At 36.8% G+C, this 72089-nt stretch overlaps 5 protein-coding genes across 9 annotated transcripts; 2 read left to right on the top strand and 3 right to left on the bottom strand.

Moving 5' to 3' along the window:
• The first annotated feature begins 18746 nt into the window (after positions 1–18746).
• On the top strand, positions 18747–23284 carry LOC113321840. Of its 3 annotated transcripts, none has more exons than XR_003346888.1 (5): positions 18747–19911; positions 20002–21297; positions 21721–21835; positions 22192–22508; positions 22798–23013. XR_003346888.1 is itself a non-coding variant. In XM_026569769.1 (5 exons), exons 1-4 carry the CDS (start codon positions 19111–19113, stop codon positions 22215–22217), a joined length of 2238 nt encoding a protein of 745 aa, XP_026425554.1. In that variant the 5' UTR covers positions 18747–19110; the 3' UTR covers positions 22218–22233; positions 22798–22930. The 3 variants fall into 3 exon arrangements, 2 of the variants coding, with proteins under 2 accessions (XP_026425554.1, XP_026425553.1); XM_026569769.1 differs by having other exon boundaries at positions 22192–22233; positions 22798–22930; XM_026569768.1 differs by lacking the exon at positions 22192–22508 and having other exon boundaries at positions 18748–19911; positions 22798–23284.
• A 459-nt stretch (positions 23285–23743) lies between these two features.
• Positions 23744–24632, bottom strand: LOC113323759 (dehydration-responsive element-binding protein 1F-like). The gene has a single exon (XM_026572102.1). The coding sequence runs from the start codon at positions 24624–24626 to the stop codon at positions 23940–23942; it is 687 nt and encodes a 228-aa protein (XP_026427887.1). The 5' UTR covers positions 24627–24632; the 3' UTR covers positions 23744–23939.
• A 5486-nt stretch (positions 24633–30118) lies between these two features.
• Positions 30119–31213, bottom strand: LOC113324810. Its single transcript, XM_026573101.1, has one exon. It carries the CDS (start codon positions 31211–31213, stop codon positions 30119–30121), a length of 1095 nt encoding a protein of 364 aa, XP_026428886.1.
• Positions 31214–34241: 3028 nt separating this feature from the next.
• LOC113324809 lies at positions 34242–44573 on the top strand. The gene is made up of 5 exons (XM_026573100.1): positions 34242–34272; positions 35511–35669; positions 35808–35956; positions 42546–42599; positions 44456–44573. Exons 1-5 carry the CDS (start codon positions 34242–34244, stop codon positions 44525–44527), a joined length of 465 nt encoding a protein of 154 aa, XP_026428885.1. The 3' UTR covers positions 44528–44573.
• On the bottom strand, positions 36518–42228 carry LOC113323251. Of its 3 annotated transcripts, none has more exons than XM_026571535.1 (10): positions 41746–42228; positions 39879–39947; positions 39008–39073; positions 38633–38907; positions 38367–38561; positions 38196–38285; positions 38021–38125; positions 37536–37926; positions 37346–37400; positions 36518–36779 (listed from the first exon to the last, which is right to left on the bottom strand). In XM_026571535.1, the coding sequence occupies exons 3-8, from the start codon at positions 39015–39017 to the stop codon at positions 37624–37626; spliced, it is 978 nt and encodes a 325-aa protein (XP_026427320.1). In that variant the 5' UTR covers positions 39018–39073; positions 39879–39947; positions 41746–42228; the 3' UTR covers positions 36518–36779; positions 37346–37400; positions 37536–37623. The 3 variants fall into 3 exon arrangements, with proteins under 3 accessions (XP_026427320.1, XP_026427321.1, XP_026427322.1); XM_026571536.1 differs by having other exon boundaries at positions 38633–38898; XM_026571537.1 differs by lacking the exons at positions 39008–39073; positions 39879–39947 and having other exon boundaries at positions 38633–38898.
• Positions 44574–72089: the final 27516 nt, after the last annotated feature.

The following is a 72089-nucleotide window of genomic DNA, read 5'->3' as shown; positions in this document are numbered from 1 at the left end:
ATAGAATTTTCTATGTGATACAGATTTGTTTATCAAGTCTTCGACTTTGGGTCGTAGCAACTCTTAGTTGTGGGTGAGATCATCTAAGGGAATCAAGTGCGTTGAGTCCTGCTGCGATTCAGAGACATAAAGAGCGTAATTGTACCTTGATCAGTGTGAGGTTGGTTAGGGCTCAATTGCATTCAAGTCCGAAGTTAACTTGGAGTAGGCTAGTATCTATAACGGCTTAATATAGTGTGGTGTTCAAATCTGGACTAAGTCCCGGGTTTTTATGCATTTGCGGTTTCCTTGTTAACAAAATTTCTGGTGTCTGTGTTATTTATTTTCCGCATTATATTTTTTTATATAATAGAAATATCACAGGTTGTGCATAGTTCAATCAATTAGAGAATCCAACCCTTGGTTGTTGATTGTATTGATTGAAACTTGAACATTGGTCTTTGGTGCTGTTCAAGTTGTTTTACATAATAATCAGGCTCACGGATTTCTATCTATTTGATTTACTGATTACACTGTGAAACATAGATATAACTCTTGGATATATTTTCATTGATTGAGTTTGACTGTCTAGTTGATTATCTTGGAATTATATTGGAGTTTGTCCATACATATTGTTAAGCAAATTATTGGGTGTGGTTATTAGACCTCCAGTTTTTCAATTGGTGTCAGAGAAGGCAAACATATTTAAGACCTCGTAAGTCTGTGTTTGTAGCGATTTGACTATATAGACAATAATGCTATCTCTGATAAACGCATCACCAGAAGCAAAAGTTCTGTTTCTATGGAATCTATTAAAGAGAAAGATTTTTTAATCTCAAATATAGATGAACCTAGTGTTTCAACAAAATAGACTTCCACTGACAAGTGTTACTCCGATTACCTTTCAAACGAGTCTAACTCTATTGATGAAAGTGAAGCAGCCAAAAAGAGTGAACTGATTCTGAATCTTGTTAGAATTCAGGCTGATAGAATTAATCGGTTTAAAAACAATGTCAATGTACTTCTCGGTATAGTAAAATATTGTGACTCTAAAGTAAAGGCTCCTAGCAAGGAAATCGCTAAAGTTCGCTCATCACGAACCTTACTCGAGGCGAACCTCAAAAAGGATGCTTTGGAAATTGAATATCTTTTGAGTAAACTTTCTATTCAAGGATGTTCCAAAGAGTCCACTATACCAACTGATTTTGTCTCAGCTGTAAGAAATCCAGTTCCAGAAGTAAAATCGGAATCCCTTCCTATTGGAAAAGATGTGCTCGTGTCTTCCTATAATCAAGGAATATTTGCATCACATGGAAGGAAGAAATCTCCTAACAACGGTGTTAAGCCTGTTCATTCTAATCACTCAGGTGATCAGAAAGTGTGTCTCTTTTGCGATTCAAAAGGACATGTTGAACAAAAAAAAAGTTTAGGTTGAATAACAATTCTATTGTTCATCTTCAACACACCTTAGATTTAATACTCCAAGGTGTAACTGACATTCAGATGTATAAACCTATTGGTTTTAGTACTCACCCTGTGAATTCTACCAAGAAAGTCAGTTCTACTTGCTCATCAGATGTACGGAAAAATTGTAACTTTAATTCAATTTGGTCAAGGAGATTTCAGAAAGATTCCGCGCAACCTAATGTGAAGAATGATGTTCAAGATATAAAGAAGATTCTTTTTGATAGAAGCAAGAGTGGAGATATGAAGGACAACTTTAATCTGATAATTGAAGGATACAAGGATCTTATAAGCAAGTTGTCAAAATCCTCCACACAAATCTCTTCTGGTAAGGATTCTAACTATGTATCATATTTTGATGACAGTGAGTTTTATGATAATTTTTCACATCCAAAAGGACGTTCTCCTGGATTTGGAAGAAAGAAAAGACTTAACAGTGAACACCATTCATTTAATGAGCTTAGGGCTCATACTTGTGCTAATTAATCAAAAGGTTGAAAACTCACTCACAAAAATCCTGGATGAGTGAGACATGATCAGGTATACTTGACGGAAATATGTTTACTGATTCTCTAGATTTTTTCTTATCGTTCTTAGCCGGATTATCATTCACAAACATTTGCATAAGTATTTGTGTTTGGTCATGTCAAGATTTTGATTTTTAATTTCTTTTTGAAATTTTGTTGTGTCAAAATGCTACTCTTATGCTCTAAATATTTCTCCTGTGAGAATGTAAAATTTATTGAGCTAAGATTGTGAATTTATTCTCATGGCAAGACATTATTGCATAATCAACATCTCGTGTTGTGTTTTTCGCCATCTGGGTATTTTCCGGATATGGGTCAAGGTTGTATCCATACGAGTACCCATGTTGCACGTCACGGACCAACTTTGGAAACCCTAAAATCTGGTTCGAAACTCTTTACATAACCAACCTTTTCTAGGAGAGTACGCATACTCCAGGTTATTTCTCTTGTCAATAATGGGATCCCCTCCTGGCTCTTTTAGTTTTGCAAAAGGTTTTCTTGATAAGGGTCTTGGTTTCGAGCTCAAAGGGGAGGAGAAAAAGTCTCTTGTAGAAGTTGATGACATCTCTTCTCAATTAGCTGAAAATTATTCAGATATTGAGGATGCTGGGGAGATTTCTGTTGAAGTGGTACAAGACTTTATCTGTCAGTTTAACAATGCAAAACTTTTGCTTGTTAATATTTTGAAAGATCTCGATGTGTTAAGAACTGAGTTGAAAAAGGTTAACTCTGACCTTGCTCTCATGAAGACACAGGTTAAGGATCGTCTTAATATGGATTTCTCCTCCAAAGAGGTTGTCGATGCTGTCAGTCACAAGCTTGAAGGTCTTGAAACCCGTGAAAAATATGAAATCTGATTCTAACGTGTGTTCAGTTGTGTTGGTCTTAGAGCTGTTTTGTTTTTAATTTTGTCTAGGAAACTTCTTATGAGAATTTATTCTTGTGTTTTAAGAAGGATAACTAGGGTTTGGAATAGCCATTATTGTGAGTACACGTAGCTATTTCCAACGATTTTCATCTTGCAATGTTTTTAGATTTATTTATTTAAATTCTAAAGTTTATTTGGAAGATGATTTTGCAGTATTAATCGTTATGGTTTTATATATTGCAACTTGTTATGGGATATGTGTGTTTGCGTCTATGAACTATGATTGTCCCATATATGTCAAAAGTTAAGTCTTTCATATGTCATTATGCAAATATTGATAAAATATTGAACGAACTTTTGACAAACAAAAGTTAAGCCTATTATGTCATTATGCAAACATTGATGGAAGATAGGATGAAATTTTGTTTACAAATATTAAGTCTATTATATGTCTCTATGCAAATAGTGATGAAAGATAGAATGAATCTTTGTTTATTCCGCAGTACTGGTCTTCCCTGATCCACATATTTGTGTAAATACTGTGCGGCTCCGTAAGTTCTCTTATGTAGGAATTTCCGTTTAAATTAATCATGGAATCTCTTGTGGTTAATTTAATTGAGTATTTTGGATATAAATTCATGTTTCATGTTATTTTTTAATGTCCAAAGAAATCCTTCTTTTCTTGTGAAAGTAAGGCCGTTCTTGTTGTTCTTTCGGGAATGACATTTTATGGGGGAGAGTTCCTAATTGAACTTGTGCTTAATTGCCAAATCTTTGTGGGGAGTGCCGCTGACATATTGTAGGGGTTATCTTGTATCTTTATAAACTCCTTGATGAATGCATTTAGTTTCGGCTATATGATGGCATCTAAACAAGTTGATATGTTGTTCTCTTTTGGTCATGAAGTATCTCTATGGAAATTTCATTGGATCCCACTTGTTTTCGTACCTTTACCAATTTTTATTGACAAAAAGGGGGATAATTAATGTGTAGTGCACATTACAAATACATATGGTTTACAGATCATTATGTAAGGGGGAGTAGTTTTCATGGGAGATGAAGTATTGACTAAGGGGGAGTGATACATATCACCATAGTATTGCTGTCAAAGTTGTGATACAATTGAACTTTGATGCAGTATAATAATACTATGACACTGTATATTTAAAGCAACTATTTTCTCATTGTTATAGCTACGGATCTTCAACAACTATGATGCCGAGTTGAACCCGTTCAGAATCATTGAAGTTCTTGGAAGTGACGAAGATTTTGAGTAATGTTGAAGAACCAAGGAAATCAAGCATTTGGATTGATAGCTACAAAGTTTATATATTTTGTATTCCATATGTATTGATAGTTTTGTCACTAAAATTGACAAAGGGGGAGATTGTTAGAGCACTGCTCGGTCGAACTCGCAAGTGTTTCTATCTCAAACTTGTTTTCAAGTTTAGTTGCCAAAACTATAAGTATTGATTTCTAGTCCACTTATAGCTAGGTCTCGGATTATGATAGAAAGTGTAGTTGAGCATTATACTTCACGGTGTTCATCGATTGAAGACGAAGAACTACTAAGGGGAGCTTGTGGAACTTCATCAACAAAAGGTATGTGGAGACTTGAACTCGTCTATCACTCAAAAGTCTATCTACTCTGTCTCCTATTTTACATAAAAGTTGTATTGCTATATAGACTTCATTTATACACATTTGGTATTTCGAGCCGAGTTTAACTCGCTTACATATTTCTCGAGATATGTGTTGGTAAGCTTTCGCTTTAACCAAGTTCATCTTATGTTCTTGACGAAATTCAAAAGATGATCATATGAAAATCACCTTGTAACATCTCATTTGATGTAGACTCGGTTTCGTATTGATTATGTCAATCACTTGAAAGTAGCTTTGATGTTAATAGTTTGTGAAAACAACTATTGTCATCCTCTAAGAATGTTTCAATGATTGAAATAAAGTTTAGAAAAATTGGATTTAAACATAGTATGCGTACTGGCATATATGTAATCCATGTTCAGGAACCATGGTATGCATTCCCGTATGCGTACTGATTGGTTTGAGAAGTCCGGGAACCTGGTATGCGTACCGGCACGCGTACTGGCGTAAGGTTCAGGTCCGGATTTTCTGTTGAGTTTGGATGGCACGCGTACCAGTTCGCGTACTGGCGAAACCCAAACTTGGTCTAGCTACTTAGGTACGCGTACCCGTATGCATACCTAAGCGGATGATGTTCCAAAATCGGTTTGTTCATGAACTAATTCATTTATATAATAAGGAATGCAATCTTTTACAAACCATGGCTATAATGTTCATGACTTGATTCGAGTTAATCAAAATCGATTTCGCTTTAATTGTGTCTTGTATATTTCTATGAGAATATAAACAATTGAACAACTCTAAAACTAGTTTCATTTGAGTCATTTGAACTAGTTATGGTTAAGATGAATAAGGTTGATATGAAAGTGTTCATATGGATAACTTCAATTAACTAGTGTTGAGCCAACAAGGTGTACACTTTTAGGTACGATTAATCATATCTAAATGAAGGTACATTTCATTTGTGTTACTCATATTAGCTTTAGTCTAATCAGGTTTTCATCTAATGGTGAATAGTGAATACTTTGTTACCAAGGTAACATCGATTGTAAACCCTGATTTGGAGACTATATAAAGGAGAACTATAGAAACTGGGAAACCTAATATCCACACCTCCTTTGTGATACTAGTTGCGACTAGAGTCGATTCTCCTTTAACCTTAGGTTTTTCACGAAACCCTGTAGGTTAACGATTTAAAGACTTTATTGGGATTGTGAAGCCAGGCCCAACTATTTTCTTTGTAGTTACGTGATATGATCTTGCATCTTCTATCGTGATTGAGTATTATCTTCTCTAATATTGGCTCGAGATTTATTCTCCGATAGGCAAGATAAAAAGTTATCACAAACATCTTCGTCTCATCGTTTGTGATTCCACAATATCTTGTTTCGCTACCATGCGATTAAGATTATTGCGACCTGATTAATATTTATAGGCTGTACTTCGGGAATATAAGTCCGGCATATCAATTGTTTCATGTGCACCTTGATTTATCAAAAGACGGAAAAAAAAATCATAGAGTTATCTGTGGGAGACAAGTTTATCTATACAATAGAATTTTCTGTGTGATACAGATTTGTTTATCAAGTCTTCGACTTTGGGTCGTAACAACTCTTAGTTGTGGGTGAGATCATCTAAGGGAATCAAGTGCGTTGAGTCCTGCTGCGATTCAGAGACATAAAGAGCGCAACTGTACCTTGATCAGTGTGAGATTGGTTAGGGATCAATTGCATTCCAGTACGAAGTTAACTTGGAGTAGGCTAGTATCTGTAGCGGCTTAATATAGTGTGGTGTTCAAATCTGGACTAAGCCCCGGGTTTTTCTGCATTTGCGGTTTCCTTGTTAACAAAATTTCTGGTGTCTGTGTTATTTATTTTACGCATTATATTTTGTTATGTAATATAAATATCATAGGTTGTGCGTAGTTCAATTAATTAGAGAATCCAACCTTTGGTAGTTTATTATATTGATTGACACTTGAACATTGGTCTTTGGTATCGTTCAAAGTTGTTTGAAATAATAATCACGCGCACGGATTTCTATCTGTTTGATTTGATGATTACATTGTGAAACATAGATATAACTCTTGGATATATTTCCATTGATTGAGTCTGACTGTCTAGTTGATTCTCTTGGAATTATATTGGAGTTTGTCCATACAGATTGCTAAGCGAATATTGGGTATGGTTGTTGGACTCCCGCTTTTTCAACCTCGCAATGCGAACTTCTATAAGTTTTAAAATCATTAATGAACGTTACTGATATTAACCCAAAACCATTTATTAATATTTATTCTGGTTGAAACCAAACCTAAAAAGGGTTTGCTACTTATTCCTTAATAACCACACGCATGTAAATCTTAAATGAGTCTGTAGTTTATTTTTTTAATAGGCTTATTTTCAGTTGACTATTTTTTCAACCTTATTGTTAGAGCACTACTCGGTCGAACTCGCAAGCGTTGCTATCTCAAGCTTGTTTGTCGAGTTTAGTTGTCAAAACCATAAATCTTGATTTCTAGTCTACTTATAGCTACATCTCGGATTAGGATCAAATGTGTAGTTGAGCTTTAGACTTCACGACGTTCATCGATTAAATACGAAGAACTACTAAGGGGAGCTTGTGGAATTTCATCAAAAAAGGTATGCGGAGATTTGAACTCATCTATCACTCAGAAGTCTATTTCTATTCTATCTCATATTGAGACAAAAGTCGTATAACTATGTAGACTTTAAATTATACGCATTTGATATTTCGAGATGAGTTAAACTCGCTTACATATTTCTCGAAATATGTGTTGTTAAGATTTCGCTTTAACCAATTTGATCTTTTATTCTTGACGAAAGTCAAAAGATGATCATGTGAAAATCTCCTGGTAACATCTTATATGATTTGTGTGAGACAGTCATTTGATGTAGACTCGGAATGTTTCATATGGATCATTTGATCAATTGAAATTTTCTTTGAAGCTAATAGTTTGTGTGAGACAACTATTCTCGTCTTTCTAAGAATGTTTCAATGATTAAAATGGGAGTTTAGAGCAATTAACCATTGATTGGATATAACACAGTATGCGTACTTGTATGCTAATTGTTGCAAGTGTATTCCAAGTCCGGGAATTTAGTATGCATACCTGTATGCGTACTGATTTGATAGTTGAAGTATGGGAACTATAGTATTCCAAGTCAGGGAACTATAGTATTCAACCATTGATTAGATATAGCACAGTATGCATACTTGTATGCTAACTGTTGCAAGTGTATTCCAAGTCCGGGAATTTAGTATGCATACCCGTATGCATACTGATTTCAACTGAGTTCGGTCGTGAACGACAATATGCGTACCCGTTTGCATATTGGCGGACAGACCAAGTACAGAACTCTAGGTATGGGTAACCGTTTGCATACTTGAGTGGGTTAAGTTCTGAAATCGATTATTCATGAACAAATATATATTTATATAATAAGGAATGCAATCTTTGAAAACCTTGGATAAAATGTTCATGAATTGATTTGAGTGAATCATATCCGATTTTGCTTCAATTTTGTCTTGTATACTTATATGAGAATATAAACAATTGAACATTTCTATAACTAGTTTCATTTGAGTCATTTGAACTAGTTGTGATTAAGATGAACAAGGTTGATATGAAAGTGTTCATATGGCTAACTTCGGTTAACTATTGTTGAGCCAACTAAGTGTACACGTTTAGGTACGGTTACTCATATCTAAATGAAGGTATATTTAAATTGTGTGTAACAAGCCAAAACCATCTAACAGTTGATAGATATTGGCTTGAATCTAATCAGTTTTTCATCTAACGATGAATATTGAATGCTTTGTTACCAAGGTAACATTTATTGCAAACTCTGATTTGAAGACTATATAAGGGAGAACTCTAGCAACTGGGAAACCTAATCCCCACACCTCATCTGTGATACTAGTTGCGACTAGAGTCGATTCTCCGTTAACCTAGGTTTTTCTAAAACCATTGTAGGTTAACGACTTAAATACTTCATTGGGATTCTGAATCTATACCCAACTATTTTCTCTGTGGTTGCATGTTTTGATCTTACTTTGTTTTATCGTACTGAGTATTATATTCGCTTGAGATTTAATCTTCGATAGGTAAGATAAAAATTAATGAAAAAAGCTCATCGTATCATTCATTATGATTCCATAATATCTTGTTCCGCTACCATGCGGTTAAGATTATTGTGAGTTGATTGATATTACTAGGCTATTATTCGGGAATATAAGTCCGGTGTACCAATTGGTTTCTGTTCACCTTGATTTATCAAAAGACGGAACAAAAACTCGTAGGTATTTCAGTGGGAGACAAATTTATCTATTCAATAGACTTTTCTATGTGAGACATATTTGTTTACCAAGTATTCGACTTTGGGTCGTAACAACTCTTAGTTATGGGTGAGATCAGCTAAGGGAATCAAGTGCTTAGAGTCCTGCTAGGATTCAGAAACGTAAGGAATGCGATTGTACCTTGATCAGTGTGAGAATGGTTAGGACTCAACTACATTCCAGTCCGAAGTTAACTTGTAGTAGGCTAGAGTCTGTAGTGTGGTGTTCAAATCTGGACGAGGTCCTGGTGTTTTTTTATATTTGCGGTTTCCTCGTTAACAAAATTTCTAGTGTCTGTGTTATTTCTTTTCCACGTTATATTTTCTACGTAATTGAAAAATCACGTGTTGTGCGTAGTTCAATCAATTAGATAATCCAATATTTGGTTGTTGATATAAATTGATTGACACTTGAACATTGGTATTTGGTATCGTTAAAGTTGTTTCTCATTATAATCAGGCTAGCGGATTTCTATCTGTTCGATTTGCTGATTACATTGAGAAACAAAGATATAACTCTTGGATGTATTTTCCTAATTAAGTCTGATCGTCTAGTTGATTCTTTTGGAAATATATTGGAATTAGTCCATACAGATTGCCTAAACGAAATATTGGGTGTGGTTGTTAGACCCCCGCCTTTTCACTTATTATCAAACTATTTGCAAATTTTAAACCATAAAAATATTGGTTAGCAAAAGGTTTACCCCTGTTTAAACCATAAGAAATTTAGTTAATCAATTTTGTTGATTGGATTATGATCAGTGTTACCCACACACAACCATAAATAAATTTGGTTTTGGTATCCCTCTTGGCCATAATAAATTTGGTTACTGGAAATTGGTACAACAATTTTTCGTGTTTATATACCCAGAAGGATTTGAGCACCATATTAATGTCCTTTACTTTGTCTTATATGGATGGACCCAATCTGACCAGAGTTCGAAATTTGTACTCAGCAGGACTTGAATATCATCCATGGGTATCTGATGTGGAAACCACCTTCATGGAAAAGGACTACACCTCCACCATCAAGCTATATATCGATGTTGTTCTATCAATTGAGAAATACAAAGCTCATGCTCCGATGTTTCTTAAGAGGCGCACTGATCCAAACTTACGTTGGAGATGTCACTACTTGAAGACATCAAAAGATCTATGGGATGCCCTCGAGAGCCGTTTTGGGAACTTTCATGATTTCCTACTGCCATAATTGACCGTCCAGTTGAACGAAATTCCCTTTCCCGATTATATAAAAGTGAATAATTTCCAAAAAAATATGTTATAGCTTCAGGCACGTATTGGCTTTTGTGGGAAAAAACTCACAGATGAGGAAATGATTTAGAAAACCCTATCAACCTTTCCTACCTCGTCCATTACACTAGCGAACCAACACCGTTTGGAGGTTGACAACAAGGGAGTTACAACATTCAGTAAGTTGATGAACTTACTGCAAGTAACTGAAACGCACAATGAGATTCTTGTTATTAACAATACCAAAGCTGTCGGGAAAAACAAAGATCCTAAAACTAACCATGGAAAGTTTAATAGAGGACAAAACCCCAAAGGAAAAAGGGTTTGACATTCTGTTTCATATCCCTGTGATCCTGATAAGTGCATAATTCATATGATTTTAGTGTTCATTCCATACTTGTTTTAGCTATGATTCTTGCATGTATTCTTGTTATTACTTTTGTTTTCTCTCATTTATTCCTATAAGGTGAATCATCCAAAGAGGATCTAAAAGGTGCTAAAAAGAGCTAAGAATATACGTATTCCAAGTATCCAAGTGTCCAAGTCAAAGAAAAGTGAAACAAGTACGACGAAACGGAGCAAAGATGCTCAAAATCAAGAGACGGTCCAATGACCAAGCTTAACTCATTAAAATTAAGTATTTGCACATCTTGAAGAGAATTCAATTACAAAAAGGATGCAAAAATAATGAGGTCATTCCGAGTTCGAACGAATAAGTTATGAGCAAAACAAGTTTATCGAATATCGAAGACAAGAGGGTACGCGTACTGGGTACGTGTACCATGGAAACTCTGAATTTCATGAACTTGAGGGTATGCGTACCTGGTACACATACAAAAAGTTTTTGGACACTTTTCTAAAGGAGGGTATGCATATCTGGTACGTGTACCATAAAGGCTAAAATTCACGAGTCTATGTTTTAGGTCTTTCTTTCATAGCTTAGGGTCGGGTTCCTTAACCGAATAAGATACTTGGAGGCCAAGCATTGTGAACATATATAAATAGGTATTAGGTCTTGCAATAAATATCTACATCTAATATCACAAGTTAGGGTTTATTTGTACATCATAAACCTAGGGTTTACCCCTTTAGGGGGAAACCACCATTATTTATATTCTTTGTAATACGAGTAGCTAAATCCTTTGTTGATTAAGGATGAATTAAATGTTCTAAGCGTGAAGCTTTATTAGTAATACAAATTTATTTGAATTTTTAATCATCATCGTTTATTTTCACCATATAAAGGGTTTATGAATGATTCTTAGATTGATTTGGGTGCGCAACTAGAGTAGTCTATTGATCATTCTATTGCTAGTAGAGAGTTTAGCGATCCGTAATTTTCATGCATCTCATACACAAGTAGAAAATGTGAGACCTTGCAGAGGGATTCTGTAAAGAAATCACGAGTGGAAACATCATCAGTAAGTGAATCGAGCATACCGAGTTTAACTGCTGGGATCAGATCTAAATTCACAAACCCTAAAAAGTTCGATCGAGTTATACCTTGTAAGCGTACCTCAAGGAGGCTCAGTTGGATAAAATCCGGTGACTAAGCGTACATGTTATCCGGTGATATAAGGAGTTTTATGGATAGCTAAGCATACATGTTATCCTATGGTTGGTGATGAACGGTTCTAATAAAAGATAGATACGTATTCTAATCCTGTTAACGCTTAGTGTATATGGGGCAAGACGATTTGCTGGTTTTCAAGGAATTGAGGAGATGACCGTGCGGAAGAGACTCCTTGAACCGAGCAAACTGCTCAACTTCACACAGATGCACTGCACAAAGGGAGTGCTTTGAATTCGAGAGATCAATCTGTAGGACTCCGGCCTAAACCAAGACAATGGCCATTCCAGAGTCAATTCGGTCACAAGAGAGGATGGGTCGATCTGTAGTAGGGAAGCTGAGAAATATGTGAGATCAATGATGATAGAAATTGTAGGTGTGTTTTGTACTCTGCGTGAAGAAATAAGATAAGTTCTGATTGATTGAATTTGCTATGTTGAGAGTAATTGCTCAGACTTTGAGTTCTTAACCTCTTGTTGTCTGTTTGACGAAAGATTTTCTGTTGTTTCAATCATGATTCAGAGACTTATTTATATTGCAAGAATTGTAGACACCTTGATCCCATGAAGTATGACAGTTGTTGGAGTCAAAGAGTGGGGAGGTGGAAATTGTGTTAAAACCAGTTGCTCATCGTGCAGAGACCTGGTTGATTTCATACCCACTACTTTGCTAACTCCTCTAAATGCTTGAATGACTTGCTCAAATTCTCATCGTGTATATGAACATACGTTCCATAGACCACCATATCAAAACCCTAGTTGATATCCCCCAACGTGACATGGTTGATGTCTCGTGATTATGGAGTCTGCAAGGCAGACGTGTATTTAGTTAGTTAGTTGTTGACTTTATGAGACGATGAGTCTTTGTATTGCTGAGTCAAACGTGATTTGTAAATGTTCTAAGACTCATGAATTGAACGTGTCTGTTGAAACAGAGGTATAATTGTCAAATAAATTGTTGATAGTTAAGGTGAGCAAATGTTGCTCATTTGATGAATTGTTGAATATTGATAGTTGAACCAATATTCCTTAGTCTGAGCAAATGTTGGTCGTTTGATGAATTATTGGTAGCGGGACCAAATGAAATATTAATTTAAGATACTGCCGACTGGTACGAGTATAATAATTAAAATGTTGATCACGGGATCAACGTAAAATTGTTAGTGTTTGAACCTGCTCAGAATTATGAGCCTTGGATTCAAAACCCTAATTTTGATCAATTGCTGATTAATCGATGATTTATTGAAAATCAACCAGGGAGTGAAGGATGGACCGGCTACACGGGATGATGGGCCGGCCATGTAGCGTCCAGATGCATGAGTGAGCAAATACTAAAGTCTATTCAAGACCAGTTGGTGAAAGTATGATTAAATGGTGATTTAATCATTTATTAAAATAGTGCTCGTCTAAGCCTTATGTGATAAAACCTAATTATGAAGAGATGAGGGACCGACCAAGGGGTCATGGATCCGGCCCTGGTTGGTCATGGGACCGACTGACGCTCATTCGATAAAATTCCAAGTTGTTTGGAAGGGATTGAACCTAATATGAACAAATTAGGTCAAATTATGAAAATATATGGGACCGGTTTCTTGCAAGCCAAAGGGCCAACCTTGGTCGGTCAAGGTAATATTCCCATGTCACCAAAGTGTTCTTGTCTCAGTCCCAAGAATTATGACATTTTATGATGCGCGTTTGAGCATTATTTGAGAAAATATGAAGAAATCAGGGTTTCGCTCAAACTGAGGAACTTCATAAGATGAATGAAATAATAATAAAATAAGGAATCATAGAGTGTGGGATCGGCTATGGTTAGGGCATGGCAGGTCATCCAATAAGCCCGGTCCCATGGCACTTTTCCTAATTTTATATTATTTTCATGATTTGAAGGAAATATCATGAGATCAAGGAGTTTGTTGAAACGAAGGAGTTTCCTTAAAGTGAAGGAGTTTCCATGAGATGAAGGAAACAATAATAAATATTAACAATAACATAAGGGCATGTGGGACCGGCCATGGCTAGGGCATGGTCGTCCGGCTAAGGGCCCGGTCCCGTGATCCTTCCCTAATTTTATAATTTCCTTGATGTGAAGGAAATATCATGAAACTGACGAATTTCAGGGGATGAAGGAAATAATAGTAATAAAATAATAAGGAATGCAAGGTGTGAGACCGACCACAACTAGGGCATGACCGTCCGGCTAGTGAACCTGGTCCCATGATACTTTTCCTAATTTTATATTATTTCCTTGATACGAAGGAAACACCATGAAACCGAGGAGTTTCCTTAAAACGAAGGAGTTTTTGTTCAAATGAAGGGATTTTCATGAGATCAGGGAAAAATAATAAAATTTGATAAAATAAAGAATTAGGCGTGGGACCGGCCACGACATGACCGATGGGACCAGTCCCCAAGCGCCTTAGCTAATATGTTTTTTTTATTATTATTATTTTTCTTCCTATTTTGCATAGGTTCATCGTTCCTTCGTATTTTTGAATGCCCGTTCTTGCATTCAAGTGCTCGTTAGTGTATTATTGCTAAGTACACTTGCACCATTTTGTCGGGGCTTATTCGATAGCGGCTCGGATGCCCGTAATGAATATTTATTACTAACCCATGAAATTCTGCTGGGAAAAGCCATGAATTGAAACAATGAAATATTATGAAGAACGTAGAATATTTTCTAGGGATTCAATTAATGAATCTAGTGAGCAGAAATAATTAATTGATAGTTCTATACTAGCACGTCGTTTAGGAGCATTAACTATTTGAGAATTGAGCGCTATGAGCTAATTGAAGCGTCATATTTATTATGTATAGTCAGGGAAAACGTTGTTGCATCCTGAAGACGTTATTGCTCTATACTAGCAGGCAAGCTATCTAGGAGTACGCATGTCTTTTATATAGTCAGGGAAAACGTTGTTGCATCCTGAAGACGTTATGCTCTATACTAGCAGGCGAGCTGTCTAGGAGCCGTCCAATCGTTTGATTCTATATAAAAGTGATTTACTGAAGTTGCTTAGTATTCATGAAATATGTCGTTGCCTCAGCTGAGAGACTGCACATTTCATGTATACTCTGAAAGACAGTATACTCAGTCAGAGACTCTTGCGGCATAAGTTTTCATGCTTCAATGAGAGACATGAGCCTCAATAATCATCTGATTGCTGGATCAGGAATATGTACAATTATGGTTTTACGATTTTAGCCTTTGTCGAAAATCAACCACCTACACTTGGTAACCGCGAAGGATCCCTTGATCATCTCTTTTCTTTCTCATTGTCTTGTTATTTATCTTACAACCAATCCCCCCTTTTGTTATTTATCTTATTTTGTTGATACAAATAACTATCAATTACACATCTCTCTGTTGTAACGATACCTACTACCGCTATATTACTAGTTAATTAGTGAGAAATATCTTGATTAATTTGTTGCGCTTGCGACCAACATCAAATTTTGGCGTCGCTACCGGGGTGCAGTTGCTAACTGATTTATTATTTGTTTAGCTTGTTTTTGTTTTTAGATTTTTATTTTGATTTTCTATTTCTTGTGGGTTGTCATGTTTCCTTACGAAAATAACATGTACGGAGCACAAAATTAACACATACAACAGTGGTAATCAATTAGTACTACAATCCAACTTATTCCAAAACATGGTAAATACAAAATACAAAGTGGCAGCGATAAGTAAGTAATTCATTTTTTCAAGTGAAAAGATATATCCCCCAAGTAAAATCAATTGCTTCATACTACTATCACCGTGCAACGAGGGATTTATATGACTTAGAATCTTAAAGGAACGGGACAAGGCGAAGTAAAGCTGAGCCACACCAAATCAAAAATGCATCACAACATTGCGAGGGCGAAGCCGTGCTACATCAAATAAAAAATGCATCTGGACGGGGCGATGTGAAGCCGAGCCACACAAAATCAAAAATGCATTGCGATGAGGCGAGGCAATACCGAGCCACATCAAATAAAAAACGCATCGCAACGTTGCAAGACGAAGCCGCACGACATCAAATTAAAAATGCATCGGGACGGGGGAAGCGAATCCGAGCCACACCAAATTAAAAATGCATTGCGACGAGGCGAGGCGAAGCCGAGCCATACCAAATCAAAAATGCATCACGATGATGCAATACAAAACCACATCAGACCAAATCAAAAAATGGAAATTTCTGAGTAACGCATGTTTGGTTCCTCTCTCTTCTAAAAGCCCATCATTAAATAGTATATATGTATAGCCCAAACCAAAAGATGTACTGTTAAGATTACTAAATTTAAATTGAATTTAGGTTTCCATTTTTTTGTGAGACTAAATTAACCTTTACAAATTACGATTTGTTTAAAAAATTTAATATAACTAATTTCACTTATAATCGGTCAACAGCAGTCATGAGTATTTTATGTGGAGCGTTTTTTTGTGGGCGGTAGTTTCTCGTTTTAACTTTCATTTATCAAACATTTATCACACCTGTCGAATAAGTTGGTTAGTCTCTTATCGTCGTTTTAGCCAGTAGGTCGACTGTTTTTTTTCCATATTCCCCATTTTTTCTTCCTTTTCAGGTTATTTGATTCATTACACGAATTTGATGAGTAATTTTTGAAACTTTTTTTTATCGATATGTATAAACATATTCCGAGTGAATCAGATAATTAAGTTGCAAACATGGTTAGTTGGTTCTCCTTTTTTGCATATGGATTTTAGGGTTTGTCTTTTTGATCGATCTTCTTTTTCTTCTCATTCATTTAACACGGCAAAAAAATAAAATAATTCCGTTATTAGACCCTTCACCGATATACATCATAAATCTCCATCACCATGCCTAACAAGGTTGATGAAGTATTATTCCTTTGAGAAGGTAAGTGGCTCATAATTCCATGGTCGATTTTCTTACTATCCAATACACAGGCACTGTTAGTCGTGAGTTTTCTTAACTAAGAAATATATGAATACGTGGTATTTTATTTTCGAAGTTGTTAGTGAGATCATTTTCATTTTCGAGTATTGCCAGCACCTTAACTTTGTTATTTCATTCATTTTCATTTCAGAAGAAAATGGAGTACTGCACATCACCTACCCCTGTGTATTCATTACGGTGTGACGTTCATTCATTCATTTTTTTTTTATTTTTGGCTTTTCATTCCTGATATATTGAGGTAATTTACTTTTTGAATCATTTAATCTCCCCATTATATTCTGATTTCTAGGTTTTGTGTGAAAGTTGGCTGTTAAAAACAACGATTATCGCCAGTTGCGACTGATTATCAAAGGTGATAACTATAAATTTCAGGAACTACATTACAGGTGAAAATTGGATTTTTTTCCCAATTATTGTGGATGAAAATTGGTATTTTCACTAATCGACTAACCATATCAGGGAAAACAGAAATTTTCAAGTGAAAAATCTTACTTTCATCGTTCATTTCAAAGGTGAAAATTCAAATTTTCCCTTTCATTTCATGTGTAATCCAACTTTCACCTAGTGAAAGTTCAAATTATCATCGGTTACTTGGGTGAAAGATCAAAATCTCATCGTTCCAAAAAAAATCTATTTAACTACGTTTCATGTTTTGAATTCTATCTCTTGGCTTTCTGGCGGTCCAGAGAACAAAGCAAAAAGGTATTGAAGGCATTTCATGATAATCAAGCTCATGTCCATATACTGATATACCATTGAGATCAGCTGAAAAGACAAAAAAGACTCATTCTAGCTGAACTTATGGAGTTTGTCATTCAGGCATTTTTACGAACATATTCCGTGCGTTTTCCGGTTGTTGAAGAGACATATTTTTCCCGGTTGTATTGAGCTCCTTTTATGCATTCTTCACCTGAAAATTCGAGTACCAAAACAAACTCATCAAGTGAATGGGTGATGCTTTAACTTTCCAATTTATGTTTTCACCATTTCTTGTGTATACAATTCATGATTTCAAGTTGCACCACCGAACTTCTAATCCCGAAAAAACTTGCTAAAGTATATACTCCATATATAACTCTAACCTTTCACTTCAATAAATTTTAGAACCCCGAGATTACAACTTTTAAATTGAAGGAATTAATTATGGTAGTACTACTAGTACTCTAGAAAGACCGAAAGAGGTGATAATTTGAATTTATTTTAACCGTGGAAAAACATGCCAAATAAACGGAGTTTTGGGCGAGATAATTGCTGGTTTAGAGCTACTGGCTTCGTCGATATTACAGTCGAAGGTAAAAGGTAGTTTTCTTACGGCGTTTTTTTTTGGGATAACGATAAAGCACACATATTTTACAGCTATTTTTAAGCAGGTGAAAAAAGAATTTTAATTATCTATTTATTTAAGAAAAAGGTTAGTATTGTAAATCATGTCTAACTATAACTAAATATGGTTCCACATATATAACTATTTAATGATGGTTTGTGATAAAAATCAAAAATATGATTAAGCCACATCAAAAATATGATTAAAAGAAAAAGATGCCTGATGCGGGGTAAATTAAAAAACATGCTTTGGGATAGGGCGAGACGAATCCGAGCCACATTAAAGTAAAAATTCATGGATAACATGAATCAAATAAAAATGCACGACTGGACGAGACAAAACCACATCACACCAGATTAAAATATGGATTTTCGGATCGGCCGGTGGGTCGCATGGTCACAAAACCTAGTAGCTATTTACTGCTAGATTGATTTGCCACCTGTTCCGGGATGTTTTCTACTTGTTGCTTGCACCTACACCGACGGAAGCCCCGGCGATTAATATGGCAGCAGATATATCCCCTTCATTCCCTTTATGAGTTTCATCATCGTCATGAATGAAACGTATGTCCCATGGGTTTGGTAGCACCCTGGTTGGAAGCATGACACATGTCAGTTGTCTCCTTATTCCCAAGCTGTTAGAATAAGGGTGATATAGTCTTTATCCATCAAAAAATCAAGTGAGTCCCATCCAAAACGACGCACCTCATCGAAAAAACGACGCACCTCAAGGAGAAAAAACCCCCCATCTCAGGTTTTCAAGTCATCACTCAATATTCGGAATAAGTCAACCGTGACCATTGATATTTAATCTTACGGCTAATAATCCTTGATACCGACGGTTCGTTTCATTTCTTCCATAAAACCCTAGATAGATAAAGTTTCCTCTAGACGCCTCCCTCACTCTCTTCTGCAACAAGAAATACATGAAAAAAAACAAACTCTCATCTACTGTGAGACTCAAAAACTGATCATCTTATTTTAACACAGTCAACAAAATTGAAAACCCCAAAATTTCTCTAAGTTATTCCTTTTCTCGATGAGGGGCGGCAGCGAAATACAAGGATCTGTATGTTTCCGGTTAGATCTTTCTTAATTTCCTTGTTCCTGTACTAGATTTAGTTTAACATGTAATCTAGGATTCATCAAAAATTTCTAATGATTGAAGTCTAATTACGTGGGATTTTACTAAAGGGGAAGATCTAGTGTGTGTGTGGGTTTTCTTGTTTTTTCCCCCTTTTCCCATGCCGTCAGTAGGTATGAGAAGGTCTACTAGGATTTTTGTACCAAAATCTGTAAAAGATTTTGAAGGAGCAACAGTGTTAAGATCAGGTAAGCGATTGTCATCGCCGTTGTTTGTTGATTCTAAGGCAGCCAGGGGAAATGAAATTGAATGGTTTTCTCCGTCTATGGTTGAGAAATCATGTGGTGTGGTTGTTCCTTCTTTTCATCATAAAAGTCTTGTCAAAAGAAATGAATTTGTGGCGAAGCAAATAAAAAAGGAAAGTTCTTCTCCATCCAAGAAATTGAATGCAACTGTAACCGTAATTGATGAGCCGAAGAAGAATAAAATGTATGGGAATGGGTATGGTAGAAAAAGGCTAAGATCAGTGGCTGAAAATGTGGTGGGTACCCTAACAGATAGCAACAGAAAATTGGATTTTGATTTTGAAAAGAGGGGTTTGGATGAGGAGCGGAAGTATGGGATTCATTTTTTTCGAAAACATCGAAGAAAGGCGGTATCTTCAGAATCATCTGCATATCTAGCAATTGAACATTCTGATGGAAATAATGAATTTTCAAAAATTAATAGTAAATCTGAAGAATTGGCGGGAAATTCTGGTTCACTTAGTTCTGAATCAAGAGACAGTCTTGATGTGATTGTTGAACCTTCTCCTTGTTGTTCTAGTCAGTTCTGTATTTTCTTAGTTTCACTTTTAAACTTCATGACAAGGGCAAGGGTTAGTATGTCAAAGCTTGTTGCGTTTATGTGTTCTGGTCCCATTGGTGAAACTTTTTCTCGGCATGGGATACATTTCTTCCCTGTAAGTTAGTATTTTCTACTGATTTTATTCTAGTTCTTGCGCTCTCTTCTTGCTAACTGACTCACTCCTCCATTTGGTTTTGTTTTACAGGATCTATCATGCAGGAGAAGCGGTACTACTTTCTTGTCTAGAATCTGCATAATTTGGGGTGCACAAGATTTTGTACCTATGTTTTCCTTGAACTTCAATTCAGCTCCATTTACATTTATAAGTCTGCATTTTAGAATGTTACTTCAATCTCAAAGTTCGATGGATGTACTTGAGAGGTATCTCGTGGGTGTGGTTATGAAGCCTCATGGAGCTAATGGCAGCAGAAAACGCCTTTCCTCTGAGATGGTGGTGGGTGTCTCTTTAAGCAAAATAGTGGCTTCTGTGAGTTCTTCTGCGAAGAGAAGAAAGGAAGTCAATTCTGTTGCTCAAAGAAGAATTTCAAGTCGGCGTAGGACCAATTCTAGGGGTGTTAAGACTTTTAGGTCCCTGAGATTTAAGAGACCTCCTACCCTGGTTTCGCAAGAGTGTGTTGATGAAGTTTCTGATATGTTTGGTACCGGAGTTGATGGTACTGATACCAGTTCTATAAACAAGGTGAAAAAGCCATTATCTAGTGGCACTTGCAGTGCTGATATTATCGAGGAGACGAATCAGAAGGGAGATACGATCTGCTGCAGCGCAAATGTCTTGGTTACAGAATCTGATAAGTGTTTCAGAGCAGAGGGGGCGAAGATAGTGTTGGAGTATTCGGAATCAGACGACTGGTTACTTGTAGTGAAAGTGCAGGGCGTGACCAGGTTTATTCATAAAGCAGTAGATTTGATGAGGCCCCTGTGCACAACGAATCGTTTCACTCATGACCTGATATGGATAGGAAGAACTGATTGGAGGCTAGAGTTTTCTGATAGACAAGATTGGTCCATCTTCAAAGAACTGCACAGCGAATGTGCAGACAGAAATATGAAGGCAATGGCTGCTAGGGAAGTAGTCCCTGTTCCTGGGGTACATGAAGTGGAAAGCCATGGGGACTATAAAAATGTTTCTTTCGTACGACCCAATGCTTACATTAAGATGCATGGCAACGAGGTGGAAAGGCTTTTCGTAAGGAGGATTGCAAATTATGATATGGATACAGATGACGAAGAGTGGCTTGGAAAACTAAACAATGACCTCTGTGGTGATGGTGGTCCTCTTAGGCTTGTGTCAGCTGAGAATTTTGAGAAGATGGTAGATATATTTGAGAAGGCTGCTTATTGTAAACCAGATGATGTCTCTGATGAGAGTAAAGCCGTTAAGCTTTGTCCTGATATGACGATGAATATACTTACATCTGTCTATCATTACTGGGTGGAGAAACGGAAGAAGAAAAATTGTGCTTTACTGCGAGTGTTGCAGGTAATCAGATGCTTTTGGACCCCTGCTTTAAGTCTTTAACCTTTTATTTATGCGTCGACTGTTTATTTTCTGTGTTACATTATATATTGTCTCTCAGCATATCCACCTTTTGGAGTTTGCATCCTTCCTTGCTTATAGAAATGACTCTTTATCCTGCTATTAGCCAATTACTTAGTTCTTCTTCTTTTGGCTTCGTAGTTCTTTGTGTTTTCGATACTATTAGAAGTTCTGAAATTATGTTTACCATGAAGAGCTTAAAGAAGGAAAGCCATGAGATGTTGACTCGATGTCTTTCTATGTTCAGCAATTAAAAAATGCAATATTTTGAATGCATCTGGATATCCTGTTTAGTGGTAGTTTTTCTACTTGTTTAGAAAGATTCTTTATGATTACATCTGAGCTTGTGCAATTCTTTCTTATCAGTGTGCCCCACCAAGGAAGCATGAGATGCTGCAAAAGCCCTTTCTTCGTAAGAAAAGATCATTTAAGAGACAAGCTAGCAAATGTGGAAATGGCAAACCAAGAACTTTCTTTCAAGGTGTGAATCCTTACTTTTCTTTTCTTTTCATATTATCCATAGATTCTGATTAGTGATGTTTATTTTATCTTTTTGACCTGAACTTAGGATTGCCAACTACATATCGTTTGCAATCAAACATGTTTATCGTTGACATAACTGCGATGACTCTGTGGACTGGATAAACCTCTGAGGGTTTCATACCTCTGTGATATACATATAAAATTACTTAAAACGCTGGATACAACCCTTTCTTTCTCTCCATTGACATTCGTTGTAACGGATAAGTTGAATTTATTGACGGGAGCATAGGGGTTTAGTGTTGACCACCAAAAGATAAATTTAATAATCATAAATATTTTATGTTACCTCTGCAGATTACTTGGGAACATGGAAGCTTTGAAGATGTTTCACAATAGGTGTTTGAATAATTGAATATCATTGTTGAAAAGTATTTAAATTTCTCAGCATCCTAAAAAGGACGCACACACAATTTTAGTGAAACCGTCAAGGATTGTGTGAAAGTAATGCTCTACTGTGTTGTCCACACTGCGATTTATGACTAAAATTCTTTGTGTTCCGAAGATCTTTTTGCAAAAAGAAACTCTTTGTAGCCATATCAATTTTGCTCTATCGTTGCGAAAAGGGTATACCTTGCTTGTTCATGCGTCGAATTTGGGATTTTTGAACAATGGTATGTTCATGCATGTTGTTTTTATCGACCTTTTGAGAGACTGTGTTTTGGAGTTGTAATTAGGGTTACTGTCACTTTTTTATTTTCTTTTATCAAGCATCTGGACTGTTGAGATCCGCAATACAATGTTTATTACTTCAGGTTTGTGTAGAATCTGCCTTAATTATAGTGGGTAGAATACCGGGCACCTTAAAAGGCCAATCAGTGTCAACATTGAAATCCAGTAGAGTTTGAATTTAACACAGATAGTGCTATAGGAAGTACATCTAATCTTTTGTTGATTATGCAGTTTTTGCGGAGGAACAAGAGCAGGATGCAAATCGCAAGCGCTCTGCAAAAATATCTGTAGAGTTAGCAGTTGTCAAGCGCAGAAGAGCCCAGGAACTCATGGAAATTGCTGACCTTGCAACCTACAAGGCTACCTTAGCGTTGAAAATTGCTGAAGCAGTACAACACGAAATTCCTTCAGACGATTTTGTTACTTTCATCCTTAGTTAGATATCACTAAAGAGATGGGGTTAGTTTTTTGTTATGCCAAATAAATCTCTTTTTCTTCTTTTATCTCCAAAGCAGGAAGCGGTTGGTGTTTCTTCTCTTCATATCTCATGCCTCTTGTGGAGCTTTTGTGGATCAAATTAGTAAGGACCTAAAGCCCTGTAATTTTTTGAGAGTGATGCTTCTGTACATATGATATCATCATTATGGACATATTTGTAAAAACAACTTAGTACCAAGTATACAGGAAATTAGAATGCACATACAGGGTTTTTGTTGATTGTTTCCGTGTTCGGCTTCAATTAGAGCATTTGCTGCTTCATTTTTGTTAATTGTATCTGTGTTTGGCTTCAGTGTATAAAATAGTAATAAAACAGTAGTCTGGTTCCAGGAGATTGGATTTTTTTAATTGTCCAATTCGACCCCCCAAGACTGGCTAAGATGGTCGTCTTGGAAGATAACTACACACGAGTTCCATGCGTCATGTTCATCATTCCTGCACATGTATCGTAGGAACATAAAATATGATGAGAAAAGACTCGCGAAGAAACAAGAAAAATTACTGAAACAAATTATAGGTAGAGCCTCATTCCCTCAGAAAATAAACCTCAAAAAGCCGTTGTAGTATGGTCTAATGCAATATGACTAGTAATTTAATCGAACAAGAACCTGATAGTTCAAACGGACAATCTCCTCTATAACCAACCTATAGACATCCATACAAAGCCGGAGGCCGGATGTACAAACTACGGACAATCTTAAAAAGCCGGAAGACAGATGTACTAATGTACTTTCTTGCTTTACAGAAGGAAAAAAAAAAAGAAAAAAGGTACTTTCCGAGTCGAACCTAAAACTGATTCAATAATGGACAAAACGAAATCCTAAAAAGTTTGTGTGCTTGTAACACTAGTGGTGAAAATAGTACGGCGTACATATCTAGTCTCTCCATAGAGGAACATCCATGTCAGAATCCATGTCATTGCAATCATCCAACCATCTAAACCCTTTTTTCATGGCTAGTGGTGTAAGTAACATCCCTTCCGCCATGCTGTCAAGTAAACCTGGCATATTAAACAACGCCTCCTCATCTAAGAATGTTGTTCCAGTTGACGAACTAGGCAATGAGTAATCATCATATTGAATATCCAGGTTACTGATACTTGGCAAAAGAGCTACAGATGATGAAGCAGATGATGCATCATGGATAGGACGAGGTCGAAAGGCTTCAGCAGCTTCAATTGCAGCCAATCGAATATCTTCAGAATTAGTAGAAGTAGGTCTAGGTAGTATCATCGACGAGTCGTTGAAATTAAGAGGTGCAGATTTTCCTCTTAAAGCTAAAGCTGCAACATCATAAGCTCTTGCGGCCATTTCAGGCGTAGGAAATGTACCCAACCAAATTTTCGATTTTGCGTAAGGTTGTCTTATTTCACATACCCATCTTCCTCCATTCCTTTCTCTTACTCCTCTATAAATTGGGTGTCGCGTTTCTTTAAATTTCTTTCTTCCTGCCTTCCTCTTATGCGTGTTTGCCGTTGCTGTTGACGGCACATGCGAGGATTGTTGTTGGTTCGACGAAGAAAAAGCAGCAGAACAGTTTCCTTCATCATCTAAGTCGCCCATTGAAAACAGAGAGATGTACCGGTCGGGTAATTTTAGAGTTGGGGAGAATGTTAGTTAGACAGGAAGCATATAAAAAGGGAGGGAAAAAATAAGAGGAATAGAGTAATACACGCGGAAATCACGTGTTGTAAAATTTTGAAAGAATTTCAACATGTGTTTGAATAAATTAAAACAACGTGCGGAATAAGAGTGGCTTGTGTGTAGTAGTCGCGGTTCGGGGACCAGGGTTATTGTGTTGCGAAAGAAGGGCCATACGAAGGGATGTAACTACTGTAGGTCCCAGGACACCCGATGAACTTGGAACAATAATAATACTTGAATGGTCTTATGATTATCTTATACGATCAAGTACTCAAGCTCATGACGGCTAATGTCCGCTACCGGTTTGTTTAGAAATGTACCATTTTAAAAATATCCGGGTGTTTTGTCTTATACAAAATTTAGTAAGTGACAATCATGATCAAGTTAGGTGATAACTAGGTATCAAGAAGTGTAATTTTTGTTTCTAAAATTTATAGTACAACAATTTAAGCTTGTGGATACCGTTGTTTTACTATTAATTGATCAAACAACGAATTTATAGAGTCTATGTTTAAGTATGTTGGAAATGGGAGACAAATATAATGGAAACAAAGTAGAGGAGAAGGAGAATCAGTGGGATTCATTCATTAACTATGCTCATATAAATACAAGAGGGAGATAACTCTAGCTATTACATGTGTTAGCTTGCATGTGAGGTGATATTACATGCGTCTATAAGAAGGGAGGTGCATGATATGTGTCCAAGGATAAGGGAGGTGCTTGACATGTGGTCATCCACACATATTCCTACAACACTCCCCCTTGGATGACCACCATTACAAACTTATTGCTTTGTCAAAACCTTGCCTGAAAACATCCGTTGATGAAACACTGGTCGAAGGAGAAAGACATTTGAGCTTCTGAAATGGCGTAGCTGTGAAGACTTTTCTCCTTTGTGGAACCGTGCCAGGAAAAATATTTTGCACAAAAACCTGAACACTTGTAAGGAAAAGAACAACCTCAACCAGAGGTGTATTGCTAGTATTTTTGCTGTCTCATTAAAAACCTTTTCGAGTAACAAAACCCAGTGGGAAAAAGTAACCTCGGTGAAGAAAAAGAGTACAACACACTTTGATGTCATCAGTGCATCGTTAGATGCTCCCCCTGATATCGATATCCCCCACCTGATTTGTATTATGGTATTATAGTTGTCTCATTAAAAACCTTTCTGAGTAGTAAAACCCAGTGGGAAAAAGTGACCTTAGTGAAGGAAAAGAGTTCAATATACCATGAGGTGCTCCCTCTGATGCAGGAAAATTTCTTTAGTCTAATACATTCATGGGAGTGGACAGTTCCTTTAGTCTTATGGGGTCATGGGAAGTTCGGACAATCTCTTTAGTCATATACTTCTCACATGTTTTTCAAATGTGACCTTAGGTAATGACTTAGTAAATAGGTCTGCCACATTTTCGTCATATTTTACTTTACTGACCTGAATGTTTATAAGACATTGTTGTTGTTGATTGTAGAAGAACTTCAGTGATATATGTTTCGTATCATCACCCTTGATATACCCTTGCTTCATCTGTTCGATGCAAGCTGCATTATCTTCGTAAATCCAAGTTGGCTCTTCAGTGGTAAAACTAAAACCACATGTCCCTCGAATATGTGTAATGATAAACCTTAACCATATACACTCATGAACCGCCTCATGTAGTGCAATGATCTCAGAGTGGTTCGTGGAGGTAGCCACAAGGGTTTGCTTGGTCGATCTCCAGAATATCGTTGTATTCCCGATAGTGAACACATATCCAGTTTGTGATCGACCTTTGAGTGGGTCTGAGAGGTACCCAGTATCAGCAAAACCAACCAAAACATTATTTGGGGTCTTGGTGTAAGAAGTTGCAATTACATTAGCATCTCTCCTTTCGTCTTCGTAGGGATAAAACAAACCCAAGTCAATGGTTTCCTTTAGGTATCTAAAGATATTATTTATACCACTCCAATGACGCTGCGTTGGCGCCGAGCTATATCTAGCTAACAAATTTACTGAGAACAAAATATCTGATCGAGTACATTGTGCTGAGTATAATAATGTGCCTATTGCACTTAGATAGGGATATTCATCTCTCAATACATCTTCGCCATCTTACTTTGGACGAAACGGATATTTATGTACATCTAAAGTTCGACCAACCATGGGAGTGCTAGCAAGGTGCACTTTGTCCATATTAAATTGCCTGAGTATCTTTTAGACATATGCAGACTGGTGGATTAATATTCCACAAGCTCGATGTTCTAGTTCAAGCCCTAGATACATTCGAGTTTTCCCAAGATCTTGCATCTCAAATTCGGATTTCAAGTAGCTTGCGGTTTCTCTTAGTTCATCAAGAGTACCTACTATGTTCATGTCGTCGACATAGACATCTATAATAGCAAATCCGGAACTTGTTTTCTTTATAAACACGCAGGGGCACAATTCATTATTTGTATATCCTTTCCCAACCAAATAATCACTTAGACGGGTATACTACATCCGTCCGGATTGCTTTAATCCGTAAAGTGAGCGTTTCAACTGAACTGAAAACGCACTCCGTGGTTTAGAGTTACTTGTTTTGGGCAGTGCAATTCCATCTGGAACTTTCATGAATATCTCTCTGTATCAAGATCCCCATAGAGATATGCGGTAACCACATCCATAAGTTGAATTTCAAGTCCTTCTGAAACTACTAAGCTAACTAAGTAACGGAACGTTATGACGTCCATTATAGGAGAGTACGTTTCTTCGTAATCAATCCCAGGGCGTTGTGAGAAACCTTGCTCCACAAGTCGAACCTTATATCTCAAGACTTCGTTCTTCTCATTGTGCTTTCTGAAAAATACCCATTTATGTCCTATAGGCTTTACACCTGGTGGGGTTAGCACTATCGCACCAAATACCTGTCTTTTTGCCAGTGAATCTAGTTCTTCCTGGATTGCGTCTCTCCATTGAGGCCAATCTGCTCTCTTTTGGCATTCTGCAATAGAGCGTGGTTCGATATCATCGTGCTCCATAATCTCTCGAGCAACTGCATATGCGAATATATCTTCAATATGCGTGGAATATCTTTCCATCAACACATATGCACTTTCACAATCCATAGAGATTTCTTTGTTCTCTGGAATCAATTCAAACTTCGGGGCGTCCCCCCAGTAATAATTCATGGACATAACTTTAATCAGAGACAATCTCATGAGATGAATTATCTGTATTGATGATATATGGATCGGTTTGTGCCTTACTCGTCATTTTCTTCCTTGGCTGAGTATCGATCGAACCAAGTGGTCTCCCCCTCTTCCTCTTGGGGGCCACGACCTCGGCTACACTTCCACCAAATGCATCCTTGGTATCTAAGGTACCTTTTCCCTTGTCGGGAATTTCCAACCTTGCAGGCACGTTTGCAGCTGGTATATGTGATCTCGTCACTTAAGCGATATCAGTAAATGCATTAGGCATTGAATTTGCCACATTCTGAAGATCGATAATTCGTTTCACTTCACTTTCGCATTGTAGAGTGCAGGGATCAAGATGAGACAATGTGGGAACACACCACGAAAATTCCTGTCGTTCTCTTTGGAAATCCTTTTCCATACCTCCCCCTAACGACGGGGAGGTTGTCTCATCAAAGTGACAATACGCAAATTTAGCGGTAAAGAGATCGCCTGTCATAGGTTCTAAGTAGAGGATGATTGTTGGGGATTCGCATCCAACATAAATACCTACTCGTCTTTGTGGACCCATCTTAGTACGTTGTGGAGGCGTAATAGGCACGTATACGGCACAACCAAATATGCGTAAATGTGAAATATCAGGCTCATATCCAGTGACCAACTGGTACGCAGAAAATGGTTGGCTAGTAGTGGGTCTGAAGCGAATAAGTAATGCTGCATACAATATGGCGTACCCCCAGGCAGTAATAGGCAGGTTGGAACGCATAACCAATGCCCTAGCTATCATCTGTAACCTTTTGATGATAGCTTCTGCGAGACCATTTTGAGTGTGTACATGGGGTACTGAATGCTCTACATCAATTCCATTAGACATACAGAAATCATCAAATCCTTTAGATGTAAATTCTCCAACATTATCAAGTCTGATAGACTTAATTGGATGATCAGGGTGGTGATCCCTTAGTCGTATAATTTGTGCTAGGAGCTTTGCAAATGCGGCATTTTTTGTGGATAACAATGCAACGTGTGACCAACGGGTCGAAGCATCAACCAGAACCATAAAATACCTGAATGGTCCGCATTCTGGATGTATACGTCCACAAATATCACCTTGTATTCTTTGTAAAAATGGAATATTTTGTTTGGTATCTTTATCATAGGATGGTCTAGATCCTGTCTTTGCCAAAGAACAAGCTTTGCAGAATGAGCGATGTGCCTTCGATAAGGACATCGAAGAAGAATGGGACACAGGGTGCGCTTCGATTACTTTGGAAGACGAAGGTTGCCCTTCTCTTGCTTTAGAAGTCATATATTGTGCATCATTTACTTTAGAAAGCACATTGTTACTCTGCATTGTAACAATCTGTTTACCCAATTTGTTTTTCATTCGAAAGAAGGGATGTCCGTGCGAGTTCTTCAAAACACGGATCATCATATCACGACCTGGGTGTCCTAGTCGATCGTGCCAAATCTTATATAAGTCTCTGGCCAACAGTTCATCGTTGGTAACAACATGAGATTCAATAATCCTAATAGTAGTGATATACAATCCACTAGATTGACTCATTAGTTTCTCTAAGATGCGCTTCCTTCCGCATTCATTATAGGTCACGTATATGTACTCAATTCCATTTTCACAGTGAGTTTCCAAGTGATAACCATTTTCACGGATATCCTTGAAACTCAACAAAGTGCGGTGAGATTTTGGTGCATATAGAGCTTCTGTGACTTTAATCATTGTGCCATTTGGCAATAAGAATTGGTCAATACCTCGCCCAATGATTACTTGTGATGATCCAATCATCGTAGTTACGGATGTATTATAAGGAGCAAAACTACCAAATAATTGTCTATTTCGTAGGATAGTGTGGGTGGTTGCACTATCAGCTAGACATTCAATTTCTCATTGAGACATTCCTACAAGTACATTAGGCAGGAAGGTTATCAAAATGAACAATTTATCTCATTTTCTTTAGACAAATCTGTTCCATTAGAATGGCGTCCTTTCCATTCTAACATACATGCTAAAAACAATAGATTATCATAAAAAAGTAAAATTCTATTAAACATGATAGAAAACAAGTACTCATAAATAATCCACACACATAACATAAAGATGCTAAGGACATGTTTAGCAACAACACCACCTACTCAAACCATTAAACAAACGGCAGACTAAGAAAACATAAATTACATCAAAGCAACTATCAACCTATTAAAACAACGAAGTCTAGCAAGCCATGAAACAAGAAACTAAATATTTAGGCCCAGGAAAAGTCGGGAACATCCATTGTTGGGGAAAAATCCTTATTTCTCAGGAAATATGAGATTGTGAGGTTAGTGTCAGGGGTAACAATATTTTCTTCTGCGTAGTTAGCCTCTTGTTCGATAACTTCCCGGTACTTTTTGTAGCTCGCAGCTACATTGGCGCTAGCCTTGCAATGCTTGTACCAATGTTCGGTGGATCCACACTTAAAACAAGGCGCACTTTCATTTGCAGCCTTTTTAGTGGCCGGATTCATAGGGGTTTTATTGAACTTAGGATCACTACCACTTTGGTCAGAAATTCCTTCTATGTGCCAAACATTATAATGACCATTTTGACCTCGACCTCGATTATATCCCTTACGTCCTCTTCCACGAGAGGTGTTATCTCCACGTGGATATGGATCATGAAGATGTGAATCAGAATGTCGAGCCCTCTTTCCTTTGGGACCCTTGCCTTTGTTGACCTTGCCATGGTTAGCTTCGGGAATTTTCTTTTTCCCGACAGCTCTTGCATTGTTGTTGACCAGAATATCATTGTTCCTTTCGGACACTTGTAGTAAGTTTATCAACCTATTAAATGTGGTGATTCTTTTGTTATCTACCTCTAAACGATACTGGTTTGCTAGTATCATGGAAGAGGTAGGAAAGGTCGATAGGGTTTTCAGAATCATTTCCTCATCAGTAAGTTTCTTTCCATAAAAGTCCATACGTGTCTGAATTTGCAGCACGTCTTTTTGAAAATCATTCACTTTTACATAATCGAGAAACCGGATTTCGTTCCACAAAACTTTCAATTGTGGTATTAAGGAATCATGAATGTTCCCAAACCGGATATCGAGAGCATCCCATAGCTCCTTTGGTGTCTTCAAGTGATGATAACCCCAACGCAGGTTAGGATCGATATGTCTCTTGAGGAACATAAGAGCATTAGCTTTGTCTTTCTCAGTTGCCGGAGCAGCGTCGGCAGATGGTTTGATAGTGGAGGTGAAATCCTTTGCAATGAAGGTAGTTTCCACATCAGCGACCCAATAATGGTAATCAAGTCCTGCTGAGTCCAAAAGTTCGAACTCCGGTCGAATTGGGTCCATCTACATAGACAAAATATAGGACATTAATATGGTGCTCAAGTTCTTCTGAGTCCACGACAAATCCCAGTATCATTTTCCCGTTACCAAATTTCTTTATGGTTGTGTGGGTAATATGGATATGTCATATAGTCCAATCTTTGATCATAACCTAGTCCATAAAATTAATTAACCAAGCTTCTTTATGGTTTAAAAATTACAAACGATTTTGGTAACAAGGTTGACAAAATAGTCAACTGAAAATATGTATGTTAAAAATAAAATAAACCACATGCCCATTTGTCATTTATATACGTATATAAAATTATTAGAATTTAAGTCGCAATTTGTTTGCATATTTAGTAGCAAACTGTTTGCGGGATAAAATATGTTTTGGTCAATTAAGATATTGCATGAGTAATATCAAATTAAAATATAATACTAAGTATAAGGTCTATGTTCAAAAATTTACAATTCCGAGGAAGGTCTAAAAAGAATAGTATAACATACTGATAGACACATTTTTGTATCTAATTTATCTCGATTCTATATATTGATAGTGCTCATTTTTGTACTTATTATGGTGTTTTATGTGTGTAGGTATTTTTGGCCAATAAACATTTTTGGAAAAATCTGCTCGAAAAGTTGCGGGGCACCCCCGGAGGACACTTGCTATTCGGACCCCTCAAACGGATAAGGGGCGACAAATTACTAAGGGGCAGGGCAGTTGCTAAAGGGAGACCAGCACAGGATATAGGGGGTCACTTTCTTCTCAAAATTCGAATATTTTTTTGGCGGGAAAAATAACCAGTGAGAAACCAAATTTTCGTTTGGATTTCGAAGATGTTTGCCTGAGATTCAATCGCTGAAATTTGCTGGGCTAGACGTGATTCAACTAAACAAGTCTGGTATGTGCACTGGAATCAATCGAATTGGGATGGATAATCCAAAATAAGGAAACAGAGTTTGAATTGCACGGGTCTCTGTTTGGGTTGATTTTTGGTAATTCAGGGAGACTAAACGCGTGAAATTGTTTCCTAAGGTAGTATTCTATCTAAGGAAGAGTTTAAGACAATCGGGAAAGCTCGGAATTGTCTAGGGAAGTCGGCAGAAGATATTATTGCCGTGACTTGCACGTAAAGAAAAAGCGAGAATTAATCGCTATTTTTAGGTTTCTGAGTAGTATAAAAGGTGTGCTTAAGTCCCAGGAAAGGTAACGAAGTTATTGGAGCAGTCGCAGAGGAATTAGAAACACTACAGAGCCATATTGATCAAGTTGCAGGAAACCGTATTCTGCTGTTGCTGCTGAAGAACATCCGCTGCAAATAAGAACAACGTCTCAAATTTGTAACGCTGCTACAATGACTTCTTTGTAACAGTCAGTCCTTTGTCTTGCAACGCCAATACATCGTTGCAAACATCCAGTGTTACAGTTTTTCATCTTTAATAAACTTTTGAGCAACAAACATGTATTTTGAGCAAGTGATTAATATGAGGATCTAAACCCCATTGCTGAGGCGATAGAGGAAGCTTTTTTCCAACAAGAAGTGGTATATTCTATTTTATTTATTTATTTTCAATTATTTTATGATTATTTGCCTTGGTTGAAAATTGTTTGAATGATCCTTGTTAAGCAATTGTGATTTCTTTTGATAGAACATACTTGGACCTAGGTTTTTGATGTTCTATGCTTTGGATTTACACTTGTTATTTTGAGAATCTACTAGTTGCAATAAGTTAGAATCAACTTGAACGAGAAAATTGCATAAATATAAATATTGGGATTAAATCACTTTGAACTTGGAAAATAGTGGAATCTTAGCCTCAGTGTTCTTTTAATATTGATATCATCTTTGATTGAGTTTGTGACATTTTTTAGTTTGTTTTCTATTTTAGTTTTAGAATTTAAGTCTATATTTTATCCTTCGCAAATCTGAGAATCGAACCACTTTTACCACTATCTACAAATCACATCACATACTAAAAAAAAATATGTATAGTAAATTATAATATTTTGTGAGAATAACATCATGGATGCATATATATTTGATAAAAATAAAATACTAGAATATTCATAGCTTAAATGAAAATAATTAACATACATACATATGCATCATGGGTATAATACATTTGCTAACAAGTAGAATGATATGATATCTTTCAATGGTCATACATGTATTTATGTATTTACTTTATTTTCAAAAAAAATGAAAGAGAAAGTACAACATCACATGGGGAGTTTGAAACAAAATAAGATGGCCCCCTTCTTCTTTTTTTGTATAAGTAAAACAAACCATTTTTTTTGTGTATCACATGATGATTTTAATTAATTAAACTAGAGATAAAAATGTCACTTTCATGTTAGAAGACAACATGTGATCATTAAGAAACAATTAAGCTATCACTATCAAGTTGAAATCAACTAGTAAAAATCAAATGGATTATTTTCTTTTAACTTTTTGGTGTAACTAAAATAAAGAGTAGAAGCTAATATTATCATGTCATTTGATAGATGAGACAAATATATCACTTTCAATAAGAGTAAATGGGTACATGATAATAGAAAAAGTAGTTAAGTTATACCTTCTTTTGGAAAAATCCTACTTGTTTTGAGAATGAAGCCAACAACTTTCTTTTGTTTTGTGTTTGAAGGATTGAAACTCAAAACGGAAAATGGGTCATTTGTCCAAATATTTTTTAATCACGGTTCAAATGGACGAGTAAAAAATAGTTCGGGTGAAATGGACAAAAAAAATAGCAAGGATGAAAATGGATTCATCCTAGCTTAAATTTAAAACATAGCAAGGATGAAACTGAATACATCCTGTGTAAATTAAAAATAAGAAAAAATATTTGAAAATGAGAATGATGAAACTGGTTACATCCTGGCCATTCTTAAAATTTTAGCCATTTAAGCAGTATCTAAATCTGAATGTCATTTTCACCCAGGAATTATTGATTTTGGTCTTTTTAACCAATTTTATAAATTCAAAATGGGTAGGCAAAATGTTGATAACGTGTTTAAGTATGTTGGAAATGGGAGACAAATATAATGGAAACAAAGTTGAGGAGAAAGAAAATCAGTGAGTTTTATTCATTAACTATTCTCATATAAATATAAGAAGGAGATAACTCTATCTATTAGATAAGTTAGCTTGCATGTGAGGTGATATTACATGTGTTTATAAGAAGAGAGGTGCATGACATGTGTCCAAAGATAAGAGAGGTGCTTGACATGTGGTCATCCACACGATTTCCTACAACAGTCTATAAAATTTACATGTTCCCTCCCTTGTTTTATATAAAGACCCATGCCCGTATGAAAGTGTAGACGCCCGTGATGATGGTGGTCGGTTCGAACTTGTGTATGCAGATGACGGAGAGACATGTGAATGAGAGACAAAATTTCAAACTATTGAAAATGAAAACTTTTCAAAGTCCGAATCAGTGGCCGATCCAGATGCTTTGATTGGGTGGGGACTACTGTTGAAATATTGCAATTAGTTATCGATTCACGAACTGAACTTGACATTTTGCAAACTAGTGAAACAAGAAAGGTTACCCGGAAATTTTGGTTTTTAAGACTAAGTTTTATATTAGCAGAAAAGTGTTGCAGTTCAAAAAAAAATGGTCTATTTATTAACACTAGTTGTCTTTTTTAATATGTGCTCACAATTGAACTTGCAGCAAGATTGAAGCGCTGAATGATTCAACGCTAAAAAAGTTACTTTTTCGTTTAGTGGTTCAGTGCCGGGTGATTTATTTTTTGATCTGACGGTTGAGATTTAAAATGTTGGGCTGACGTGGACTACTAATCTAGCTGCTAGATTACCACTCTCATAGAACTTAGGAGATAGTTCTATCCGACATAAACTACTAATCTAACTGCTAGATTAGCAACCATGGGACTAAGCCTAATATATTTCTAAACTAGTTCCAAAACTAGATAGGTTTTTATCACTGGGTGAAGTACTAAAATATGAGAGAGAAAAAATCAAATAGACAAAAGTAGTTGATATTTAGGTCCTTTGTAATGGAAGCCATCTCAAACTAATGTGCTCCCACATTCAGATGATCTTGTGCAAAAATAGCTTGAGTGCCCTTTCATATAATTGTTTTCACACATATAAATTATATTTTTTCTTAACCGACACTTTATTACTATTGCATCATTTTATTTTCCCTTTTGCGCCTAGAGTAATCAGTCTTAGCTGGTGTTTTCCGTTTTTTATGTACAATTTTGGTACATAAAAAACAAAAACTTTGTGAAGAAAGAGAAACTGCGATGACGTGGCAGAGATTTTTTTGGCAATTTTTTTAGGTCTCCATCTTGCGTTTTTCTCCGACGTGGCAGCTGCATCTCAGCTTGATTCAAGTTCTTCACAGAGAAATAGGGATCAAAGATCATCAACAGAGGTCGCAACAAGGATGGGTTTATCTGATTGCCCACCTTTAAATGATTCTTATGGTAAAAGTGGAGGTAAGAACTCAAACCCTAGTTTTGGAAAATTGAGTTTTAATGGAGGTGACAAAGAGATGAATTGGTCTTCTGTTCTTCTGCCAAATAAGATCAGTGAAGATTGTTCATTAGATAATCAACCTTCTAATTTGATTGAAGGCAAGGAGGTGGTCTCAATCTCTTCTGAAATTCTAAAAGAAGTAACTAGAGACTGTGAGAAATTGGTTGTTGGCTACTTCATTGGAAAAAGACGCTCCTTCTCGGAAGTTCAATTTGCAATTGCCAATACTTCGAAGATGGAAGCAGAGGTAAAAATTACTATCCATGAAAGCAATGCTTTCTTCTTAGAATTCTTGAATATGGAAGATAAAGCAGTAGCAGTATATTTTGGATCTTTCTACATTTTAGGAAAACTGTTTGTGGTTAGACCCTGGACACCTTTGCTTGAAAACTTAATTACAGAGATAAAGACCATTCCTGTTTGGATATTGATTTACAATGTTCACTACTAAAATACTAGTTTTAGTCACGCCAAAAAACCGTGGCAGTTGACCGAAAATCCGTGGCAAAAGATCACTTGCCACGGCAGCCTCCTCGTGACATCCTGTGGCTAAAACTGTTTGCCACGACCGTTGCCACGGTTTTTATTAAGTGGCTAATAATGTATGATCATTTACCACGGGTGCCGTCGTGGCTAATAACTAGTTGGATGGCACATGTGTGGGATTATTAGCCACGGTTTTCATGCATAGGTGCTCCAAGATCATTTTATGTAGCTGGATTTCACTGTAGCTATTTAAAAACTGATTGTCGCCAGTTTTTACTGCTACCCACTAAAATAACAAGACTATTTACTTTACAACAATTTCAGAAAGTCAATGTATTCGTTAAAAAACACAAGTTCTACATGTTTGTCTGATTCATTAAGTTCCAAAGCAAATAAAAACTTAATACTATACGATTTTTGGTCTGATATAAGAAAGCAAATAGAGCCTGATTCAAGTTTCAGGAAAACTCTAAAGTGAATGAAAACAAAATACTTAAATTATCACAGATGGATTTCTTACTTCCAAAGTTAACTATCAAATATCTTCCAGCATCTTGAACATAATATCTTTCAATGAAATTAACCTACAAAATGTAGACATCAAATCTGATATCAATGACAAATGACAGAAGAAAATATCCATGTATACAACATTTACAGAGGCTTAATTGCCTAATTTAAGAAGATGCAGAAGAATCATAGGAACAACCATTCATCCAACTATAATCTCTCACATACACATGGATCCAAACAAGTACAAATATCCATCAAACATTTAAGCCGATACAGCTAGTTACCCATAAATCAATCCATGGCAGAAAAAAGAACAAGAAATTCAGAGTAGTCTGAAACCAGTACACCCATTTCCAAATGTCCTAATAATTCAATATGAATATACATCATCCATTGGTGTACGCAAATACTAAGTTGGTTGGCAAGCTATTGGCTAACGATAATGCTATATGTGTGTCGTTACAGCTAAAATAAAGAATGTGTCTGCAAATATCACTATAGTCCATGATGTTAATCCAGAGTCTAACTTAACAATTATGCCGTCGTCTTTCTAATATGTTGCAGCAAGGGGAACATGTTTAGAGGTTTATAAGCAACTGTAATCATATGAATAGACTAATAAAGCAGAAAACATTACCTCAGATTCGTCTAGTAAGATCATAACTCTATGGCTCTGGATGTGGGAGGTCCCTCTACAAAACAAAATGCAATTAAGAAAGCTTGTGACTGCAAACAAATATTTGCGGATATGCTCATACATGCCCAAGAAATCTTTAAGAATCTAGATAATACACTGCCAAAAAATTTATGGATATGCTAATACATACCCGACCAGCAAACAGTAGCAAAATGGCATCTATTTTTTTCTATGATTCCTCGTTAGCCTTTTTTATCTCATCTACAGTTTTCTTCATCTCAAGACGTTCTTTCCATGTCGTTCTGCATATGAACCTGATCCTCCTTCAGTTTCTTAATTTCATCTCTTAATACAGCATTTTCCTCGTTGTTTTGGACAACATTTGAAGAAGATTCCCCTATAAGCTTGGTTACTTTAATTGCTGAACCAACACCACGAATCCGACCTGGTTTCTCAGCTCCCATGATTTTAGAATACTTGTCTCCTTTCAGCTGGTCATAAGAAGTGCGTTCTAAGATTGAAACATCATTATCTGAACCATTCTCTTCTAAATTTTTCCTCTCCAAGGCTTCCACTTGAGCCTGCAGTTATAATATGCAAAGTTAAAGTGAGAACAAGTTGCAACAATTTTACTAATTCTAACAGCATACAAATTAACGTATTAAAAAGCCTTACGCGATTTGCTTCAGATATAGGGTTGGGAGTTTTCCCTTCTTTGACTCTATAGGTTTTCTGATACACAGCCGCTCGACTTGCTTTCTTTTGTGTTGTCTCTTCTATCTGTTCATACATAGTATGTCAAGATCTACATAAACATTAACTATCAATACCGATTCATATTAGTCGTTACCTCTATCGCGTGGTTCACGAATGACTTAATACCACCATGATGAGGCACAACCAAACACTTTCTACTTGCTTTGCCATTCTCACTCTTTTTCTATGTTATTCAACGTTCAGAAGTTAGAAGTCACTATTTAACATATAAACTCATAAACGATAAATTTGTAAACATTCTCACCTTGAATTCAGGTGAACGCCAATATATCAACATATTTGCCCACTGAGTTTTGTCTGGACAACTAGCTCGGTTTTGTGCATCAGTCTTCTTCTCATCGAAATGTTCCAACCTCATGTTACGTTTGCTTGCCTTCCATTTTTCATGGATTTTCTCCTCCACCCAAAAGTTGATCTCATCAGAATAATGAAAAATATTCTACAACATTCATCAGTTAAAATTTAGCAATCTTAAATCAATTAAATAATTTAATATATTATTTTCTCAACCTTCAACTCTTCAATGGCTTCTTCAAGCTTTTCTTCCTTATGGGGCATACCAGACCAGTCTGGAATGTCAAAAGGGAAGTTTTCTCCATTTAGTGCCAGCTTTCCACAGTAAGCCGAGATCTTATTTGCGTTCAGTCCAACTGGTGCGCCCCGGCAAAATTCCAGTGATACTTTCTCACCCTTTTTCAGCTTATTAAGGAAGTTCAACTTAGCCCCTCCTCTTACTTTCTTTACTGCCGGAGGTTGTGGGTTTTCATCCATATTTCCTGCAAGAACTACAAACAACAAGTAAGCACATCATAACAAAATAAAAAGATCACACAGTGTGTGGATAAAAAACACATAATAAGAAATTAATCTAGGAATGCATTCAACCTTTCCTCATACTCTAGAGAAGGAGAAGATATAAAGAAGTCAGCGAGCAATGTAGCCAAGGTGAATCTGCATTGATAATATATGTCAATTCAGTCCATAAGAAACCCAAGAAGGAAAAGATATAAAGAAGTCAGCAAGCAATGTAGCCAAGGTGAGTCTGCATTGATAATATATGTCTACTCAGTCCATAAGAAACTCAAATAATTTCAAAACCTGGCTTCATCCTAACTTCTAACTATTAACCACTGACCTGGTCCTATCCTACTGATCAAAATAATCAAACTCAAACATTAAGATTCTCACGTTACCCAAACATATGATATGGACACTAAGTAATAAGTTTATCCAGCATCATATTTTCTAGCTCTGGTCCTACGGGTACGAGATTATAACATATTAGCTAGCCACCAATAACATACAGAAATTTGATGCCTTTTCAGCATATAAGCTTACACAATCGAACAAGAGATGATTCGTAACAGCCTTAGTAGTTACTGATGATGAAGCTAAATGGTAAACATTCCATCTCTAAGTAAAATTGAAGTATTAGTCATGAATTCAAGCTACTAATCTATATGAGAAATAAAATTGTGAAAACCTTATCAGTTCTGTGTATTGCAAGTTTATAATAGAGCATCAAGACCACGTCACATGTATTATAATAGAGCATCAAGACCACATCACATGTAAAGTAGTTAATCAAATTACCCTAAAACCTTCATTCTATCAGAAAATACTGATGAATTCTGCAAAACCAAAATTCAACTTGTCCATAAGTATCAAACTACCAATGAAGCTGTCCTGCACTAGTTTCCAGCTCATACAAAACACTACAATCGCAAAACAGATTCCACTTTCATGTAACGTTTACCTTGAACGTACAGCAGCAAAGTAACAACAGCAACAACCACTTAGAAGAATGAGTGAACTCCAAGAAGACCTGAAATTTGCATAATGGGTCAAATTTGAAAATTTTCTAAGGGATATTAGTATTCAGACAAACATGCTCTCCTCCCCTTAAATATGGTGAACAACTAACACGGCAAAAGGTCAATAACACGACAGGTCATAACAATGATTTATCACCTCATCGACAAGGCAACGGGTCAGTAACATACAGAACATGTTAATTTAACATTAGCTTGAGAAAGTTGTGGTCAATAACACAACAGGGCACAGTTATAGACTTATTATTTCAGGTAACGTTGTGCATAGTATCACTGCTATACTCATCTCACTATAGTATCAGGTCATTTTAATGCCAAACATCAACATACTGCATTTTACTTAAGGCACATATCATGACACGTTTAAGTTAAAAATATCACATGTGAAATTTCTATACTAGGTGAACACATCTTAGTATGTTAAAACCAAGCCAGTATATCAAAACATAACGTTACGAAGATATATAAGTGAAGAAAATAAACTTTGTTGTACTATAAGAATAAAGAATAAATAGTACCAAGGGAAGTGCTCTGTGATATTTCACAAGCTTGAGAACCAAAGAACAAGTAACTGTGGCAAGTGCACTATTTATGTCTCACTATCTTCCACCTTAAAGCCCCGCAAATAGTACACTTGTCCATGTTTTTTCCTTTTTTTCTAGAGGGAGAATCCCAAACAGAAAACCAATTATCATAAACTCCTGATATTTAAGCCAACAACCTACCCTCAAACAACATGTTTCATAAGGAAGGAGAACAAATTTTGCTTGCAGATTTAAAGAAACATGCCATTTAATTCATACGGATATTGGTGCTCAGAAAAAAGTAGAAAGTTCCTATTGTGTTTTATCTAGTTGATGCTGAGATAACCAGTTAATATGTAACATGGCACATTCATTTCTAGACAAACTTGTTACTGCTAGCCTGTTACAGTAAAACCTAATGAAATGGGATAAGTTGAGGCTCTTGAGGGTACGCCTCAAATGATAATACCAAATTGTAGGAACACAATACTACCTCAAACTATCTTTATTTAAACAGTAAAATCTGCAAACTCTCTGTCAGGATATAGAAAACAAGTCAATCACGTGAGAGACTCGGTCTAGTGCTGAACTTCATATAATGTGATAACCACAAAACATTGGGTGTAAGTGTATTGTAATACCAGTTGGTGCTATCCCAGATGAGAAACTTTTCAGATTATGAACTACTAATCACATAACTACAAATTTATCGGAGTAGTAAAACTGTAAAAGTCTCCTATTTGACCCTCTAATTCAAAAACCATTGCTTCATGAAAGAGTACTTGGAAATTACTACACATGTCTTTACGAGAATACTTCTGACGTGTGCTATTCAGAAATTTTGATTTTACCATCTACATTTGATTTGACAGTTTAATGGAGTCATGGAGATAAAGCTGATAGATGAAAGACATTATTCCATAAAGGTATACTTCGTGCTTAAGTTAGAATAGAGGCTACATACAACAAATTCGATGTTTAAACAAGCATACAAAGTAAAAAATACAACAAAGAAGAGTAAGGATGCAACAACAGTCTTAAGGAACAACCAAAAATAGCATTTGACAAACCTAGAAAGACATGCATACTGGGTTTTGCAATTACACTTGAAATAGAAATACAATTCTAAACACAAACCTAGTATATTTGATTTACAAAGCAAGAACAGTAGAATTTCAAAACAAAAATTGAACTTTGACCTAAAAGAAACTCAAAATATATGACAATCGCAGTAGGAAATCAAGGAGAAAGAAATTAAATTTCTTACCAGCTTGTGCAGATAAAATCGATGATGTCTTGCAGAGAATGAAGAAATTGATGGATTTCCTTCTTCCAAATCTGACCCGATATCATAAAACGGTTCAAATTAAAGAAGATATAAATTCTAAAGCAGTAGAAAAACTGAAGCTGGAATGAAATTAGGTTGATTCATACATATAGAATTACTACTTAAAAAACCCTAATTTCAGAAAATCAAAATCAGAAGATCTAATTTTAGAAAATGTTTTTATAGCAACCATAATCGAAGAAAGAGGAGAGTTGAGGGAGGTGGGAGGAACTGCGGGAATTGGATGAACTGGGGACTTATCTCATCAGGTGGGGATCGTGGTCTTCTGCTGGGTTTACTAGCCACGACTTGAGATTTTAAGAAAATTCTAGGAGAATTACGATCATTCTTTAAGTGTTATATTATTCTTTTATCTCCTTATAAAATATGGAATACCAACGCCAATTAGGAATATAGTTATTTTAGGAATTAGTTTATGTTTTCTTAATTGTGGTATTTGCTTTGGACTCAAGTTATGTTTTCTATATATACATAAGTTCATTCTGGGGTTTAGTTATTCAGTGAATAACTTCTCTATTTTATTAGAATCCTATAGATCTTATCACTTTCTTCTTCACGGGTCATGGCAACTTCTTTTCCGGGGAGTTATAATACAATCACTTGGTGTCTCGAAATAAGAAATTTTAATAACTACACTGCTGAAGATATGTATGAATTTTTTAAGGACTACAATGTTGCACATGTTTATATGACACCGATTTATGCGATCACTTATGCAGAAGTGCGCTTCTGGTCCAAAGGAGAGGCTGAAGCAGCTCTACATGCTTCCCACGGTAAAACCTCAGAGTTCTTAGTTTTGATTTCTAATTTTTCAATTCTTATGGGTTATTTTGTTATTGGTACTTAAGGTTTTGTCTAGCTTTTGAGGTTGGTCTAACATTTGTCCAGCTTGGTGTTTGGTACTTAACGTTGACCAGGTTAAATCTTGATTTCTGTGTATAAATTATTAATAAATATATATATAATTAAATTGTGAAATCAGATTACAGTTATACCCATCACTTTATTAACATTTCTATTACATCAAACTCATCTTCTCTTCTTTCTCTAAACACATCACCACCGCAGCCACCGTCGAGCATCATCTTCTGTAACAGCACCTCTCCAACTCTAATAGCAGCAACATCACCTCAATCAAGCCCTTCATTAATCTCTTCCATTTATCACTTCAATCGACAGCAACAACAATTCTTCTCACCTCAATCAAATCCCATCTCTAAGTTAATTCTACCAAATCCAAGCCCTATTCAGTACCGACCACAACACCTTTGCCAGATAACCAAGCACCTTCGCTGCATAATCACAAAACAACCAATACCCGTACCATCTGAATCCCTTACTGCTCAGTTTGTTTCTCAGTCGAGAAACTCCATCTATACTTAATTCCCAGATCGAGCAAACAATCCCAAACACCTCAGATCGAGCCCATTCCGTTCTTCAACATCAGCAAAACAAACAACAACATCTGCATACAACAATCACTGCTTTTATGTTTTCCCCCATCACAACTGTCGATATCTTGAATCAACAGTATCGTCTAGAACTCACGCACAGATTCGAGAAGAAGAACTTAACTCCACCGAAATATTGTTGATGAATCAACATCTATTGCTTAATTAACACTACATCATACCCCCGGAAATCCCAGAAATCAATCCATCTCTATCTCGAAATCAAATTGTTTCCTTCCCTTGTTGCTGCTCCACTTCTCACACGAAAACCCTTCCTGTATTTCTTCTCTAGGCTTTGACACAACCCAATCTGTTACGACAGCATCTCTCACCATTCTGCTTCACAAAGCCTAACATTGAAGCACTGTAGCTCCATATTTCACTCTTAATTTCATCAGAAGAAGCTTTAGCACGCCCTAAATTCCTCCTACTCAAACCCTAGTTTCACTGTTGCTATCAGAGATATGAAATCGATCTCAAATCAGGCCTGAACCTGTAAATTTCCATCAATTATTCAAGAACATAACATCGAACTCAAAACCCCTCTTTTAACATCTCGAATTACATCTTAATCAACCACCACTATCTCCTTTCATCAACAGCAGCAGAAGCAGAAATCACCGTCTCCTCTTTACCCCATGAAGATCTTCCCTGTTAGTTTTTCCTTTGAGCTTTATGGAAGATCTTAAGATTCTTAACAATTTCAATAACTTGGTTCACGATTTTAGTGAAGGGTTTAATCTTTCATCCATGGGAGTTTTATCTGTGGGAAGCGGAATAAGAAAAGAGAAGAGAAGAAAAGAAAGAGTTAGGAAATAGGTTTATCAAATCCGTTGGATCCAATGGAAATATTAGGAAAGTGAAGGCTATGATAGTAAACTCTTGTAATAATTACCATTTTTCCATTTTTTTAAAAACCATTTATTAATTCCTTAACAGAAGTCAAAATATAACTGAGTCAACGCTGGTCAACGTCTTTTCCAAGTACCAAATGCCAAGCTGGACAAATGTTAGACCAAACTCAAAAATTGGACAAAATCTGAGTACCAAAAACAAAATAACCCAAAAAGAAAAGACTTCCAGGAATTGATATATCATCTACCCTGATTTTCTTTACCTCACTAATAATTCAATTATTTTTTCACTAATATTGATTCCTGTTTTTTTCTTTCTTGTAGGTACTTTTGAGGCATCGCGTGCACTTGGTCCGGATGGGAGATATTGGCGACCACCCTTATCCCCGATTTTGAAATGACAACTTTAAAGCTACAACATCAATCAAATTTTCAATCCGTCTCGTTTGCTTTTATAGTCTTTATCATAAAATTACAAATATTATTCATAGCCAATTTAATTTTTTATGACAATCATTATTATAGAAAGGTACTAGATCTGAGCAAGGATTTATACCTTTTCGAGTTCTGGTTAGGTTAAGTGATTATAACTGTTGTTTTTTCAAATCTAAGTTTTTTATTTCTTTGATTTTAGTATGTTTTTATTCTTAATTAGGTTTTCTAAGTTCTGGTAAGATCCTTACTACTCCTATATTACATGTTGCATATTAAGATACGCATCGCAACCGCTCCTGGTAATAATGTTATTAATGATGTGAGTCATGTTTCTTCGAAAGGAGCTTGCTGGGTAGATTTATCAGGGGCAAAAAGTGAGATTTATTCTCAAAAATAATAAATAAATAATTAAATAACATATCTCCTCTTGGAAGTTAGACATGACAGCTAGTGTTAATAAAAATAGATTTATTAATCTGGCCATGCATAAAAAAAATTCAAAGAAAATGTTTGATGTTATTTTTTCTGATGATTTTCTCAAAAACTCGGATTATATACCGTTCATTAGGCTTACGACACGGGCCTTAACGTTGGTTAATTTCTAAAATCATACTAATTTAATTATATTTTTGCTAAGTAATCTATTTGTAAGACCTAATACTTCTCTTGCAAAATCACTCGTATAATCACCGGCAACACATACCTATACCATATCATCCAACTTCATTGTATCAGCTCAGCTAAATTGCACCATTGCTAAAAACATGATGACATATCTCAAAAAACAACATGTACAACTATCGATCCCAAAAAATTAGAAATGAGGGTATTTTTAACTGGCTTCTAAATAACGACCAAAAAAGATATATACATGTTTTAACCTGTAACGTTATGTCTAATTTGCAGGGACCAAATACAGTGAATCGAACTTCATTACGGCAGCGCAGCTAAACCTCAGTCCTTCTGCCACGTAGATTTGCTCAAATTTCATCTTCTCGGTAAACAACTAAGGTTTTTATTCTCTCCAACCAATTCCTGATCATATTGTTGTTGATATTCTATTCCTGATCATATTGTCGTTATAGATATAGTTTGTTGTACATTTTTTCGAAATCATATTGTCGTTGTTATTCTATTTCTTGATCTTTAATCCCCTCGAAGATATTTCCAATCCATACTTCTGTATACGAACCCTTACGTTTATCATTGATAGTGTCAATTCTAAATCTGTTTGAAGAAACGGTTTGGACTTGATCATAATCGATGATAATCGAAGATATCATAGTGATACACGACCACACCATATTGGTTTGATGTTTGTCACAACCTATGCCATCATCCACTAGTGAAATATGAACATCATCCTCTAGTGAAATATGAACCTATTAACCCAAAAATGAAAGGTAAAAAAAACCTGCTTATATCATCAAAAAATCCCAAGAATTATTTAAAGATAGACCTTAGCGATATTGATTCAAAATTTTTTTTTCTTGTAAGTTGTCTACAAGAAAAAATACATATAGCACTTTTCCCTCCTATGGATGTGTTTTGTATATGACCACTTACGTTTATCATCGATAATATCAAGTCTAAACCTGTTTGAAGAGAAAGTTTGGACTTGATCCTAATCGACGATATCATAGTGATGCACAACCATACCAAATTGGTTTGATGTTTGTACAACGTATTCCATAATTCGCCAGTGAAATATGAACCAAATAACTCAAAAAAAGAAAGAAAAATAAATCTTGCTTGTATCATCAAAATTTCCCCCAAAAAGAAAGACATTAGCCACATTGATTCAATAATATTATTTTCGTTATAAGTTGTTTAGATAATTCACAATACCTCATGTCTTGAGAACACTCTTTGTTATTCCCAGATTGGGTCCAAGAGATTTGATGGCCAATTCTGCTTAACAATCAGCGTTTATATAGTTAGCAGAGTGTAAAGCAGTTTTATATAGTTATCAAATTGTAAAGCAGTTTTAATTTTGATTACGCTAGAATATCAGTTACACCTCTGTGATTATTGCCCCCATATCCGGTTTAATAAGTCTGCATAAATTTTTTATAATTAATACTGTAAACGTATTTATAGGTTTATAAGTCTCCCAATATAATTCTACGAAATGCAATAAATACCAACACAATCAAAGAATATATATTTCCACCAAATTATGGGAGATATATTCTCGGTATTTTTATACACATGCAAATATATTTTATGATATTCTTAGTAATGAAATATATTTTTAGTTATGGAAATATATTTCCTGATTCGCAAAAACTGGTAAGACCATTCTCTATCTTTCCAAATCGTTGTTACAATTTGTTCATCTTTGAAATATTGTGTCTTCAAACCTTACGGACACACCTGACAATAATTGTCCTTGGCCAGTTCCATAATCGTCACCCTGTTTGGTAGCCGTTTGGCATAACCATTGCATGGCTTTTTATGGTCGAGAAGTATGGGGATCAACTGCAACACGTATTTTTTTTGAGAGGAAGAAATTGCGGACTCTTCGCTACCAATCTGGATGCAAGGCAATCATCAGTTCTAAACGGAAAAAATGGTAAATTAAAGAAATATAATCTTAACTGCATGACACTATTTTATTTTGGTTCATTGGTTATAATGAGCTAATGCTATACATGAACATGGAAGTTTAAATATTTTGTCAGAAGCTCCCTTCTCATTGAAATCAACTAATCGATATCGTCTATAGAAGTCTCCCCATGCTCCTCTTTCATAGCACATTTCACCATTATATTTGTCAAACCCTTTCATTCCAGCCGACTCATCCGTTCTTATCATGTTGCCGATCCCCCAAATAGGTGGAGAATAGGCTTTTTTGGCATCCAAACAGTATTTTTTTTAGCATCAAACAAATAATATAAATTCTCCAACGTACCATGTTGTTCCCGCAATTTCTATAACACCCATTAGATGGAAATATTTGAAAAACGTTCAAAAATGTGTACCCATTACGTTTTAGAGGGTGTAGTATATATGAGAACCTCTTCCATTAAATCCTCAACAATGTATTGAGCCCAGCCGTTCCTTTTAACTAATGCTTTTGTAACTTGAAAAGTCTTGGCACTCTTGTCACCTCCATATGTTCCTAGCTGCACCAGGAATACAATCTGGCGATGCAGGACTCTGTAAAAAACCGTGAACACATGTTGAACTCACTTCTCCTGTTTCACATTAATATGTTTTAATTAGTACCCTTACCATTTAAGCCAAAATTTGTCATTTTGTTTGTTGAATGTCTATGAATATTTCAAAAGAAATTATGCAAACACGGTATTTTGAATTGTGTCTTTCCAAGATAGTACTTTTCAATATAGGCCTCTTCCAGTCTCATGGCGTGCAAGTGATTTCGAAACAAAAAGTTTTGAAAGTTTTTCATGAAGTTCTATTTTAAGGCTCGAATTTATTTTTCCCTACAACTTTACATCATTGTGTTACCGTAGGTTTATGTTGCCTCTTTGCTTTCTCCATCGAGCTACGCTAGTATGATGGACAGTAAAGTTTATATGATTTTACAGTTGAATTGCATATACCTCTTTCACCCGCATCAAGTAATCCGCCATATGTCCCAACAATTACTCTACCGCATTTCCTTTCGCTTGGAATATCGCTGATTCCGTCCCATCAGTAATCATCATTGTTAAATGTAATCCGTCCAAGTGATGATTAGTACAACGATTCCTTTATGTCTATATTATGTAATGTTCATTTTTTTAATAAACAGACTGTGCAAAATTAAAAGAACATAAATATTACATTGGGATTAAGATAACGTATTTGAAGCACTCTGGACATTGCCTCCCGTTGCTAGTGTTCTCGAATTCCTGGTTGCATTCAGGACAGTACATGCAACACCAATCATTTGCGAAGCGAGTTATTTGCGCCAGTATAGTCAATGTATCTCCTACATGTAATAACATATCACGTCAAATTTTTGGAGTCGTCTAATAAATTAGTTCATATTGTTGAGATTATTAGTCCCACATTGTCTGGGCATTTAAGATCTTGTGGTTTATAACTTTGTAGGTCCTCTCCGCTCATTGCCAATTGGTTTTGATTTGGATGTCGGGAGACTTTAACATGGAATCAGAGCAGGCTATTTGCGATGAGTCATTGGACCGCTCCTTTACTCCGCGTCATCCGGTTTAATTGTCCACGTGTTAGACCCAGCGAGGCTACATGTGAGTGGGAGTGTTGAGATTATTAGTCCCTTGCATGGGCATCTAAGATCATGTGGTTTATAATCTCTTAGGGCCTCTCCGCTCATTGCCGATTGGTTTTGAGTTGGATGCCCGCAGACTTTAACACATACCTCGATCTCATGATTCATTTTCTTTTCACATGGCATATCCATTGACATCATGTGTTTTCATTTTATATGTTGAATGGATTGCCTGAACAATGGATTTGAGGAGTTCATGTTGGTTTAGGTCAGCAATTTTTCAATAAAATCTGAATAATGAGAAACTTGGAAAGCAAAAAAATGGTCAAAGTCGTCCTTTGATTAGAAATCCTTTGAGAATTCTATTGTTGTTTGCATCACCACCTTCATAATCTTAATACAGCTCATTTAATTTCTATAGGTGAAATAATCATTTTGAATGTGATGATGGCTTTCATTTTTTGTAGTTATATGGGTAGTATAAGTCATAATTCGGTCCTCTGTTCATATTGAACTTTCAAAGAAAAGTTAGCTTCTCACTTTGATGTATCCTCTCTTCTAAAGTGAGAGTCACCACCACCACCACCTATTTTCATCACTGTACATTTCCCTTCACTTTAATCTGTAATTTCACTACAACATCAAATAGTTGATTTCTGCTAAGTATCTCTCTGTCTTTGTTGACTTAGTGATGCCCCATATTTTACTTTTCCTGTTTCTGCTGTCCATATTCATTTCAAATTGACATTGAATAATTTAAGAGTGTTTTCTCAATTATGATGATTGTTGCAGTTCAACCTGGATAGTGTTGTTGAATAGTTTTCATCTATGTATCAGGTACCTGAAACACTCTCAGACGAGGTTCTTGGAAAGATGGGTACGTCACGAAAGACTGTCGTGCCTATTATTGCTCCTAATGATCTTGCTGATGCTGATTTGCTTATCTTTGTGTTCCCTAATGATGGAAGCTTGATGCAATACTTTTCTAGACCACAGGGGCATGGCCGTCTCTACCATGTTAGAGGCTTAGGGCGAAATTTCAAAAATGGGCCTCTTATTTCTAGTGTATATGGACATAAATGATAAATGAAGAATCGAAGATTAAATTAATTGAGAAATCCGTTATGCATGAAGCATGCATGCATATAAAGTCCAATGAGAGTTTAGAAATAATTAAATTTTTATTTTAGAAAGTTATAATGATAACTAACACATAGCGGCCGCCCACATTTTTTGATTGGAAAAATAATATTACAAACACTGTAAAATATTTAGAAAAAACCATTGTAGTTTAGCAAATAGTGTGGAGGACAAATTTTAAGGGTAACAAAATAAAGGTACTTTCGGTAAGTATAAGCTAAGGAGCTGTAAAAATTCGCATCGCCAAACTATATTAGTTGATCTTATTAATATTTTGAACGAAATCTCCTATTACCGAGTTTTGATTGGTCACCATACGTAATTTGTATCCAGGAAACTAGGTTGTATAGGTCATTCATAATTTTTTGGGCCCCTCCAAAATTTGGGCCTAGGACGGTAGATCATCTCGCCCTAAGCCTAAGACGGCCCTGCACAAGGGGTCTATGGAAAACACAATCTTTGGCTGGAAAACCTGCTGGAATATTTTATAGTACTGGGTCCTAAGGTTGTGTCACGAAACAACTGTATAAGTCTCCCTTTGCTCTCTCTACCTAACGAGTGACAAATTGTTCACCGAAAGTAGTACTAGTTCGATTATGTAGCCTCTAAAAATCTTATAAAGGGTGTGGGTGAACGAAATAAGGGAAGGCGATGCTTGGCGATGCACACCTAATAACACCTCAGATCCTTTAAACAATGCGAAGTAAAAATGACTTAAATAAGTACATGAATACACAATTCCAAATATCAATCAGCTAATGAAATAATTGCTTCCCTTTATCATCTCCATGCTTATTCATTTTCGAAGTTAAGTTAGAGGAAACAAGTATAAACCAAAGAAATGACAGTTTAGTGGAACATACAATTAGTTAAATAACTTCTGGATACTTTCTTATCCTTGATTCCCCTTGAATGGCGAATGTTCAATGACCTCACACTGAACTTGAGGGTTCAATCAGTACTATTTATTATATGATATAGATATATTCCCATTCAATGGTGGAAGTTCAATGACCTCACATTTTTGTTTGAATCCTTGATTCTGTTGCTGATGATTTTTGCCAAGAACATTGGCCCATCGGATATTTGCATTCATATTGTTTGAGTAGGTGAGTGTCTATACAATATTTTATATCAGAGGAATTGGTTATTAGAAAGATTAAGTACGAGGTTTTGATTTGGGGGTCACCAAATTGCTAGAAGAGCCTAGAAAAATCATTATGCGAAGGTTTCAAAAAAATAAAATTGTGAGAAGATTTGTTGAATGATTTCAATTGGTTATCTTAACAAACTTTATCTAGGAATGAAACACTTGATATTGATTTACCCTAATATCCATCGGGTAGCATGGCAGTAAGGGGGTTGAAGTTTTTCGTACTGTAAACGGTGTTATTGCATACAGTTTATTAGGTGGGATAAGTTTAAAAGAATTGAGTTTTGTTTTATTCTAAATTACTCCTTGACGCGAAATTTGATTATTTGTGTTTGATTCTATCATTGTGGAATCACTCTACTACAATGCGTCTTTTTCGTTGTGGGAATTTACAATAATTTGATAAATGAATTTGGTTGTTTTCTTGAATGCAGATATCCAACTTCACTTAAATATTAGCGAAATTTACTAATCTCCTGTCCCCACAAGTAGATTATAGGTGTCACTCCTAGATAAGTTGAGTTAGTGTTTGTACATCTAATCCAGCATAATAGCAAGTGTGATTAGGTGTATGAACACTAACCCAGTTTGAGTTAGTACGTAAAGATCTTTCCAACTGTGTTATTGTTGAGACTTACATCAACTGTTGCCATGCAACGCCATTGTAAATGGATAGCTATATCTCTTACTATAACACGTACAGCTTATGTCGCCTTTTTCTCCATCACTGTTGCACAAATCGTGCGTCCTGACTAAGGTTGGGAAATATGGTGCAAAGGTGTTTGCAACGTCTCAAGGCTATATAACCGCACTTATTCATCTATGCACTAGACAATAATACCACCCACGATACTAAAGGGGTTAGCCGTGACTGTTTTGGGAAAGGAGTTTCCTAAAACAGATAGAATTCTTGGTAGCCAAGTTTGTAATCTATATAAATAGGTAATCAGGCCTTGTAAAATTATATTATGTAGAAAATGATTAAGAGATTGGTGGGAGATTTCTTGTATAGATTTTAGGGCTAAAGCTAGGGTTTCGTTGTGAGAGCATATTGGTGAGGAACAAGAGACAAGGTTATCGTCTTGGGTAATTGTTCCGGTGTAACCAAGGGTTTGCTGGAATTCACACCACGTTGTAATGGTTTTTCTTCATAGTGGATTTGAGTTGGTGCGGCTCAAAGTGGACGTAGACAATATATACAAGTTGTATGTATTGGTCGAACCACTATAAATCTTGTGTCTTGTGAGTTGATTTATCTTTCTCGTATTGTTATAGTTGCTTGTGCTTGGTTTACTTATTATTCATCATAATATCTCAAGATCCATTATTATGCGGTTGTCAGTGATTCTATAAGAAAATCCTAACAACTGGTATCAGAGCTCGGTTTAGAGCTTTAGGGTTATCGTAGTACTATTGGAGTGGGAGTTATGGGTGATAATAACGAAAGTACGATAGCTTAAAGTTTTTAATGGGAAGAACTTTGCGTTTTGGAAGTCTCAGATGGAAGACTACCTATATGAGAAAGACCTTGATGATCCATTGGGTGGAGTTGCGAAAAAGGAAGCACTCAAAGACGATGAATGGAAAACTCTTGATCGCAAGTGTGTATCCATGATTCGTAGATGTCTAATGGAGGAAGTCTACAATAACGTAAAGAGAAAACTAGTACGAAGGATCTTATGGATAAACTTGAAAATTTGTATCAAAAGTCATCAGCCTCGGAGAAAATTATGATGTGTGAACAATTATTTAATGTGAAGATGCAAGAAGGAGAAGCGATTTCAGTTCATCTTGGGAAGTTTAAATCAATTTGTCATCTTTCAAAAGTTAGTATTACTTTTGATGATGAAGTTAAAGCTTTAAGGTTGTTTTCGTTATTACCAAAGAGTTGAGAAACCGCAAGAACAACCATTAGTAATTCTGCAGGAGCGGGAAGTTGAAGCTTGATGATGTGCAACAAAGGTTAATTGGTGAAGAGGAAAAAAGAATAGAACAAGGTTATAGTTCTAGTACTTCAAGCTCGGCCTTAAGTTTATAGGAATAAGATAGAGGCAGGAGTTCAAATCGGAACAACAAGAACAAATCTAGATGGAAGTCTAGAGGAAAGTCTAGGGGGAGATCTCAATCCCGGACTAAAGGTGTTGTTGAGTGTTAGGCGTGTAAGAAAGTAGGACACTTCAAGCGCGATTGTCCGGAAAACAAAGGTGCTAATAATGGTGGAAACAAAGGTAATCAAGAAGAGGTCAACGTAGTTGCAGCTGTGGAACCGGTGAAGGTCCTTGTTGATAGCAAGAAGGTGATTATGGAAGGTTTTCTACTACTCTCTGAGAAAGAGCAAGATGAGTCTTGGATTATAGACTCGGGAGCTTCTTTCCATGCAACGGGTGATAAGAGTATTATGATCTCTTATAAAGAAGGATATTATGGCAAAGTATTCTTACGTGACGGTGAAGCATGCGACATCATTGGTTTGGGTGATGTGATCTTGAAAGTCAACGGTTCGACATGAAAATTGAAGGATGTACTACACGTTCCAAATTTGAAGAATAACTTGGTGTCTGTGGGCCAAATTTTTGATGATGACTGTGAAGTTGTGCTTATGAAACACAATTGGAAAGTGAAGAAAGGAGCTGCGGTATTAGCTCGTGGAGTTAGAGTCGGTACTCTATACCGGACTTCAGGTGGAACTACTTTAGCAGTGGCTAGTAGTGGTGAAGACACTAACTTATGGCATAGAAGATTAGGGCATATGAGTGAGAAAAACATGAAGAATTATGTTCGGGGGATATCTACCTAAGGTGAAATCTGTTGATATGTGTTTTAATGAAGACTGTGTTCTTAGAAAGAAAAAACGGATTAGTTCTAGCAGAGGCGGCAGAGCCTTGAAAAGTGAGAAACTTGATTTGGTTCATACTGACGTATGGGGACCAATTGATGTTGCATCTCATAGCAAGTTTCAATATTATATCATATTTATTGATTATCACTCAATGAAGGTGTGGCTTTACTTCATGAAGAATAAGTTTGAGGTTTATGAAGTGTTTTAGAAGTGGAAAGCTTTGGTTGAAACAGAAACTGGTCTGAAGTTGAAGTGTCTAAGGTCAGACAACGGTGGTGAGTATGACAAAACAGAATTCTTACAGTTACGTGCTACAAATGAAATTCGTTTGGAGAGGACAGTTCCAAGGATGCCACAGGAAAATGAAGTAGCAGGACATATGAATTGGACGTTGAATGCACGTGCTAGGTGCATGAGGTTGCAATCTGGTTTGCCCGAGACCTTCTGGGCACATGCAACAGAGACGGCTGCTTATCTAATCAATATGACACCTAGTAGTCCATTAGATATGAAGATACCAGAGGAGGTTTGGACCGTAAAAAAGGTAAATCTTTCATATTTAAAAGTTTTTGGTTGTGTTGGTTATGTTCATCTTAGTCCCGGTAAGAAGTCTAAGATAGGTGCTCAAGCAAAGAAGTGTATATTTTTTTGTTACGGAAATGACACTTTTGGGTATAAACTTTGGGACTACGAGGGTCACAAAGTTATTAGAAGTAGATACGTCACTTTTAATGAGAACGAACTGTACAAGGACAGGAACAAAACACAAGTTGAAGATGTCGGATCAAACAACATCGATAAGGAGTTGTATATCGATATTGTTGATGTTTCTGGAAAAAGTGTGGTACAAGAAGGGCACGATATTACTGATGGCAGGGAAGTATAAGGTGAAGAGACTTCTGCTGTAGTGGGAGTTACTCCTATAGTTCCACAAGAAATACGAAGATCATCAAGAACTCCAAAACCAAACCCAAGGTATGCTATGAATTATCTATTACTTATGGATGGAGGTGAACCTGAAGATATTAAAGAAGCACTAGCGGTTGATGATTCAGCATTGAGAATCTGTGAAGTGGATTCTCAGGTATTTGAGAGGTAACACAAACGTACCATTGTGTTATGGAAAAGGTGGTTCTATCTTGAGGGGTTATGTGGATGCATAATTCGCAGGTGATGTAGATAAACAACGAAGTACGACCGGTTATGTTTATACTATGGGGTCAGCTGCAGTGAGTTGGAACTCACGTTTACAGAAGTTGGTGACATTTTTTACTGCGAAAGCGGAGTACGTAGCAGTACTAGAAGCGAGCAAGGAGATGATTTGGTTACGAGGTTTGCTAGATGAGTTGGGAAAGGAACAACGAGATAATGTTCTGTTTAGCGACAGTCAAAGCGCTATACATTTAGCAAAGAACTCATCTTATCATGCTAGGACGAAGCATATAGATATTCGTTATCATTTCATTCGGGATCTCTTAGAAGAAGGAGAGTTGAAGATCGAGAAGATTCTTGGTTCGAAGAATCCGACGGATATGTTTACCAAGGGAGTCACATCAGACAAGCTAAATCTATGCAAGACTTTAATTGGTCTCTCAGAATGAGGATCTGGGAGGGGAGCCGCACTAACATGAAGATGTTTTAGCACCGTCAAATCCAAAGTTGAAGAAAAGAATAATTGAAGACAATCAATGAGTCTTCAAAGTAGGAGATTGTTAGTGAATTTAAGACTAATTATTTCCTAAGTTAGTCGTGACTGTTTTGGGAAAGGGGTTTCCTAAAACGACTAGAATTCTTGGTGACCAAGTTTGTAACCTATATAAATAGGTAATTAAGCCTTGTAGAATTATATTGTACAGAAAACGATTAAAAGATCGGTGAGATATTTCTTATATAGATTTTAGAGCTAAAGTTAGGGTTTCGTTGTGAGAGCATATTGGTGAGGAACAAGAGACAAGGTTTTTGTCTCAGGTAATTGTTGCAGTGTAACCAAGAGTTTGTTGGGATTCACACGAGTTTGTAATCGTTTTTCTTCATAGTGGATTTGAGTTGGTGCAACTCAAAGTGGACGTATACAATATATACAAGTTGTATGTATTGGTCGAACCACTATAAATCTTGTATCTTGTGAGTTGATTTATCTTTATCGTATTGTTATAGTTGCTTGTGCTTGGTCTACTTATTATTCATCATAATATTTCAAGATCCGTTATTCCGCGGTTGTCAGTGATTCCATAAGAAAATCCTAACATAAGCTTGAGTTTTAGCAAGGGAGAAACAAACCAACTTTGATGAGGACTTCAGTGGTGGTGCACATACAAACTCTGTGATTGACTTGATAGCAACAGTCTTAGCTACTAAATTATGTGCAAGCTATAAGTTGTTCATTTAAAAGCTCCCTGCAGATGTGGTAAGTATATAAATACTTTTCATTTCTCTATTTATAGTTCGTGGTAAGTATATAAATACTTTTCATTTCTCTATTTATAGTTCACGTTCAACAAGCATCTTCTTTAGCATATGCTATTTGTTTTTTAATTTTTTTCCACTACCTCGCTGTTAGAGATTCTTCGTGCGTTGGGTTATTTATCGATAATGGGTTTCTCATTTCTTGGTTGTTTAATCATTAAACCAACATATGAGATTGTACAGGTGGGATTAGTATTTTTCCAACTGATAGACTTTACCTTTTTTTTTTTTCTTTTTTTTTTGAGTTTGCGATTCTCTGTGATAGACCATATGGTTATGCATCGTGTAAAGGAACAATGGAAATCCACATTGTGAAATGTTGTGATCTACAGATCTTAAACCATATTTCTCTTTGGATTGATTTAAGGGTGACGATTTTTTACTGAAATTGTAGTTGAGTCAATATCTTTAATTAGAAAATATATTGTAATTTGTAGACTACCATTATCCGGCTCAGCTGATACTTCTCAGGTTATTTATCAAATCGCTGAAAGGCTCAGCGGTACTCCCTGCGGTATGCTTACAGGGAACTCCAATAATGTCAGCTATTTTCCATAAGCAAGATCAACATGGATCTCTAAAAAGCATATGGCTTGGATCAGGTGTTACTGGGATTTTGAATTATAATCGTAGCTTTTGCTGATGACGCCAAGTATGGTTTAGCATGTCCAAATCATTCCTAGCCTTACTAAGATCAATCCAGATACTAATACATAGGGCAGAAGACTGTATGTGGAGACCTAAAAAATTAAGTAAATTTCTTTTATTTAATTTTTTGCTACTTTGAAGCCTTAATCTCAATGTTTCGATATGCCATAATTTTCTCTGCGCATTTTCCATGTATAAAACATGTAGGCTTTGAAGATGTATTCGTATATCTTTTATTTTGATACAGTTGTCTTCATATCGTCTAGAGTATTTTATTATTTTGCTCTTTTGCGTGGTTTAGTTACCAGATCCGATTTTTATACCGTGTTGATTATATTTTCATATGGCAGTCAATGTGATTCCCTACAATAGTGAATCCATTTCGACTTCAAATTTCCCACTCATGAGTTTTGCAGGTTTTGTGTACCTCTAGGTAGCTAGGTGTAATCTTAAAGTAAAAACAATGAGTAGTATTTTAAATGGATAAAGCTTGGTGGAAAAGCTGGCGAAACCTAACAATATAATTCATAGCTAAATACCGAGAGTATCATTTTAGAAATTTATGAAATGCAAATGGTACTTCCCTTTCAATTTTTTTTGGAGAATTTTAGATGGTTCATACATAATAGAATGTAGGTTGTGGTTTTGCTTATCAATGGTCATGTTTCATGGCACTCAGTACTTGCTATGTTTTTGTATGTGGTTTATTTTAATTTGTCATGTCACATATTGTGTGTTATCTTGGTCAGGGACGGAGCCAGAAATAATTTTTAGGGGAGACTAATTAGGCAAAATAAAATTTAAGGGGGACCAAATAACAATTTTTTCTTTTAAATAACAGAAGTTCCTATAGATTTATAATGAATTAACGAGAAACAGGGGAGACGGGGGCCACCCATAGACTATACTAAGCTCCGTCCCTGACCTTGGTAGTGAAGTTGAACTTTTTTTATCAAGCAACTTGCACTACGGTCGAAATCTGGGTTCAGCCTATTTCTGACACATGATTTAGGCTTCTTTAGCATAAAGTATATGTATGGTATGCACAATTAATTTTCTTATTTCTACGTTGGAAACCCAAATTCATCAAGGATTCAATTTGTGCTCTTAAGTTCATTTGTTTTATTTTCTTTTTAGGGACGTAAAGATAGTTTGTTGAAGTACCCTGGAGTCTTATAGTCAAACTTCCCTTTGAGAACTCTTGTTGAAACCTCCCTTCTTTTGGTTGCTCTAAGTAACACAATATTGATATATATATATATTTCTGAGTTCATCCTTCAATATTGACTGGTTCTTAATAGTTTGTTTGTCTATTTCTGTAGATAAAGATCATTAAGATCTGAAAAGACCTTGGCTTGGGTGTTGGGGGTTAATATACCAATACACATGCTAACCAGGCCATCACATTACTATTAAGGTTGTAAATATCTATTAAGGTTTATAAGAGTGGTCGTGCCTAGGTTGACGTAACATGGACTATAGATTGTTGAGGAATTTCAGACAACGTGTAATATCTTGTACCTTTCTTGAACTCCAATGTGTTTTTTTTGGTATACGGTTATATGCCTTCTGTAGTTCCTTCGTTGGAGTAGTTATACATTTGATTTGAAGAAATATAGCCATTATTTTACCATGCACAAATAATAATGCCCATTACTAAGGATTTTAGTGAGCCAAGTGGCAGCATATGTACCTTAATAAGGTCTGAAACCAAGTATCTCAGTAAATAGAGTTTTGTCCCATCACCACTTAGTTTTATATCGAAAATGCTAGCCATCCCCTACTCATGTCCACCAAAATTTTCCACCATGAGGTGTCATGGAGATAATGGTCAAATGCCACACATAAGGGCCCCCTGCTAATCTCAATCCAGGGGATCAATGGGCTAAAATTTGACATCTTATGGGGGTAATTTGTGGGGGAAGTGTAGCACTACCGGTGTTACATAGGTGATGTTCACTGACATGTCTTACCCTGGTCACTTCTGCAAACCCCAATCAAAAGTTTGATATGACAGGGTTAATAGTGGTGGATAAGGTGACTCGGCTAGATGATATATACACCAACAACCCTGAAATACAAGCGCACCTGGAAGTATTTAAGACCCTACAAACAATCCAAAACAAAAATTGCTTCAATTCGTACACGAGTGCACATTTCTAGTTATCTGATAATGTTGTTTTAACATTATGGTGATTTAGTTCAAGCGAATATACATTTCAATAGCATACATAATATAACAGTAATATTCATTTTCAATAACTCATATTTTATAATACCTTTATAATGTTCAATTTAAAGACTTTACAATGGAGTTTTGAAATTCAGTGGTTTAAATCAACTGGTCATATTAATTTCAAAATACCTAAAAGATACAGAAACGTGTCAAATAATCTACACAGTTTCCTAAAAATGTACGATTTTCAAAGTCAGTCAGAACGAAAACCAAAGTTTAACTTAGTTGTGCTACTTTTGGAATCCGAATAACAAAGAACAACAAATTAGATTCAGCAGTTTAAGTTATCTTAGGAAACCGATTTCCTCAATGTGGAAATTACTACAATTTGAATTATATGGGAATACTGATTTTTTAACTAGACTTTTGCAAAGACAGCAGATCGCATACACATGGCATATATCTAAGACACTTTTACAAGTTAAAGTACAAAACTTAAAATTGCGCTTCTCTTTTTATTTTTATCTCAAAGAATCCTTGGATGACATTTTTTTTAATACTTCAAATATCAAGGTTATGCTTAGTAAGACTACAAACTTTGTAATAAGCGAATATGTCAGGAGGAAATACTCACAACAATAACCAGGGTTTGAGATCATTCTTTTGTGTCATAGTTGTAGATGGTGGATTTTCAACAAAGGGAAAAACCTTAACATCACGAGGCATGTTTTTGACACGGCTTTCAGGCATGTAAGGATTCATATTTTACGAAGCCATGATGAATATGTTTTCGAAAGGCCTCCACTAGCTGAGCGTTCGATCCTGGCATTTCATCGTGACCTCTATGCAGAATAACATATTTGGGCGTTTCTCCGAAGATTGAGAACTTAACACCTTTAGGATGTCGGTGATACTCATTGTTCCCTGACTGCAGGAGAGCGACCCACCTCCACATAGAAGAATAGTTGGGCGGCGGACGCCTTCAGGACGTCAGTGACACTTCACCGTTCCCTGATTATGTGGAGAGAGTGCATGGATTCAGGCGGTTCTCGGTAGATTGAGGACACTAACGCCTTCAGGTCGTAAACAACATCGTGACTCCCTGACTGTGCACCACTCAGAATAGATGTGACGCTTTAACTGGATAATATCTTTTCTGAAGAAGATTATCTCTGCTGTGACATTCACTACTGAATTCCAAGAATAATCTATCATTGTTCCTATTCGATGGTCGAATCCACGGCCTGATCCCATGGAATGGAAATAAAAATTGCTCATATTCCATGGTCGAATCCACGGCCTGATCCCATGGAATGGAAATAACAATTGCTCCTATTCGATGGTCGAATCCACGACCTGATCCCATGGAATGGCAATAACAATTGCTCCTATTTTATGGTCGAATCCACGGACTGATCCCATGGAATGGCAAAAAATTGCTATTCAATGGTATAATCAACGGCCTGATCCCATGGAATGCAATAACAATTGCTCCTATTCCATGGTCGAATCCACGCAATGATCCCATGGAATGGCAATAAACAATTGTTCTGATTCTATGATCGAATCCATGGCTTGATCTCATAGAATAACAACGAAACAACTTTATTATCTAACTACTCCGATTTAATGATCGAATCTACTGGTCTCATGAAATAGTAGTAGATAAATCTTAATTACTCTGATCCTATGGTCGAATCTATGATCCTATGGGATGGTAATGCTTGTTTTATTATCCTGATTTCATAGTCGAATCCACAGCTGATCCTATGAATTGATAATGAAACATCTACTCACTTTTATTACTCAGTTTCATGAATTATTCTCCACTGAATTTCATAAATTGATAATAAATGCTCAACAACTGGGCATCTGGACCATCACTGAGTAAGCCCCACAAAAATGGTGCAAGTGTACTCGACAATGATGCGCGACTGAGCACCCGGATGCACGAACGAGTGTCCAAAAATATAAAACAACGAGGAATCATTCGCAAAACAGGAAAAATATCAAATAATAATAATATAATAGGAGGCGCTCATGGTAGGCCCACTAGCTGGTCGGCCGGCCGTTCCCTAGCCATGGTCGGTCCGCGCCTTTCCCATTATTTTTCTTATTTTATTATTATTGTGTGATCCCACGAAAACTCCTTAGTTTGAACAACTTTTATCGTGTTTGCAAAAACATGTGAATCCTCCATAACTTTGTGGATTCACCAAACAAATTATAAAATAAGGAAAAGTGTGGAGGACCGAGCATCCCAGCCGGCCGGCCATGCCCAAGCCGTGGCCGGTCCTACACCTCATAAATCCTTAGCTTTTTATAATTAGTATTCCTAACCTCTCGAAACTCTTCCGTTTCAACAAAACTCATGGATTCTCCATAACTTGGAGGATTCACCAATAATAATAATAAATTAGGAAAAGGTGTGCGGGACCGGGCAACATGACCGGCCGGCCATGCCCTAGCCGTGGCCGGTCTCACACCTTGCAATCCTAATCCTTCATAATTATTATTTCTTCTCAACTCGTGAAACACCCGGGTTTGAGCAAAACTCATGGATTCTCCATATCTTCAAGGATTCTCCATAACTTGGAGGATTCACCAAAAATAATAATGATAGGAAAAGGTGTGCGGGACCGGGCAACATGCTCGACGACCATGCGCTAGTCGTGGACGGTCCCACACCTTGCAATCATAATCCTTGATAATTATTATTTCTTCCCAACTCGTGAAACTCTCGGGTTTGAGCAAAATTCAGGGTTTCTCCATACTTTGGAGGTTTTCCCAAATTTTGAGTAATCTCACAAAAATAGGGAAAGGGGTGCGGGACCGGGCGACATGGACGGCCGGCCATGCCCTAGACGTGGCCGGTCCCACACCTTACAATCCCTAATTTTCATAAATTTGTAGTTTCTCATATTGAGGAATCCTCCAGTTTTAACAAAATTCATGGTTTCTCCATACTTTGGAGGTTTTCCCAAACTTTGTGTAATCTCACAAAAAATAGAGAAAGGTGTGCGAGACCGGGCAACATGGCTGGCCAGCCATGCCCTAGCCGTGGCCGGTCCCACACCTTACAATCCCTAATTTTCATAAATTGGTATTTTCTCATCTTGAGGAATCCTCCAGTTTTAACAAAATTCATGGTTTCTCCATATTTTCTCAAATATTGGCAAACCTCGAAAAAGCCAAAAGTCAACATGGTCTCATGACCGACTAGGCTACTCACGAAAATATGTATATTAAAATATTTCTATTTTAATATTAACAAAATACGATGAGTTGAGCATACATGCTCATTCCACCAAAAATCAAGGATTTTCAGTATCTCTCCTGAAAATTCACTATGTTGCTCAAACGCACATCAGAAAATACTGAAACTTTCAGTATGGAAAAACGGACATCATGGAAACACGTGCATGCTTCCATGACCGACCAGGTTGTTCCTAGGACTTGCATGAAGCCGGTCTCATACATTTTCACAATTCTGACCTAATTTGCTCAATTGCTCATACTGGGCCCCCACTTCCTCCAACCAACTGGAGAATCCTCCAAACGACCAAAAATTGGTCACGTGACCACTAGGAGCCGGTCCAATGCCCTCTTGGTCGGTCCCATCTCTCTTACCTGGGTTCTACACCTAATGCTGAACCCAACAATATTTTCAGTAAATGGTGAATCCACCATTTAATCAGTATTCTTTCACCAACTCTCAAACTGAGAACCCTGGTCCGTGCTCACTCAAGCACTGGGCACCACATGGACGCTCATCATCCCATATGGTCGGTCCCTCTAAGTCGTGACCAATCTTCAGTAATTTACCAATTGTTGAAGGACTGACCAAAATTAGGGTTTCGAACAAACGCTCGACGAATTACCATTCTGAGCAAGTTCAAACACAAAGTTATATTGATTCAGCAATCAACATCCAAATTAATGATATTCGGTAAATCACCAATATGTTTTATTAATATTTTATTGGGTCACACATCCATCGGTAATTTGCTGAATTGAGCAATACTTGCTCAATCCTCCAAAATTCAGTAAATTATCTGAATTGAGCAATACTTGCTCAATCCTCCAGTAAATCATCTGAATCGAGCAATACTTGCTCAATCCTCCGAAATTCAGTAAATTTGTTGAACATAGCAATACTTGCTCAATCGCTCAGCAAATGCTCAATATTCCGTAATCCTTCAAATTGTGCACTCACTCAATTACTCGAATATTCCACTGAGCAATTTGTCATTCAAATTGGAATCATTGTCTAAATCAGTCAACACGACTATCTAAATGCACGTCTGTCATGCAGACTCCACGTGAGAAATCAATCACGTCATAAATGGGGGATATCACGTAGGGTTTTGGTATGGTGGCTTACAACACGTGGATTCATCCACAATGAGAAACGTGAGTAAGTCGTGTCAACGGTTGAAGTAGTTAGCAAAGTAGTGGGTGAGTGATCGACCAAAGTCTCCGCATAACCTGGAACTGGTTTCACCATGATATCCCACTTCCCCACTCTTTCACTCAAGAAACTGTCACACAAGGATCATGGTGTTCATCATTCTCGCAATATAAATAAGTCTCTGAATCCATGATTGAGGGATAACGAATTACGAGATCAGTAATCATCCACACATAATTTCTCGAGCAATTACTCTCAGAAATTACATCAATCACTCAGAACGTATTTCACAGAACTCAACTTCAGCAGTTCTTCAATTTTCAGAAACCTTCAACACACCCACAATCCTTGATCATCATTGACCCCACAAAATTCTTAGCTTCCCTCCTACAGATCAACCTGTCTCTCTCTTTGCGACCGAATTGACTCTGGAACGACCATTGTCTTGGTTTAGGCCGGAGTCATACAGATTGATTTCCAGAATCTAAGCACCCCCTTTGCAGCGGTGCATCTGTGTGAGTTTAGGAAATTCGCTCGGTCCGAGGAATCTCCATCACCCGGCGGTTCCCTCACTCCCTAAAAAACCAGTTCCCCCATCCACAGTTTGGCGACCACAGTGGGAGGTTAATCTCTCGGTTGCAATCTCACATTTCAACAGAATGGTTGGTCTTAGGACTAACTCAACTGATTCAACTCCCAATCAAAACCCTTTGAATGGAAATGTTCCTCCTTCCAACACTCCATCCATCGGAATAGTCGGTGTGGAAATCCCGACCTTGATCGAATTGGAACGAGTACAGGAAATTCACACAAGGAACATGGACTTAATGAAGGATACGCTGAATAATATATTGAATTTCCTCGTCAGACTAACATCAGAATTGAACGGCGTTCCGGCTCAGGAAATTCCGACGGTAATGGCAAACCCCTCAACTGATGATCATACTCGAGTCAACAACTTCACCACATATGAAAAGACGGTGGAACAAGAAGTCACGCATTTGATCGAGAATCTGTGTGAACTCCTGAATTTCTCTAGAGATCAGCGCACGGACACGTTTTCTTCCCTCAACAAGATATCATCAGACATACGAATGGTTCCATCATCTACGGTAGTTGAATAGGTGTCCATGGTATCTGAAATTTTGCTCAACAACATCACTTCACTGAGAAAGACCGAATGGTGGGGGAAGGACATAATCGAGCCATGTTCGTAACTGCTTCCATCAAAGACTCCGAATTTCGGAGAGTTCTCATTGATACAGGTGCTTCCACGAATCTTGTCACTATGAAGACTCTCAAGAAGGCCAAAGTCCCACAAAACAATATTTTTCATCATCCCATATTGATGATGGGTTTTGAAGGAAGTTAGAGTCACATGTACGGGTATGTCTATGTGGATCTGAAAGTAGGACCAATTCAGTCTACTGTCAAGTTTCATGTGATCGAGAAAGGCCCTGACTATCACATGATACTCGGAAGGTCGTGGCTTCATGACAATAAAGTTGTTCCTTCGACGTACCATCAGTGTATAAAAGATTTGCTCAACAAAGAAATTGTACGTATCCTAGCTTTAGTGTCTCCCTATGCTCCGGTTTATGATGCTGAATTCCTGGAATCTCGAAAGAGCGTCCAAGAGCATCCAAGAAATATTTGTAGCATTCCACTCCCAAGTTGGAAATCCATTGAGAAATTCGACAAACCATCATCAACGGATGCTAAATCCGTCAAGGCGTCCACTACACCACTTAAGAGTCGTCAGGGTCAAGGTACGACTCATAGAAAGTCTAACTTTATTACTGATTATGATGCAGAAGGAAGAGTAATTTATCTCCGTCGCAAAGATTAGCAATTAACAGGGGAGGTCGATGAAAACTCTCCCCTCCCCGAAGAATCATGCCAGAGTGAGAAATCACTCGACGAAGAAATCTGAGATGCACCGCGAAAGTTGCAAGATGTCACAGATTCCACAACTGATGACATTGAGACTATCAACATAGGAACGGACGAAGACCCAAGGCCAATTCTAATCAGTTCTTCTCTCACACCTGAGGAACGAGAAGGATTGATAGGTCTGTTGAAAGAATACCAAGACATCTTCGCCTGGACGTACGAAGAGATGCCCGGCTTGGATAATAAATTAGTCACTCATCATCTGCACATCACCCCGGGCTCCAAACCCGTCAAACAACCTCCCAGAAAATTCATGCACGAAGTTGAGGAACAAATCAAGATAGAGATCTAAAAACTACTAACAGCAGGATTCATCAAGCCCATTCAACATCCAACATGGTTGGCAAACATTGTCCCAGTAAAGAAGAAGAATGGACAGATCCGATGCTATGTAGATTTCAGGAACTTGAACAAGTGCTTCCCGAAGGATGACTTTCCATTGCCAAACATTGATATGATCGTCGATGCAAACAACGGACATGACATGTTCTCGTTCATGGATGGTTACAGTGGATATAACCAAATCAAGATGTACGAACATGATACTAACAAGACTGCATTCCGAACCCCATTGAAAACTTCCACTACATAGTGATTCCTTTCGGGTTGAAGAATGCAGGAGCCACTTATCAACGAGCCATGACTGCAATATTTCATGACATGATGCACAAGCAAGTAGAAGATTATGTCGACGATGTGGTAATGAAATCGAAGACTCGAGCAACCCGCCTAGACATTCTGAGACAAGTCTTCGAAAGATGCAGGAAATGTAAACTGAAGATGAATCCTCTGAAATGTGCTTTCGATGTTTCCTCCGGAAAGTTTCTTGGATTCCTGGTCACTGTAGAAGGAATCAAAGTCGATCCAGACAAAACAAAATACATCACTACCATGTCTCCCACACAAACTGTAAAGGAGCTCCAGAGTTTCATGGGAAAAGTTAACTACATTCGACGTTTCATTCCCAGACTGGCTCAATTTATTGCTTCATTTACTCCTCTGCTGAAGAAGGGAGCAAGCTTCATATGGATGACCGTTCAACAAGAAGCATTTCAGAAAATACAGCAAATATTGTTATCGCCTGCTGTCATGAAATCTCCAGTGCAAGGACGACCCCCGATACTTTACACAGCCTCAAGTGATGTCGCTATTGGAGCTCTCCTCGCTCAAGAGGATGAAGAAGGTATCGAACGCCCAATCTATTACTTCTGTCGCACAATGAGGGATGCCCAACTCCGGTACCCAAAGACTGAAATGGCGTGTCTAGCATTGGTTCACGCAATTCAAAGATTCAGACATTATCTACTATCAAACAGAGTTGTGCTGGTGGCTAAAGCTGATCCTATAAAGTTTCTACTGTCGAAACCTGCACTGATTGGGAGACCAGCAAAACGGCTACTTCAAATGTAAGAATTTAACATAACGTGTGTCCCTCCAAAAGCAATCAAAGGACAAGCGGTCGCAGACTTACTTGTTGCTTTCCCCGGAGAAGACATCACAATGTTGCATGAATAAGTGCCCGGTGAGTTCCCAGAAATTTCAATCATTCAGGAAGAAACGTGGTTGTTATATTTTGATGGGTCCGCCACTCCAAGCAATGATACTGGCGGAGCAGGCATTGTACTGGTGTCTCCATCTGGTGAAGTCTTCTCACATTCATTCAAGCTGGATTTCCACTGCACCAACAATTCAGCAGAATATAAAGCTTTTCTCCTAGGACTATCTTTGGCCAGGAAAGCAGGAGAAAAACACCTAAAGATCAGAGGAGACTCAAAGTTGCTGGTCAATCAAATGAATGGTGTATATTCTCTCAAAGAATTAATACTTGATCCATTCAGAACTGAGGCACAACGACTATTAACTCATTTTTCTGATGCAACAATTATCCATACCGGCCGCACCAACAACCGACATGGGGATTGTCTAGAGACTCTGGCATCCAAACTACAATTTGAAGGATCCGAAAAGTCTATCATTATGCAAAGACGCTCGGTATCATCCACCTGGCTTACTCAAGTCGAAGATGCTCCACCAAACGATTGGCGAACTCCCATCATCCATGAATTAAGAAATTCTCTTACAGAAGGGAAAATCATCCCCAAGGAATTGAAAAACTTTTTCCTGCTACATGGAGCATTATATTATCGCAATCCTGATGCATCACTATCACGATGCCTTGGAGATGAGGAAGCCGGTGAAACAACTCAAGCGCATACATGAATAAGTATGTGGTCAAACCCTAGTGGTCACACTTTACAGGAAGCTTCAAGGACTCGGGTATTACTGGCCTTCCATGGAGGCTCAGTCGAGGATGCTGCAAGGGTCATGTCCCAATTGTCAGACACCACCTCATCATTTAGAGATTCTGACGACCCATCACACTGAGGATTGGAGAGAACAAAACATGAAGTATCTTCGTGACAGCGATCTTCCAGCAGAAAAGAAAGCAGCAGTCAAGCTCATCCAGAAAGCCAAACGCTTCATCTATTTGGAAGGGATTTTATACCGCAAAAGCTTTAGTGGGAATCTCCTGAGGTTCTTGGATGAACATGAAATTCCTACAATATTAAAAGAGATGCACAAAGGTCAACACCAAGGAAAGAAGAAACTATTTCTCCAAATTCATGAGAAATATTATTGGCCAACCATGGAAGATGATGCATCCACTTATGTCCAGAGATGTCATGAATTCCAAGTTCATGGTAACCTCATTCACACTCCTTGTCTCCCATTAAATTCTGTGAACATTCCATGGTCATTCTACAGCTGGGGACTGGATATTATTGGGAAAATCAATCCAGCATCGGCGAAGCAACATGAATACATTATTACAGCAACTGAGTATTTCACCAAATGGGTTGAACCCATTCCTTTTCGAAGCACCACTGGAGTCACGATTGCGGCTTTCATCAAAGAATACATTATATGCAGATTTGGTATTCCTAAGCACATCATCACAGATAATGGAGGACCTTTCGCCAACAAATTTTTTATAGAATTGCTTGAGGAATATGGAATCAAACAGGTTTTCTCCACGCCATATTATCCCCAAGGAAACAGACAAGCAGAGAGCACCAACAAAACCTTGATCAGGATCCTCAGTCGAACAGTTCATGACAATCCACGAACATGGCATGAGGAATTAACCATGGCTTTGCGGGATTACCGTACTGCACCAAGAAGTTCGATTGGGACTTCGCCGTACTCTCTTGTCTATGGCGCTGACGCTATTTTCCCAGCTGAGATCAAGATTCCCTCTGCAAGGATTGCAGCGGCCAGTGGAGTGCAGTGGAATGAAGCTGAAGTATCTAACTCGAGGATTGTTGAGTTAGATATGCTTGAATCGAGAAGGACCAAAGTAGAAAAATATGTGGAAACCTACAAACAGAGGATTTCCAAGGCATACAACAAAATGGTAAGACCTCGAACATTTCAAGTAGGAGATTTGGTTTTGAAAACAACAAAACATATCCAGCAAGACTTGTCCGCTCCCAAGTTCTCTCCTAAATGGAAAGGGCCTTATGTGGTCATCAAAGCAGTATCCAGCGGATACTACAAAATCTTAGCTATCAATGGAGGAGTTGAAGAAAACATCATCAATGGCAAGTGGCTCAAGGCCTATTATGCTTGAGCAAACCTCAAAGTATTAAATTTCTACTTGTAATTTCCGTTTTTCTCCAAAAGAATATGCAGCATGCTTATTCATTCAAAATTCTAAAGTGTTTCATACAAGAATCCTTCAAGAATCTACTTTATTCAAAACCAAAATCTCAAACCTACACAAAAGGGATTTCTCTGAAACGCTCACTGATAGGTGTCTAAAACACCTAATTTTACATCTAGTATTTATGCTTTCTTTGCTACTTTTCTTGTAAATTATGTATCTTATGTTTGTTTTTGAGTATTTAGGTACTTTGGAGTCATATGGAGCAAAGGAAGGAAGAAAGCACTATTTTGGAGCTATAAAGACATAAAGGTCAACCCACAAGCGATATTTAGAGCAGGCGAGGTTGTGCAAAAGGAGGGGAAATTGCTACGAAAAGTGCTAAAGAAATGGAGTCTACAATGAAGGAAGACCAAGAGCCAAATTCATCTCGTCCAAATTAAGGATTTCTTATCATTATCTTTAAGAGAATTCAATTATGAAAATAACGCAAAAAGAATGAGGTCATTCCGAGTTCGTATGAAGAAGTTATGAGCAAAATGGTGAACCAATTTGGATTAGATTTTCTGTTGGGCCTTATTGGGCCTGCGCGAGAAGAGAAAGGAGGGATGCGTTTTAGGCTTGCTATGGACGTGAAAATTAGGGTTTTCGGTGGATTTTGAGGAGGTTAAGTATCCTAATTGGATAAGGATCAAGAGGAGGATATAAAAACTCTATATATATAGGGAAGCCTAGATATCATAATAGATATCTTTACTTTTGTCTAGGGTTTGCTTTGTTTTCTTCTTCTTTAATTATTTTATTGATTATGAACTCCATTGTTATGAGTAATTAAATTAAATACATAATTTGATTTCTCAATGCATGTTATTTGATTCTATGAATTAGTTTTGTCTCGATTTTATTGTTTATGATTCATGGTTTATAATTACATATGATTTGATTGTTTTATTGGTTGAGTCCGGAATCAATCCGATTTGCTTTCAACTCTATAGCTATATCAGGGTTTTCAATACAAAAAAGTTGTTTGTCCCTGATTTTTGGTAGCATAATTGTGAGTGGTGCTTGTAGTGATACATCCTATTACCCACATATGAATCATAACCTTGGTTAAAACGAAGTAGTGTTTTTACACGTTTGTTTGCCTTGATGAGTCTTATTCCACAAATCTTAAAGCTTTTAGGGAGTTAAATTCAATTGTGCTTTTACACTTTGGGTTGCTTTTTGAAAATAATTTACATAAGCGTTTTTTTAATGTGGTTGTGATGAAATTAGGGAATTAGCGGGATATTCTTGCGATCAAGGTATTCTAGGACTTTTAATAAAATAAGAGATTAAATTATCAATTCTATTCAATGATAAAAAATGCATGCTTGTGAATGATACTATCACATGACCAATATCCTCTCCTTATTGATATTTCCACTTATTTACTTTGCTTTATTCTATTTTATTTTATTTGCTTAAACAAAATCCCCCCTTGGTTACCTAAGAAACTGAAATTTGCATTATAACAATTGCCTCTCTGTGGATACGAACTCTTTCCTACCACTTTCTACATTATTGTAGTTGAGTAAGGAAGTGAATTATTTTCACGGCTTGACAACCGATCAAATTTTGGCGTCGCTGCCGTGGAGGCAAGCGGCTAGTTATCAAGTTTTTAGTTTCTTTTTATTATTTTTGCTTTCTTTTTGTACCCAATCTATGTATGGTGGACAAGAGCATGCGCACAATAATTTTATGACTTTTGGATCTCAATCTTATGACAACTACCAACCATACATGGGATATAACCAAAACCAATCTTTTGGTTATGGACAATATTCCACATACCCTTTTGGTTATTCTCATACATATCAACCTTCTTATGGTAGGCATGTAAGTGAACAATCACTAGAAGGGGAGGATAGTTATGCTTCTAATCATTTTTCTAGTATTGCATCTCTTCTTGGTGTAAGGTAACCTAGTTTGAAGGAACTTGAAAGAAGGTTCTATCAATTGATTGATGACGGCCTAGCATCCGATGAAGAAATTTTAGAAGCTAAAAGGGATTTAACAAATGAGCGTAATAGACGTTATTCTATGGGTTACGATGATGATTTTGAACCTTTTTAGAATCCTTGTAACAAGGATGAAGTTGTTCCAACTCCGGATCATAATAACGATCATTCGCCTATTCAAAAGGCGGAGTTTTGGAATATCGAAAACATCGTTTTAGATAGTGTAACGTTCGAGGGCGTTGAAGAAGTATTGATTGAGAACGAAACCAAGTTGACCAATATTGTGGAAGACCCAATTGAGCTTGCAAAGGATGGTAACGATGATGTTAATGCCGAGATTTTGGTTAAGGAAAAGACGGATGAAGAATACTTGAAAGTTTTGATAGAGGACCACGATGTGCAAGAGGTACGTAATGCACTTGAATTTTCTAAGGATGAACATGATATCGTAATACATAAGTTGCAAGGTTTGTCTAACCCGTTGCATATTATTTCTTCTCCTTTACCTCTTATTGGTTTGAATGTGTGTGCTTCGAGAATATTGTTAAATGACTTTGTTTCTCGATTTCCTCCATTAGAAACATTTGATTCTCATATTATGGATATTTGCAAACAAGAAACCATAGAAGTTCCTGATTTCTATGTTCTTTATACACTTCCAATCGGAGAAAAGAATAAGTGTGGGGGAACTTTCTATGAGGCGATAGCTTCACTTCTATTTTCTTGTACTAATATTTGTGTGAAGCGAGTATTTGAAAAACAGGTTACATGGAAGGATCCCCAACTTTTTAGATTGTTGGTATATGGGAAGCCGGCTAAGGCGAACAAAGCAAGGAGCAAGTCGGGCTGACGACTTTAAACCAAGCGTTGAATGG

The sequence above is a fragment of the Papaver somniferum genome, chromosome 11, assembly GCF_003573695.1.
Source record: "Papaver somniferum cultivar HN1 chromosome 11, ASM357369v1, whole genome shotgun sequence".
Classification (NCBI taxonomy): Eukaryota; Viridiplantae; Streptophyta; class Magnoliopsida; order Ranunculales; family Papaveraceae; genus Papaver; species Papaver somniferum.
This window is presented reverse-complemented; position numbering and strand designations above follow the sequence as displayed.

Bases quoted from the DNA above. Each gene is read 5' to 3' on its own strand.
- LOC113321840 (XM_026569768.1), top strand. From the start codon at position 19,111: ATGCCGTCAGTAGGTATGAGAAGGTCTACTAGGATTTTTGTACCAAAA. The intron at 19,912-20,001 runs GTAAGTTAGTAT...TTTGTTTTACAG, and splicing joins ATGGGATACATTTCTTCCCT to GATCTATCATGCAGGAGAAG. The intron at 21,836-22,797 runs GTGTGAATCCTT...TTGATTATGCAG, and splicing joins ACCAAGAACTTTCTTTCAAG to TTTTTGCGGAGGAACAAGAG.
- LOC113323759 (XM_026572102.1), bottom strand. From the start codon at position 24,626: ATGGGCGACTTAGATGATGAAGGAAACTGTTCTGCTGCTTTTTCTTCG.
- LOC113324810 (XM_026573101.1), bottom strand. From the start codon at position 31,213: ATGGACCCAATTCGACCGGAGTTCGAACTTTTGGACTCAGCAGGACTT.
- LOC113324809 (XM_026573100.1), top strand. From the start codon at position 34,242: ATGGAAACAAAGTTGAGGAGAAAGAAAATCA. The intron at 34,273-35,510 runs GTGAGTTTTATT...CAATTTTTTTAG, and splicing joins GTTGAGGAGAAAGAAAATCA to GTCTCCATCTTGCGTTTTTC. The intron at 42,600-44,455 runs GTAAAACCTCAG...TCTTTCTTGTAG, and splicing joins AGCTCTACATGCTTCCCACG to GTACTTTTGAGGCATCGCGT.
- LOC113323251 (XM_026571535.1), bottom strand. The intron at 38,562-38,632 runs GTTGAGAAAATA...TGAATGTTGTAG, and splicing joins AAGCCATTGAAGAGTTGAAG to AATATTTTTCATTATTCTGA. The intron at 38,286-38,366 runs GTGAGAATGTTT...TGAATAACATAG, and splicing joins GGCGTTCACCTGAATTCAAG to AAAAAGAGTGAGAATGGCAA.